The sequence below is a fragment of the Lactuca virosa genome, chromosome 6 (assembly GCF_052849685.1).
Source record: "Lactuca virosa cultivar CGN04683 chromosome 6, Lactuca_virosa_CGN04683_v6, whole genome shotgun sequence".
NCBI classification, from domain to species: domain Eukaryota; kingdom Viridiplantae; phylum Streptophyta; class Magnoliopsida; order Asterales; family Asteraceae; genus Lactuca; species Lactuca virosa.
This window is the reverse complement of record NC_136431.1, coordinates 57873809-57945897: the sequence shown is the minus strand read 5'-3', so window position 1 is coordinate 57945897 and position 72089 is coordinate 57873809. Positions and strand designations below refer to the sequence as shown.

The following is a 72089-nucleotide window of genomic DNA, read 5'->3' as shown; positions in this document are numbered from 1 at the left end:
CTTCGATGATATATTGAGTGCAAAAAAAAGAGAAAGGGACCAAATGACAACAAACGCAACAGTTAGTAACCCTAAATAGACATTTTCCCTTTTTGTAAGACATGGGGACACAATTCTGGTTATTCATTTTGGAGATTAAAAAAATATTTTTAAAATGCAAAATAAATGAAAATATTTGATTTTTTTTATATTATTTTCATCATTTCTTTTATAAAAAAATAATTAAAAAAAGATTACCGTTTTTTTTTTCAAAATGTACGTGAAATCTTTAATAGAATATTATACTGTAATATTCAAATCGAATTTTTAGAATGTTAAATATTCTACTAGAATATTAAACTATAAATATTCAAAAACTTCTAATAGAATATTAGAATATTCTAACAAATTTAACAAATCAAGTAAAATATTATAATATTTTAACATATCTACCAATTTTAGTAGAATATTAGAATATTCTAACATTCTAAAAATTCAATTTGATTATTTACAATGTAATATTCTATTAGAATATTTTACTCATATTTCGAAAAAAACGGTGATTTTATTTATTTCTTTTTTATTTTTTTGGATAAATTAAATAACGAAAATAATATTTAAAAAAAGAATTTTTGGATTTTTCCTTTGATTTTGCAATTAAATTTTTTTTTGATCTCCAAGATGAGTTATGTAAAATACACGTCCAGTTATCGTGTTTTGTTTAAAAATGAATATTATTTAATATATGATTTTGAGTGTTGAGTTCTAACAAGATAGTTTTATGAAGAATTGAAGTAAAACTATGTTTAGAATCATTCGGAAAGTATTGGATGTCTTATGAGATTCCGATCAAAAGTCAACTATTGAAATTAACGAAAATATAAAGTTGGAAATAAATAAAAATAATGTTATTGAAAGTTGTAGATTATCTCGTTAGAAACATTTAGGCGAAAACCTCATCGAAATCCGAGTTATAACGAAAAAGTTATGACCAATCGAAGATCCGCGACAAAACCGACAAAACACTATTTAGCGTAAAAAGTGAGTTTTCGATAAATTAGTTTTTAGCTTTAGTGATCTAAATGAAAGTCGTAGTATTCGTTAAACCGAGAATTTTCATAAAAAGAACGTCCAAATCTGACTTCGTATGAGGAAGTTGTGATTTTTCTAAGTTTCAGTATAACAGTATACAGCTAAAACTCGAAATAAAGATCGAGTGATTTTTAGCTGACACAACCTAAACGAGAATCGAAGGTCTCGTCAATAGTAGTACAACGGAAAAAAGACAGACGAAAACGGACGTCGGATGAAGAAGTTATGAATTTTTAACGGATTTTCCTGTCTCGGTCTGTTAAAAATAATAATATTAAAAATAAAGCCAAATTAGCCAACGAAATCTAAACGAAAGTTGTAGAGTATAATCTCACCTACGCGTGGATATAAAGAACGTCGAAAACGGAGCTCGTATGCGAAAGTTATAAATTTTTGAAGTTCGGGGCACAAAAACCGAGAATTTTCGCATGCACTAGGCCAGGGTTCGGCCATGTCACCCTCGCATGCGAGCCTGCCCCGTGTCCGTCTGCTGATTCGTCCGAATGTGCGGCCCAATCAAGATCTGACGCATGATGCTTTCGTGGAGGCGTCCGAAGGAGACGCGTGTCTTGCATCCAAAGCCGACACCTGGCCCTCCCTCTCGCCTGCGAAGTTGCCGCGTGGCTTCTTCTTCCCTCGGATCCGAACCCTCACAGGGTATAAAAGGGAGGTGCAAACTCTCCCGGTTAATGTTACCAAATTTCATACTTTTCACCCCTAAACCCATTTTTAAGCTATTCCAACATCCCCGAAGCCCCGGGATCATACCTAACACCTGAAAAACGTCCCGAAGTGCCCGAAGACCTCGAGAAATTTATCTTTTCGGTTTGAAGCTCAACCCTCGCAAGGCCCGGTTTTCAATAAAGCTCCCGGGTTTCATCGAAGAAAGTTAATTATAGAAACGAAGTGCTGCTCAAATTACTATTTTAACCTCCGGTTATTTCACGGTGAGTTCAAATTATAGGAACAATTGTATGTTATGTGTTATATGTTCAATATGCTTTCCCATGTTATTATGAAAATGAGCTATACCTTTGACCACTAAGTGAATGACTAAGCATCACTTGGGTATTGGTATGTAGCCTTTGACCATGAAGTGAATGAGTAAGCATCACTTTGGCATTGGCAGAATGCTGGATAGGGCTGAAAGCCTGTAAATTCTAGCAAAATGTTTATTCAGAAATCGTTTATTTTCCCATGCCACATAGGCAGAAGTCTTATTGATGTATATCAAGTTGAAAGTGTTGTATCTCATTGATTGTAAATCTTTGAATCAGATCATTTGTTGATATGGAAAGCTTGTCACATGACTCACATATGTCTTTTGTTGTTCTTTGTTCCTCTTTTCTTCTGTCATATTGGTATATATATATGGCATAACGTTATATTGTATCTATTTTTGAACTCACTAAGCGTCACCGTTTATTCCTCTCAGTGTTTAACTATTGCTGGTAATAAGGATCCAGTATAGACACATACTGTTGGAAGATTTAGAATAGTTAATAATATTACTTTTGTATTTAGTGATCGTGTATGTATAAAATTATAATTTCCTGGGTAGTTATGTAATATACTAAAACTTAGTCGGTTTGTATCCAGTCTTTTGTAATTAAACTATCAATGTAAAATATTGTTTATGAATATGCATGTAGCATGTTTTGGAGTAATATGATGTAGTTTTAGAGAGGGGTTCTCTCAAGTGACTAGGATCGTGTCCTTATGTCTCACAAAATTAGCATGGTCTCAAATGAATCTCTACCTACGTATGTAATTATAAAAAAACAATAAAAATGTTATATAGCCATTTTGAATTTAACTATTGATATTAGCGTTTAAAATGAGATAAATAAATTAATTAAAAACAATAAAGATCTTTGAAGTCTAAATATAATCATGAGATTAAATATAAAACATTGAAAAATATGTTAATTGTACAAAACCCAAAAAAATAACATTTAGTAAAAATTAAGTAGTTGATATAATTTGATTAGGTGTCTAAGCTCATAACTATATATTTGGTATATACTTGAATTGATAGTAGCACAGTCCTTTTGGGTTGCCCTCAAACCTAGCAATTGAATATGATAACTTTTAGAGAGAGAGAGACTGATTTATTATATGATTAATAAATTAACTGGAAATCAAAATAAATAGTTTGTTAATATATTATGAGAATAATATATCAATTGGAAATATTATTATTTAATTAATAATTAATCAAAAATTAATTGGAATTAATTTTGGGATTAATTGGATTAATTAAAAGTGCAGGGACTGGTTGGTTATTTATTGAAAATTGAGAAAAGGAGCCCATGAATCTCATTGGATGAGGTGGACGAAAATCACTTTGGCAAGTCCAAGGAAATTCGTCCAAGCCCTTGCTTAAGGAATGGAATGGGCTACTTGGTCACCAAGCAAAGGGATTAGAGTTTCCTCCTTGAATCCTAACTTTGGGACTAAGCTACCTCAGCTATATAAAGAGCCATAACCCCTCATTATTTCGTGACTCCTTCTCTTAAGAAGATATGGCCGAAATTTAACTATTCTCCTCTCTCTCTCTCTCTCTCTCTCTCTCTCTCTTCAAGCTCCTTGGTTGCTAGGATTTGGGTGTGAACCATCAGATGCCGACACTTATGGTGCTTGCTACCAAAAAATTTTGAAGAAGGAATTCAACATTGTTTGCAATAACGATCTTAAAGGTTAGTTTTCTTGTTTTATGAATTAGTTTGTTCATAGGAAAGTTTTGTAGGTCGGTGTTCATAGTATGTTGCCTATATGTGAAATGCATAGATCCTTATTAGGTTGCATGTGCCCTAATCAATTGAATTATATAATTTTTTTCCACTTAGAGCATTGTAGTTGTAACCCTAATAACCCATCATTACATACCTTAAATTGCAGATCTCTTGAAAACCAACACCACAAATGTCGTGCCTCTAATGGAATCACACCCAAGCTAGAAAGAAAATGACTTGAAGGAGGAGAGGGGAGGTATGAATTTCAGCTATTCCTTTGGAATGACGAGTGGCCAAAATTCTAAGGGATATGGTCCCTTATATAGTTGAGGAATCTTGGGGCCAAAGCTAGGGTTTAAGGGATAAGCCTTAGATTGAATTACTTGGTGACCAAGAAACCTAATCTCCTTATCCAATGAATCTTGGACAAAAACTTCTAGGTTTACCCTAGAGGATTTTCGTCCACCTCATCACATGAGGTTCTAGACCCTTCCTTTTTCAACTTTCAATAAATAACCAAATAGTCCCTGTACTTTTAATTAATCCAGTTAATCCCAAAATTTGTTCTAATTAATTTCTGACTAATTATGAATTAAATAATACATTTTCTAATTAATATATTATTTTCATAATATATTAATAAACTTATTATTTAAATTTATTAATCAAAAATAAATTAATCTCTTTCTCTAAAAGTCATCATGTCCAATTGTTAGGTTTGAGGGCAACCCAAAAGGACTGTGCTACTATCAATTCAAATATATATCAATTTTAGTAATGTTGCCATAGAGGGTTAATGTTGTAGTGAAGACTCTTTTATTCGAGAAAAATATTTAACAAATTAATTTTTGATAATTTAAGAAGAAACTAACGAAAAAGTGGGTGAATATAATTTCAACCCTTTTTAACATGTGCTATAAACTTTTTAATCTTTTTTTTTGGTCAATTATTGATTTTTATTCTTGTATATATTAAGAAAAATGGAATGTTGTTAGTTATTGCATGTAATCATGAGCAACATGCTTTTTTTCTTTCTATTTTTATGTAAACACGCATTGGAGACTTGAGGTGAGGGTGACTGGGTAAGCATTCTTGTAAAATAAAGAAAATGGAACATTGTTAGTTATTGTACGTAATCTTATTAAGAAATCATGGTTTTTTTTGGTCTGCATGTTATAGTTAAAATTCGGAAAACAAAATGAGATGATGAATATTAAATGTTGGATAACAAATTCATAGTGGTTTTATTTGTTCAAGCTCAAGTACCTAAAAAAAAGTTCAAAAGATATAACAAGCTTTAAATTCTAGCTAATTATAAGGAATTGACACATACTTTTATCATGCTCTTTATGACTAATAAGAATGATTAAGTTGTGTCATGCCATTTTTACGATCTTTTAAATGTGTTCATCTTTTTTCTTGGTTGAATAGTAACTCATCACTGCCTGTTCACGAAAACCTTGCAATTCGACAATACGTAATTGTTTACTTTTTGCATGTTTTTTAAACTTCATAAACTTTAGCATGTTTAAACATGTAAATCAAAATACGTTTCAATATACAACATTTAGATATCTCTAACGATATGAACTAATTTGTTACAAACAATTAGAACATTGGAAAACATGAATTGTGATAAGCGACACTTTAAAACAGAAAACACATGGTTTTCTCATTGAAAATCAGGTAAGTTATTAACTTTTCCAATACTACAATGTAGTTTCTAAAAACAGTTATATAATTTCTAAAAAATATTAAATTTTAGATAGGTGAGGACCAGTTTAATGTATGTAGCTAGCTTCCGTCCATGCTTGTCAATTTTATCAAGCATTGTCAATTTGTCATAATAGAAACATGTTTTTATCGTAATCTATATGCATTTCTAACAACTTAATGAACCTTTTGCCACAAAAAATTAAAAGACCATACGGTGTGCCTTATACCGCATACCGCGGTATAGTGCGGTCAGGGGCAGTTCCACTATGGTGTCTATAGTAGCACCGGTAACCCTTGTTTTTTCCGGACGCAGTGTAAAAATTTTTGAATTTTTCTTTTTTTCTACTATTGTGTCACTACGTAAAAAAAATGTGTCATCGGCAACACAGACTACGAAATCCTGCATCTGCCCCTGAGTGCGGTATGCGGTAAACACCACACCGACCCCCCAAACAAAAGTGTGGTATACATACCGCGTGTTACAACTTTACCGCACGGGAAAAAAGCACATCCTTCAAATGTAGTACTTTGTGCATAAAAATGTGTATTGTGATGGGTGTGGTAAGATATAGTATGACACATTAACACCTATCAGTTTTGTAGAGTAATAAAGTGACAATGCAAAAATGTGATATATGTAGTATGACACTCACCAACCTTAAAGTGAAGGAAGATTATTCATCTCATAGACTTGCAACAATTAACAATTCAACATCACTAAGCGTTCTTCCAAAAATATCAATGTTTTCACACATTGTGAAATACATTTTTATCATTGCAAAAGTGTTTTTTCTTTGTTTGAGAGTGTTCTTCTAGTGTGAAATACATTTAACAACCATATTTCCATTAATATATAACGTTTAAATATCTTTATATGAACATATGCGACACAAACATTTGAAGAAATAAAGGGACCACGTTTTTATGTTCTTCCTTCTCTAATGTATGATTTAACCCTATATAACTAAATGCAATGTTTCCAAAATTCAATCCCAAACAATATAAATTCCACGTGCCACGCGCCACCGGTAGTGGGTTGTCTTCCTCCTTCACACATACACACACACGTCCCATCGTCCCTACAATTTAACGACTCCATTTCTCTTTGCTTTTTCTTTCATTCGCTATCAACACACGAATCGCACCTCTAAAGTTGTTCTCTCTCTAAAAATAAAGGCAGACAACATTTAACAGCATTGTTTGCTTCATCTGTCGTCTTTCCTCTTTCTCCGGTGAAGTATAAGCCATATTCTCTCTGAATTTCATAATGTGTTAAAATTTGTATGCACATGTTTCGACTATAGCTTAATTTACTATATAGATTTCTGACTGTTTGGAACTATCAGATTGTTCGGAGCGACGAGTTTATTGAAGCTGAATTTTGTGGACCGAGGAGGATCAAAATGATTTTAGACCTCAATCTGAATCTTCATCAGAGCAATTTAATGTCGGAATACGTGGCTGAAGGCGGGAATCAGTTTCTGAAGGTCCACAGTGGCAACGGGAGCGGAGTTCAATTGGAATACTCCGGTGTCACCTCGAATTCTTTCGTCGTCAATGTGGAGACAGCGAGCAACGCCGGAGGAGACGACGAGAACACGTATCTGTGCTCGAATGTCGAGTATGCCTTTGACATACTTAAATCGAGTACTCTAGAAGACGATGAGAACGTTAGGTCGGGGATTGTCGTAACCAAGCAGCTGTTCCCAGAGGTTGGTGGAGATGGCGATGTAAGGCGGCACAGTGCGGTGGATGAAAGAGAATTCATTGTACGGCAACACCATTATCAGCAGCAGGATTTCCTGCAAATGAAGAAGAACAGGAGAGGACCTAGGTCTCGGAGTTCTCAATATCGCGGTGTTACGTTTTATCGAAGAACGGGAAGATGGGAATCGCACATTTGGTTAGTTATCGATTACAATTTTAATCTCTAAATGTTTAACCGAACAGAAATCTTCTGCTCCAGATAATAAATTGAAAATGTTTGATCATACATCGCATTCTTACTTAATTTTGATCTTTCACTACTGTGATTTCTGTAGGGATTGCGGGAAACAAGTTTATTTAGGTAAGTAATTTTGAACACTATTTACCATTTGGCATTTGATTCTCTTTGTTCTTTCTATTTCAATTTGGATCTGTTTTCCATCAGTCCCTGATTTGATTGTTCTATCGGAATTCTCTGTACTTGATTTTGTAGGTGGATTTGACACTGCACATGCTGCTGCAAGGTAAATAAATCTCTAATGGCATCACCTTTTAATTTTTAAAGCATCATTATTGATTAGTATATGAATTTGATCTTCATTACAGGGCATACGATCAAGCTGCCATTAGATTCCGAGGATTAAACGCTGATATCAATTTCAACGTAAACGATTACCATGAACATCTTAAACAGGTTCAACTAACCTATCAACAAATCTTCGATCATATTCAGATCATATTCAGACTGAATCGCTGTTGTATACAACGAATTTAACGAATCAAATTACGTTATGTAGATAAAAAACTTAACAAAAGAAGAATTCGTTCATGTTCTTCGTCGTCAAAGCACTGGATTCTCTAGAGGAAGCTCAAAGTACAGAGGAGTTACCCTGCACAAATGCGGTCGATGGGAAGCTCGAATGGGACAATTTCTCGGAAAGAAGTAAGAACAACATGAACTTCAATCAGTAAAATCGGTTAGATTTTCATCATAATTTGCATTTTTTAGGTACATCTACCTTGGATTATTCGACACTGAAATCGAAGCTGCAAGGTTCGATCAAATCCCAATCTTCTTTCTCCCTTTTTCAATTCTCTTATTCTAAATTCCGTTGAAATAATCAGGGCTTATGATAAAGCTGCTATAAAATCCAATGGAAGAGAAGCAGTAACCAACTTTGAACCTAGCTCATATGAATATGAAGATGAGATCAACAATGGTGGTAAAGACAACAGAATACTAATTAATTCATCAAAATTCTTCAAAATTCAAAATTCATGATGATTTTTATTATTTTGTAACAGGCAACAGTGAAGAATCGATGGATTTGAATCTGGGAATTGCTCCCCCTTACACTGCTGCTGCAGCATCATCAGGATTCTTAGTTCAACATGTACAAGAATGTAGGAGTGGAAGAGGTGAAGGTACAAGTCAGTAGGTAGTGAAAAGTCGAAATTACCCATGGATAGATAGTGATGATGAAGAACAGTAAAAGGACGAGATGAGAATTGAGATGTTACTATTTGACTGTTTGTCCTGGTTTTTCCCCAAAGGGTACAAGTACAACATCACTGTGGAGTTTCCAAAACATGAAAATATACATATGATATGATGGGATTGTTTTTGGATTATATGGGGAATGAAATGAGAAGGCCTTTGAATTGTACCTTGTATTTCTGCATGTAGCACACAGTGTGTATGCAGACTGACACTCGAAACACACATTCTAAAGCAGTTTGTCACCTTTTTATTTACCACCTTTCCTACCTTTTTCGCTCTCATAAAAATTGAAAAAAATATATTTTAAAATTAAGTTTTTTCAAAGAGTGTTATTAGTAACATTTTAACCATTATAAATCAATGCCCTTGTAAAACAACATAAGTTTGAAACTTTTTTTTCCTTTGGTTACCATAGTGAGTCTTAGACCTATTATAGAATGTTAAAATAGTCATAATAATAAATTGTCAAAAATTATTGGCTTTAATGATATTTTTTTTTATTCATAGTGAACACTTTGACAAAATTTTCAATTCGACTAAAGCCATTTAGATTTGAATTTTTTTTTTCTATTGTAAACCACTTTAACATGCTAAAAATATCACAATGGTCGACGTATATAATTTTTTTTTTGTCAAACTTGGTGGTTTTGATGAATCATTTTGATTCATAATAAGTTTTCTTGTATAGAAAAGCTACAATAAAACTACAATTTTCATTTCATATAAATCTATTTTATATGTACAAACATGGTTCTAGCTAGGTTTCATCGTATAATTAACTTTTTAAAGAAACGATGTGTGTTAAATCACAACAAGAGATGTGTCAATACTTACTACGCATCCAAAGTTTGATAAGATCATGTATAGGAATGAACAAGTTAAGGGATTAGCCTACTAGATTAGATGCTCTAATAGTGTCACCTAATATAATTTTCAATGATTAGATAATATTTGATAAAAATAGTTGATAGATGATGATAAAAATAGTTGATAGATGAAAGGTGAAAGTTATAACTTTTATTTTGGAACTGGAAATCATATTGTTATTATGTGTGACCCATGTACCTAGAGTGTGGAATTTTACTCCTTAACCATTAGTCTTCCATCGTTGATGCTGAAAACTTTTCTCTAAAAGCTATTTGAAGTAATTTTCTCAGTAGACATCTATAATACATACCATGTATACATGGCCACTAACCATGAATGTGAACACCATCCCAAGTGTTTATGGTGGCTAGTGGTGAGATATTTTCATTGTCAATTACGGTGGGGAACACTAAGGTAGTGTTTGTTTTTTGTCTGCAGATCTGCGTAGCCTCTTCTGTCTGCGCCGCGCAGACCACGTGCAGACATTAGCCTTCACAGACTGTTTGTTTTTCTGAAGACTGCAGACCTAAAAATGTCTGCGCGTCCTCTTCTTGGCGCAGATGTGGACCAGAGTCTTCTAACATCTTCAGACATCTTCTAGCCTAAAAAAACATATATATCTTTACTTTTTTAAGTTTTTTTTTTTTTAATTTATATTTTTTCCAACTTTATTAATGATAAACAATTTGAAAAAAAATTACAAAACTTAAAAAAAAACGTTCGACGATACAAACATGATATTTTTGACAAATTTATAAATAAAGATTTATTCCAATTATAGTCGTTGAAGTTGTTTATATAAATATGAAAAAAAATCATAATATATATTCTTATATTTTTTTGCCAAATTTTGTAAAACATTATTTAATACAGTATCGTCAATTTCTCGAGAAAATATTTATCGTACGTTTTTAATGGATTTAATTGAAAAAATCAAAGTTTATTTCCATCCAATTATATATCAAATTCTTTGATCACTAATTATAATGTTTAGTTATAACTTTGCAACCAAAGTTGTTGGTTTTATCAAATATATACGTTAATTCATACCATTTTTATTTTTATTTTTTATACAATAATACATAAAAGTTGATCTAGATTCGTTAATTATTTATAACAAAGTCATAAAAATATTTAAAAAAATCACTTTGAAGTTTAAAAAAATCAGTTTATATAGATTTCAGTTTATTTTAGTAGCCCGCAAATGTTAAAAAAACAAATAGTCTTCTTTTTTCAGACTGCAGACGTTTGTTCCACCTCTTCTACTGCAGAGGTCTACAGATGTGGTCCGCAGACTGCAGACATTTTGCCTCAGAAAAAACAAACAGTTCCTAACACAACATTTATTGTGCGTTTGAGATTGCTTTTAAAACAACTTTTCACTTTTAGCTTTTCAGAAAAGTTAAAAAATGGTCAAAAGATGTTTAATTAATGAAAAAGATTTTTTAAAATAACTTTTTGTGTAGAATGAAAAGTTGGTTTTTCAAAAATCAAAAATTCTATCTTTTTGTAACTTTTGAGACTTTTTAACTGAAAAGTTGGTTTTTACCCTAAAAGCAAATACAAACAAATTTTAAAATTTTCTTTTGGAAAAAGTCACTGGTCAAAAATCCTTTTACAAAAATGTCTTTTAACCTTATGAATAATCCCAAACACCCCTTAATCTTCATTTTCTCTCTATTTCTCTTTATCTCTCTCTACCTCTCTCTATATTTTAATTAATTAAAAATATATATTTTTTATTTTAATAGTAAAAAAATAAAAGAGATATAGTGGTGGGTATTTCATAGGTTTAATGGTTGGATGTGATGATGATGTGTCACCCACCTGTCCACCACTATAATGGTTAGTGGTGAGTATTACAGATGACCCTATGAGTATTTGTTTTAAAATAAAAGTTTTAAGTTCATATTTTCAAACAAAATTTTCTTTTTTAAAGTTAAATATTTTGGGCAAACAAAATTTTCTTTTTTAAAGTTAAATATTTTGGGCACTCAAAAACTCATTGCCAAACACATCAATACTAATAAAAATAATAAAGTCACAAAATAATGATATCTAGTTTTTTACATCTCATTTAGATGAATATTTCTTCCATACATACGTCGCCACTTCAAAAAAATGTCATGTTTATATTATATGGGGATAAAAACAAGGGAAAAATACAAAACTAACCATTTTTCCTAATTACTTATCAAAAAATAGCCAAAAAAACTCACTTAGCCAAAAATAGTCCACAAAAGAGTAGTCAACTTTTGGTTGACTACGGTCAACAGAGGATGACTACGGTCAACGCCCGTTGACTACTCTTTTCCCCTAATGGGCTACTGTTTCAAGGGGCCGTTTACTTTTTCGTGGCCCATTAGCCCAAAGTATATAATGAAATTTTTTTCAGATTAGGTCATTTTCCTATTGTTTTTTTTGTTTGGCTACGTTTTTCTCTCAATGGAACACCCGAAGAACAACCAGGTTTGTCTACTTTTCTTAAAAATTTTACTGTGTTTGTGATTAGGAGTAGGTTTTGTTTATGGGGATAATTTTTTTTTTAAAAAAAATTGAAAAAAAAAATATAAAACCGTAGGTTTCATATGAAACCTACGGTGTACAAGTGCCCAATGCACTGTTTGTGCAGTGTCGACTTGTACACCGTAGGTTTCATATGAAACCGTATGGACGTTTTTTTTTTCGTTTTTTTAAATGGTATCAATAGAATAGGAATTGGATGTATTTTGTTGTGGTATAATTTTTTTTTTAAAAAAAAAAGGGAAACCGTAGGTTTCACAAAAAAACCGTTTTTTTTTATTAAAAAAAATTTAATAGCCAATAAACATTTGTAAACCCTTGTATGTATCTTATGATTTTTGTTTGGAAAAAAAAAATCGTATGTTTTTGCGAAAACCCCAAAAAATAAAAAAATAATAAAAAAAAAACCGTAGCTTTTTTTGCGAAAACCGTAGACTACGGTTTGGGAAACCGTAGGTTTTAAAAAACCTACGGTTTTGAATGTCAAAAATGAAAAAAAAAAAATTATACAAAACGCGAAACAGTAGACGAAATGGCGAAACAGTAGACGAATCTCGAAACCTACGGTTTCGTGGGCTATTTTTGGCCATTTGCTAATTTTTGGCTAAAAATTGATAATTACCCCCTTAATTTGGCTAGATTAGTAATTAGCCCTAAAAACAAATTGATTTTCTTGATATATCTAATCAAAAATTAAATTTAATATAACAATATCAAATATCTGCCCAACATATTAGTTAAATGTCATATATTATAAATATATAACAATCATCCATATAAGTATGATATATAACGTCTTTCTTTTGAAAGTTCATGCTTGATCTTAAAGCAAAATGTAGAAGATGACTTTAAAAAAAAAAATCAAACTGTTTCTAAGCATGCAACCTAAATGACAATATGATATATCTAGAAAAATATTAAATGTGGCACCAGATATGAACGTACAAAAAACTTGATTTAGAGTAAAATATTGTCATTTTACATACACCTATCCAAATAATAAACTCACGCTACGATGAATTTAATGAAACATGGTTACAAAAGAAAATGAAGGATAGCAGTAGCACTCTAGCAGACTCCTAAAGAAATAAATGAAGTCATTTTGGTTACAATCACATCACCATATGTCGATCCTTTCTCGTTTGTCTTTTCTCACAGTTAACAATATCTAAACATGGAAACCTGTAAAGGTATGTTTACACAATGGACATCAATATAGCTTGATTCTTTTTATGTCTGATAATTATTGATCTAGAAAAATAAATTGGTTATCCTGTCAATAATGATAACTTGTTTACTTCTCTTGTTTGTGAGGCTGCTATTTAAGTATTTTCATAAACGATATAGTTGAATTAAAAAATATATTGCAATTTAAACAATAGTAAACTCAAATTTTTAAACGATAATATAAGTATATAATGGGAGTCCGACAAGTCCGGATTGATATAGGCGTGTTTGACAAACTAGCTAGTAGTTGAAAGTTGGAATTTATAACTTTTATTTATAAAGAAGTGTTTGTCAAAATTAATTGTTAATTTTTAAGTGTGTAAAGTTAGGCCCCGTTTGATAGTTGCTGACTGAGAAAGTGCTGACTGAGAAATGTCTGTCTAGGTAAGAAATCTTGGCTGAGTAAGAAAACATGTTGTTTGATTGTTCATCTGATTGAATGTGCTGATTAATGAAAAATGACAATTTTATCCTTTGCTCTATAAAATTTGCTCTATACAGTGATGTTAAATTACACACAGATCCTTTAAAAATCCAAATAAAAATTATAAAAAGAGTCATTGTTTTTATAAAGTTATAAATAAATTCATTGTTTTTCTAACAATTCAAACAATTTATTCATTGACCAAAATTGATACAGAACAACAGTAAACATAAGAATAACACTTTGACCAAATTGCCCCTGCTCCATTTTTATTCTAGACCATTCCATGAGCATAGAACTTTGAAAAATCTTGCTTTCCTTGAAAAGAAAAAGATCGAATTGCCCTTTAGACAAAACCGTATAACTCCAACTCTTGAACAATTATAAAACATACTAAAAATTATCATACTAATATTTCTTAACTAAAACATATAACCCTATAGAAGCTTTATTGATCGAATAACCTCCAATTAAAGACTCTTTTTCCAAATTAAATAAACTCATCAGGTGGTGATAATGTAGTATTGACGCATTGAATGAGTGACTGTTATGACATAAAAGAAACATTTAATGGCAATTACAATTTATGACCAACATAAGCAATATCTCACCGAAATTAAGAATCCAAATAAGCTTCTCACAAAGAAAAAATGCAGACTGAAAAGGGTGTTTCAAAGAACTCAATTACACAAAATCGGCAGCTTAATTGAGCATATAAGGATATAACCAACAAAGTAAACTTTTCACCCTTCAAGAATTATAAAATATTAGACGAAACAATAAATAATTCATAAATCGGTTCAATAAAACAAACACTTGACGATTTTCAAACAAATTCACCAGTTCAATAAATTATCTGAGAGCAGCAACAAGAACATACCCAATTCATAGAGATCGTTATTTAGAGCAAAAACAATTCTGATTTTAGAGCTTATAAACAAAGAACTTCTAATTTTAAAGGTTATGTAGTAATTAGGAGGATGAAGATCTTACTTGCCGGAGAAGATGAAGATCCGACCGAAGGAAGGAGGAGGAGATCCGAAGGGAGATGCAGCGATTGGGAGGGAGCTGTCCGTTGAAGGCGATGGAGGACGATGTCTCTTTTAGGTCACGAGAAGAATTATTGAGGGCATGAGTGTCTTTTGGGCGAGCCAGCAACTTCTTCACATCTGACCGAGACATACATTTGGGCCAGACAATCTAACTGAGACAGCCCATATCAAACACAAATGTCTGACCGAGTAAGCTGAAACATCTGACCCAAACCGAGTCAGATGGGTATCAAACATGCCCTTAGTTAAAAGACTAAGCTCCCAAAAGCTTAATTTAACATCAATATTTAATGGAAAAATAATAAAATTATGTGGTAGAAATTTATAAAAACCATAGTTATATGGGAGAGCTTATAATTTTTTGTGTTTTTTTATTAAAAAAATGCTTAACCTATTTATGGCTCAATTGTGGCCTTACGAAATTGAACACCCCATTACAAATGGTCAAAATGGTTTATTAGAGTCTACTAGAAATTGTTGGTTGTCTTTTAAAATTTCTTATATTTTACAGAAAACTATAAATTTAGTCTATGCGTATGTCGTTTTTTTTTTAAGTTTTGTTCCTTATGATTTTAAAATTACAAATTTCATCATTTTCATTAGTTGTGTTGTGGTCCCTTCCCTAATTGAAATGATTAACTTTCTCTCTTGGTATTTTTTTATACTTTTTTATTTAGTTTAAAGTTTTATAAAGTAAAAAATTGGGTTTGGATTATTTTTGGTCACTTAACTTTTGATTTTGTGTTCATTTGGTCACTTAATTATTTTTAAGTTTAAAGTTTCTCTCTTGAAAGGAATTGACTTGTAGTTTAAGGTCACTAGGCTAGTGTAGTTTCCACTCGCATATGGTATTGCTCAATCAAATCACGATAGACCAAGCTTCATTAAGCTTTTGAGCTTTCCAATCTCTTGTGGAATCAATCCAATTAAATGATTTTGAGCAAGATTTAGGGCTATCTATAGGACCTATAGTTGAAAAGGCTCAAAATCTCAAATGGTATTCGCCATTGGGCCAAAATACATTTGATTTTTTTGGGTTTAATTTATGTGCATAAATGGAAATTAGAACTTGTTGCTTGTATCTGTGAATCAAAAATCAAAACCAAAAACTGAGCATCGATTTCTTATGAATTTGATCTTTTTTGTCCAACTATTTGCATCTTTATTTTCATCCTCCAATTCATCCATGGATTCATCATTATTGTCGTACATATCCCAAGAGACCTTTCCTAAATGCTAAGTGCATCATTAATGTTACAAAATAGGTTCATGTCATTTTTCTAAATAGACGAAGGTTGAGTTGGACCATTGTCGTTAACTAATGGAATTCTCTTAAAAGACGGTTGTTGGCCATGTGTAATGTCATAGTATTGGCAACGTCCAAGCACATAAACGGCGTCGTAGCGAATGTTAAAAAGACTAGTACAAAAGACAAGACCACGAGTACCACGTGGTCACATCTCATTGATCACTCCCTACACCAGAGAACACACCATCAACATTCAACGGCAACCAAACCAACGGTGTTGATACAACTTACAAGGCACCTTCTCTTCTCGCGCCTAAAATTTACGAAATTTTCTCCCTTAATCGGTAAGTTCTCAATTTCCGTTCCACAATTTCATTTGTATGTAGTTAAACCCTCGTAATTTCTACATTCATAGGGATTAATTTCATGAAAGAGCTGCGAATCTTGCTGTTTTGTTGAGAAACGTCGTTATGATTTTGTATTTTTAGGGTTTTCGTACTGGAATGGCGGAAGGTCCGTCGAGTCCAGGCGAGAGTGGGGATCTGAGCCCGAGGTCGTCGAACGTGAGGGAGCAGGACAGGTTTTTGCCGATTGCGAATATCAGTCGGATCATGAAGAAGGGTTTACCGGCTAACGGGAAAACTGCTAAGGATGCTAAAGAGACTGTTCAGGAATGTGTTTCTGAGTTCATCAGCTTTATCACTAGCGAGTAAGTATATCAATTTGTAAATTGTAATTAAACTTTTTGTCTGTGTTGATTTCAGTTTCATGAACTCCAAAGTGTTTAATTTCTTCTATATAATGGCTGTTTAATGTTTAGGGCAAGTGATAAGTGTCTAAAGGAAAAGAGGAAAACCATTAATGGTGATGATCTGTTATGGGCAATGGCCACACTAGGGTTTGAAGATTACATTGAACCACTTAAGGCATACCTTATTAGATACAGAGAGGTAATGTTTTGTTTCTTTACAAGTCGTTTGGAAATTTGATGTAAAGTAATTATTACTAACGAGTTGATGTTTGCACTTGTTTCCATTCTTGATTGGATTACTGTCGCAGATTGAGGTTTGTTAAGCTTTGTTGTTTGATTTTCACATAAAGTAACATTGATTAATTTAATTATCTGTTCATAAGATGATTGCTTCATTTGAAATGAATCCTGTTGAAGGGTGACACCAAGGGATCTGCTAGAAAAGAAGGGGTGCAGCTGCAGCCTGAGCCTAATGAAGGTTTTTATTCACAGGGTCTGAGTTATGGTGACTCACAGGTATTTCATCTCTTTCTGTCTTTCGCTCTCTCTCCTTAAGCATCAAAACTCACAAAGAAGAGATTAAGGATATGTTCAACAACGAGGTTTTGAGAATTTTAGGAGCTTTTAGCTTTTAACTTTAAAAACTCGAATTAAATATAAAGCTAAACTCATAATCCGATATTTCATTTACACCTCTTAAAACCTTACAACTACGGTTGACAACAACTTCTTCATAAATAAAAGCTCTAGCTTCCAGCTATCAGATACCAGCTACCAGTCATTGCATTGAATTCACTAAGCATTTGGATGAAATTGGAAGCTAACTTAAATTTGTTGACTGAAATTTGGCAGCAACAGGGTCAACACTTGATGGTCCCAATGCAAGGGATTGAGTAGTAGTAATAGTAGCATTTCAGATGAAATTCTTGTAACCTCAAGTGTGTTGTTGAGCTATATATGTATTGCTTATTTGCTTCTAGAGTATATATATATATATATATATATATATATATATATATATATATATATAATGAGGTGTTTCCAAAGTTAGGCTTCTTAGTATTTGTTATATCAAGTTAAAAAGACTTGAAATTTAGGACTTGTATTTGGATATGGGAAAAGAGGTATTTTAAATCCAATCTTTGGATTTTGTGACACATATCATATTTTATTTATATATACATAAAAGCTTAAAAAGTTGGGGAGCAGTATAGTTTATTCTCTTTCTTAATCAGACACTGGACTTTTCCCTTTTTGTTTTTGGGACACCGATCTTTCATTCTGCTTCTTTTAGTTTCCCTTCTGTTGAAAGCGCCCCAATACTCTCTTTTTTCCTTTCCTTCTTATCCCTTTTCGTCGCCACCTTGCCGCCCTCCTCCTCCAATACAATTTCGTTCACTTTTCATTATTTCCTCCTTCTTCCTTTTTTACTTTTCGTTGTTGTTCTGTTCACTTCTGCTTCTCCCCGACCGCCATCGAAGGACCAGTGCACCGCCACTCTTTCGTTCCCCTCACACTACATCGACAACAATAGAAACTTAGCAAGGTGTCGGTGTTGGCGAAGGCGATCGGTGGAAGTGGTCAGGTATCTCACCCCTAATTTTGGATTTGAAGTAGCTTAGAGTTTGATTTTATTGTAGCTTCGCTGATGAGGGTTTCTCACCAGGACCGCCATCGATGAAAAAATCCACAACAATCGGCATTCAATACTCACTCGATTGGTCCTGCAAGAAGCAATTCCTTCTGTGTCTGTCTCGGTTTGAACCAACGACGTAGACGTTGTATCCGATTTTCTACTTCATCACTGCTCAGCCACATCAAAGAAAGGTAATTTCATTTTTACTTTTTTGTGTTTTTAATCAGATTTTTGTGGACCTACTGCTTGTTGTGTTGTACCCTTAGACAACTTTTGTTCGCATCTGTTAGATTTTATTTGATCTTTTCTTTTGTTGAGCATAACAGATGTGCAATCAAAGCGAATCACCATTCCACTTTACTTCTTCACACCTGTAGGTAATTGGAACGTTCTATCTGCTTGGTTTTTCTTTTGACTTTCGTTTTTAGTTCTTTCTTTCACCATCACTCATATTTGTTATAGACAAGGAGCTCCGCCTTTCTCTTTCTTAGTGAAATCAGATGAATTATTGTGGAAACACCCATACATCCACATCCCATCTGGTAAGTTCTCTTACCATTATTTTCTTTCTCCTATACTCTGGATGTAACAAATTCAACTTTCATATCGTATATCTTACTATTCTAACATAAGACAGTTCCAACCAACCATATGGGTTTCATGTTCAATACGGTTTTGGGCATGTAATAACAGAAAAAAACCCTCCCCGAATTGTAATATTTCTAGGTTCAACAGATAGATTACAAATGTCAATATAATAGTAAAACTGAAAGTATACCAATGAAACTATATTTAGTGTTTTAGATCACATACCTGTATATTACTCTTGTCTTTTGTTTGTATTTTGCAGCCACATAAAGAAGAATTTTTTTGTTTAAAATGACTTCAAAAGGTAAATTGTTTACTAAGTTTTCAGAAGAATTCTTATTTTTTTTAGGTATATCTGGTGTAACAGAGTTACGCACACAAACTATTTGTAGAAATGCCACACAATTTCTCTATGTTTATAGATGCATGGTTGGAGTAATTCTTTCCTGGGCATTGTTCAGGTAATATTCTTGCCTCTTTTGCCCTTAGATGATTAACGTTGACTTTTTGTTACATAGAATGATTGATGATATTTGAACTTGCTCTTCTTATCAGCTTTGCTCGCCACATGTTCGATGAAATGCCTTTGAGGCATTCATAACGATTGTAAGCAACTCATGACCGTCCTGCCTCTGGAATTGGTATATTTTCAATTTTTTTTATTCATTTTATAGGGTTTAGACTCCAATTAACCATTCAGAACAAACGAGCAATCAGTTTGCATTGCAGGTTCCGATTGGTTTATTGGTCACTGATTCGATTTTTGATTTTTCAATTTCTCATAGTTGTGTGCTTATTGTTGTGTTCAGGTTCTGTTGGATAAATCGGATATTGCTGGAAAGGGAGCATGTGTGAAGGTAGGAATCAAGTTGAGTTAAGGGTGTTTTGAAGTAAACTGATGTTTTGTTTTTCCGTCTGTACAATTTTGTGTGAACAGAATTCACTATCTTGGAGAGTACAAAGGACAACTGCTTAGGAGCTTCACAAAGGTACTGCCTGAAATTTCAAAGGTAAATGAAGGCGCATATACTTGCTCATGGTGGATTGTTAGGGTGTTCCAAAATTTCGGATGACATCTCAACAACTAAAAGCCTGTGTAGCCTCTTTATACTGAAACAGGTCATCATCCTCTTCAAACAGCTGATAATCCCGAAGCTTCTGAGATTATAAGAAAGATTGAATCTTATAACCGAATCTTTGGTTCACATTCAACAGGACTAAGCCAGGTAACTAGTGATTATAATTTCCACCAAAAAGATAAGAAAGAAACTAATCATATTTCTTCAAGATCCGTATTCAAAGTCTTTTTTTTTTTTTTTTATGGAATTCTTTGATCAGGTGGCATTGCAAACATGGTGATCTCACAAATGCCCTTGTATTGTTCAACGAGATGCAAACACAAGGGATGTATTCTGATCCAAGTATCTTCATTATCATCATTACTCGCTTAGGAAAACAGGGGAAGTGGGATATAATAAAGAAAAACCTTGAGCAAATGAAAGATGGAGGTCATGGACAAATGAAATACAATCTTTTTTTGGTTATTTCGACCTTATACACCATATTTATAAGTAATTTTCTCAACAAGGTGGTCCTGATGACTCGACATTTCCTGTAGTCAAGCACCAAGCTCAATTCTCTGTTGCACATGCATGTTCTAGCAAGGTACATAACTAAATTTTTTTGATATTATAACAATATATTTTATATATTTTTACATAAAACAATTATGTGTTTATCTGCACCCTGCTATACATGTTATCACTAATACTTAACTGGTTTTGAAAAAAAAAATACATAAACCAAACTAATAACTTTTTTCTACCTGTACCTTTGTCAGCAGCCCGGAAACCTCCTCCCTGTCATATATACTTCTGCCTGTTGAGGGCAGAAGTCACCATTCTTGAAGATTAGAGGTCAGGGATGTTGAGGTGGATAAAGGAGCCACCATGACAAAAAGATCAAAAATACACAAGATGAAGTGAATAATAACAGGCCAAAAGAGAGTAATAATGACTTACCTGTGACGTGGAATACCACCGAAGGAGGTATGAAATTGTCAAAGTATCTCTCTTTCGCTCTCTCTCTCTCTCTCTCTCACACACACACACTAATTACAGGAATCATGGTATTGTTTTTGTGGTGATTTTTAGGCTTCAGGAAGAGGAAGTAAGGATTATTGCTTGTGAGAATTTACAGAATGCAACAACAGAGGCATCCATTCACAAACTTGAGGTTTGTGAATGAAATTTTAATTTTTTTATTATGAATGATTCTTTTTTGTATGTGTAGTATTAAAAATGAGTGATTTCTTTATAAAATGATATAGCAGGGGAGGATAAAAGGCATGGCCTTCGAAGGGTACTTTTCAAATTCACATTTTCCTTCTTGGGTTTTGTGTTATTTATATGTTATTGTGTTAAGGGTATAATCGCCTTTTCCATATTTCATGTTGATCAGGCTTTAGGGCAGACATCAGATTGGTTTAGTAGAAGTAAATATAATATTATCTATTAAAAATAGCTTTAATTATTTTGGTAGAGTTAAAACTAATATAAGAATATATTTGTGTTTTGTTTTTATAGACTTGCATCAACATTTTAATGAATATGGGACGAAAGAACGTCGAATTGTGGGCATCATGCATCTAATACAACGAACACCTGTAAGTTGAATTTTGCACTTATCATTCTTTTCACCTGTTTAATGTTTATTTGGTGTTTTTTGATATATCAATGTACTTTCATATGAGTTTTCAATTTCATCTTTAGTGTAATTTACTCTTATCTCTATTACCTTTTCTAAAATACATATCTCAAATTATTTTTTAAAATCATTTTGTTGCTATCAGATATATCACATTTTAGTACCTCCACCGGTTGACCCTGATGACAGTTGCCACAGTCGGTACAGATGCCAGCCGAGCATTCAAAACTATGCTCCCAAACATATTTAAGTACTACAAGGTATTAGATATATGATATTCCATCCCTACATGTAATGTGCTCCTATGTTTACTGCATCATTCCAGATCCATTTTTTGCTAATGTAGTGGTCTGATGCGATCATCTTTTGCTAATCTACTCCTTACTATGTAACTGATATCAACATCCGTTCCATATATGTAATATCCTTTCATAAATATTATAATATGGTTGCTTATCTACTACAGTTTCAAATAATGAAAGAAAACAAGGTACACAGCGCCAACGGCGCATCTAATTCCATCTAGTTAGAATTAATTTACATGAAATTAAATTTAAAAAATGCATTTTTTTAACGAAAAAAACAACTAAAATGTAAGCCTAGTGCCATTGATGAAAGACGAAAACTCTTTTATTTGTCACATCAATTTTGTAGTGGGATAATGACTTAAAAGGGTAACATATTATTCGATTTGTACACATTTGGTCACTGAGTTTTTTTTTCATCCACATTTACCCCTTAAACTTGTTAAACTGTACACATTTAGTCCTTATGATCTGTTACTCTAGGTTAGCCGGGAAAAATGACTTGATAGGGTAATATATTTTTCATTTTGTACACATTTAGTCCTTAATATTTTTGTACATATTTAGTCCTTAACATTTTTTTTGTTTCAAAATAAGTCCTTCTTTTGTACTTATTCAGTACTTATGAATGATTTCTTTAGGTTTTTTTCACGACATCTTACGTGAGACAATCATTGATGAGGTGTTTGGGGTTGTTGATGCTTATGTCCAATGCGATCTCGACTGCTTGGTTGCGTAAGTCTTGTGGTTTGGCTTAGGTCTTGTATTTTGAACATCGTAACTTCTTCATACGATATCAGATTTTAATGATCTTTATCCACGTGTTCATTTTTTGAGTCTACTACAACTTTCATTAAGATTACTCCCGTTAAAATGTAATATATTTTTACTAATGATTTTATAAAAAAAACATACATACATGCATTCATAAAAAACGTATATAGACAGGGGAAGACGCAGTAATACATAGTAGGTGTTGCCGAGATGAAATAGGTGTTGCCGATACATGGAAAATAGATATAAACGTAAAAAAAAGCGAAAAATTTTCCACTGCGAACAGAAAAAACAGGTGTTGTCGGTGCAACACCGGGACCATACTAAATCCGCCACTGCGTATGGATATAAAAATCGTAAGTAAAAATATATTATTTTTTAATGGGAGTAATCTAAATGAAAGTTGTAGTAGACTAAAATACGAACGCATGAATATAAAGATCGTTAAAATCCGAGATTATATGAAGAAGTTATGACGTTCAGAACACATGACCTAAGCAACTAAGTAGTCGAGATCGCGATGGATATAAGCATCAAAAGCCCCATACACCTCATTAATGAATGTCCCACGTAAGATTTTGTGAGAAAAAACTAAAAAATCATTCATAAGTACTGAATGAGTACAAAAAAAAAATGACTTATTTTGCAAAAAAAAAAAAAAGGACTAAATGTATACAAAAATATTAAGGACTAAATGTGTACAAAGTGAGAAATATATTACCCTATTAAGTCATTTTTACCGGGTAACCTGGAATAGCCGGTCATAAGGACTGAATGTATACAATTTAACAAGTTGAAAGGGTAAATGTGGACGAAAAAAAAAACTCAGTGATCAAATTTGTACAAATCGAAAAATATATTACCCTTTTAAGTCATTATCCCATTTGTAGTCATATGGTTATTATTATGTACATTATAATTCAATACCAAGATATTGACTTTAATGACCACACAAAAATAAAAAATTGTATAACTATATTTTACGAAATATCATGACCATGATCTTCAAAAAGGGCATTTTTAAAAAAAAATTAATAATAATAAGATTTGTCGAAGTGATCTATGATTATCTGATTATTGAAATACGATTATTACATAAAGTTATTTTGAAAATAATTTTATCAGAATTTTCAAACCTGTGTCTCACTTTTTTGATTATCTGATTATTGAAATACGATTATTACATAAAGTTATTTTGAAAATAATTTTATCAGAATTTTCAAACCTGTGTCTCACTTTTTGTAAACATTTTTTTTACTAATTTAGAGGAAAGTATAGTTTTACACTTTTACTCCTTTAGATATCCACATTTGTACAGGTTTTGTTCTAATTTTAAAAAAATGATAGTAAACATCCTTACGGTTTCTAAATCCACCTAGTGTGGTCCCTTCAACCGTTATCATCTGTATGACTCCGTTAAATGCATATGAAATAAAAAATTAATACCAAACATCCTTAAACAATGGTATAATAGTATTTTTCAAGTTTATTAGATCAAATCAATAAAAAAAATGTTTTAGACTAGTGGTGAAAGTTAAAAAATATTCTGATATTATCCACTATTTTCAGCAAACCACAAGGCCAAGTTTGAAGTTTACTCAAAATCCTATGGCAAAAGTTTGTTTAGGAGCTTGTAAATTACAAGATTTTGTCATGAGATTTTTCAATGGGTCTTAAATGTTTTCAACAATTAATATAAACAAAAAAAATGATAAAAACAAAATTAATTTATCTCGCAAATAAACAAATTGAATCAAATAATTGTTATATAAATATATATTTATTTAAATTTTTAGGATTTTTTATAATAGTAGAAAATAGAGAATTAAAAACCTAGCCTAATATTTTACTGATTTTTTAAAAAATAGCTAAAAAACTTAAGATTTTTTTTTTCGAAAATAGTCACTCAAATGGCCAGATGGCTTGGCTCACCTATTTCATACCCTCTAGGCTCTATGGCTTGGCTCACCTATTTCATACCCTCTAGGCTCTAGCTGTGATTTCCTCTTTTTGGACTACAATTTAGCCCCAATTTCAGCCAATGGCCCAAAAATAAGGTGTAGGTATAAAAGTTTTTTTTAGACTTTCTTCTTGAAGTAGTAGATGGTAACTTTCCTCTTATCTAAGGCTATATCTAAGGCTATGTTTGGCGTACTAGCTGAAAAGCTAGCTGATAAAAAATAACGTTTGGTAAAACTAGCTGAAATATATAAAATTACATAAAAAGACATGTAGGAGTATGTGTTTCTATAATTAATTAAATGGTGTATTTGAAATTTTTTTTTAAAAAAACTCTTAAAAAGCTAGTCTAAGTAGCTTTTTAAAAAGCTAGCTTATAAGCTACTTTTTTGCTTGTCAAACACGACAACATAAAAAAGCTCGAAAAATAAGCTAGTTGTGGCGCGCCAAACACAGCCTAACTGTTATTTCCTCATGAATTTTAGGTAACTTTTTTATGTTTCCAATAAAATTGTAAGAATACAAAGTTATTAAAAATTACAACTTAGAATTCTTTTATATTAGTTCCGTTGTGTTTTCAAAACCGTTTTTTTTTTTTTTTAACGAATTTAAGAATTCTAAACAATAAAGCAACAAAGTTAGTAAATTGAAAAAGTTAATGATTGGCTCCTAGATTGGAATGAGCATATAAATTTGACGATACAAAAACAATCGACACTTCTGTAAACTATACTTTTGTAAGGCTATTGATAACTTTTGTAAATTTTTGTACTTAGAAAAGACTGTCCCTTTGGAAACTTTTGTCAACAATGATGCACATTTTTGTATTTTGCTTATTTTGGTGCAGCGATAAAATTGAGTCATAAAACGTAATCTTTCTTTTATTTCTTTTATGGTTTTCCAACTATTTCTTGCAATTGTATAATATGTTTGATAAGGAAATCGACTGATGATGGTCCATAGTGCTCCTCTTATAAACCAAGACTAATAGTAGTTCGTTTTATAATTATTTTTGAGTCTTTAATATGTGTATAATACTTTGGGGAAAAAAAGTAAGGTTAATTCCGTCCGGATCACGTATAGTAAAAAATCCAGATTTTAAGTGTTTATTTTTTATTTTTGGATGTGTATAATACAAGTCTTATATGTATACAAAACCACAGGTACAACCCAAGATTTCATGGCATCTAGCTGCTATTTCTTCACAACTAAATATGATTTCTTCGGAAAAAACACATCTCGATTTTTTTGGCTAATAACTAATATAAACATATCCTAAATGTATAAAAACATGATTATAACATAAATTAACTAGATAAATTACAAAGTTTTCTAATAAATATTAATCTTGAGCCATTGTAGCGAGATAACAGTTGGAAATGCTGAAATAGATGAGCTTAATAACCTGCAATTGCATTCCGAAAAATACTAATTGTTTTAGCTATTTAATGAAAAATCATTCGGAAAAATTTGTTAGATTTGTAATCTTCGAAAAAAAATATTCATTTGGAAATGCTCTTACAAAAATCGATGTAAATAAAATAATAGTAGAAACTAGAAAGTGACTAGAAACACAAGAGCACGAGTAGCACAGTGGCAGAAACACACCAAACCAATAGTTGATACTACTTGCAACGAACCTTCTCGCGCCCAAATTTACGAAATTTTCTCCCTCGATCGGTAAGTCATCAATTTCACTCCAAATTGACGAAATTTTCTCTTGTAATTTGTGCCTTTATACAAGAGATTAATTTGATTTTGATGAGAAAGTTGTATTTTAGCCTAGGGTTTTGGGTCTGGAATGGCGGAAGAAGGTCCGTGGAGTTCAGACGAGAGTTGGAGTGGGGATCTGAGCCCTCGGTCGCCTTCATCGAACGTTCTGGGGCTGGATCAGGACTTGTTCATGCATCCTGCGAGTATCCTTCAGATCATAAGGAAGGGGAAGGTGTTGCCTGCTGATGCGAAGATTTCTAAGGATACTATACAGACTTATCAGGAATGTGTTTCTCTGTTCATCAGCTTTATCACCAGCGAGTTCGTATATCATATATCTCTAATCTCTTCTCTTGTTTTCCTTTTCACCTACACAAACACAAACAAACAAGTATTATATATTATTCTATGGAAAAATGTTCAGGGCGAGTGACAATTGCAGAAAGGACGAGAGGCGAAGCCTTACTGGTGATGATCTGCTAGAGGCAATGGAGACACTAGGGTTTGAAGATTATGTTAAGCCACTTGAGGCATACCTGGAAAAATACAGAGAGGTAATGTTTCTTTCTTTGGATTTGATCATGTATTTGTGAATATGATTTGATGATAACTTCTTGCTAATGAGTATGAGTTAATGTTTTTACTTTTTTTTTCATTCCTGATTGGATCAAAATCTCAAACCCTGTGGCAGATTGAGGTTAGTAAAGTTTTTTTTGTTCACAATAAATTAAGTTACATTGTTTTGTTATAAGATGATTGAATTGATTTGTATGAATCCTGTTAAAGGATGAGCTCTTAAGATCTTTAAAAGATCACGATGAATCTGTTAGAAAAGAAGGGGTACAACTGCAGCCTGATCAAAATAACCGAGAATAAAAGTCAAAGTCAAAGTCAAGATCACAGACAGTTAGTCACTCCAATTCTCAAGGTTTTGTTTTTTTTATCAATAACTGTAGAAATTTAGAAAACATATTTGGTTAGATTAAGTTTTCATTTTCCATTTAAGAAATACATTTAACATTTTGGCCAACGTTTTTGGAAAATAGCAAAAATGACCCACCAATTTCGGAACTTATACATCTAGCTTTTTTTGGAAAAGGATTTCGAAATTTGTTTGTTGCAAAGTACTTTATGAGTTACAAACTTAGAAGCTAACTTAATATATTTTTTTATTTTTTTACTGAAACTTGGCAGCAGCAAGGCACAGATTAGCAGCTAGCTTTTTGGATGACATTATTTTTAATCTCAAGTGTCTGTGTGTGTGTGTGTGTGTTGTTAAGCTATATAATTATATGTAAATGTAATATGATGAGGTTTTTCATTTTATGTTTTGGCAACTTAAAAAGGCTTGGAATTTAAAGCATGTGTTTGGGTGATTTTAAAGGAATTGAAATTCTTGGGGTCGAACAAGGTTTTCTGAATACCTTTGTTCAAGGTATTTTGCTGAATTTCGTTTAGAATTAAATTTCCTATGTTTTTAAAACCAAAACGTGGGAATTGGTTGTTAAAACACACACACACACACACATTTCATCCGATTTAAGCCAATAATTCAACGTTTTCAGCAACATAAGAACACATTTTTGCTCATTTGAGCAAGAAGTCAACGTTTTCAACCAATTTCAGAAAATTTCAGCAATAATTTTTAGCAAAAAAGAATAGATTTCAGCAAACATTCAACATTTGCACCTTTTTCAAAAACAATTTTTGCTATTTAAGAAACGATTCAACAATTTCAGCTATTTTCATAAACAACTTCAACAAACTTTGAATGAGCAGCAAGGGAAGGAAGGGGACAGTCGTCGATGGTTGGGTATTGTGTATTCTAAGGCAGCAATCTTATCTCATGTTTAGCAAAGCGACAATGTCTCAACCATATTGGTGTATTGTGACAACGTCTCAGCCATATATCTTTGAGGGGATTGCAACATCCTCTTTTAAGGGCTAATTAACTTTGAGTAAAGAAATATAGAAGGAGAAACCAAAACTAAACTTTGAGTAGAGAAATATAGGATATGAACTTGGAGTAAAGAAATATAGAAGGAGAAACCACAACTATCAATTTACCAAATTAGAAGGATTATCATGACTTAGTAAAGATTAAATTGATACGAGTAGGAAATTATGGGGCAAATGTGTGAATAATATAAGTTCCATTAAAATACTAGTCAAATAGTGTTCATTTTAGAAAATACAAAACTTGAGGGTCTAAAGTGCAAATACGTTGAAGTAATTAAGTTTGAGAGTAATGCTCTCTCCTTTAGGGAGAATCGCGATCTAAAGAGAAAGAAGGAAGTTGTGGACGATGTCTAGCCTTTCATGGTGATTTGGAGTGAAAAGATCGGAGGAATTAGGGTTTGAAAAGAAAAAGTCCTCAAAGAGCTTGGAGTGTAGAAACCCTCTTTTTTTTCCTTGTTAAAAACTCGATCTAGGGTCTAGGTCTAGATCAAATTTTGAAAATTAGATCCTGATATGATGTTAATTGTTGATTCTAGTGCTAATTGTTGCATTTGAACTCCTAACTCCATGGGATCAAACCCTAATTGGTTGTTGTGGAGTTTGGTGAGGATTTGGGAGACTTGAAGCTATATCCATGGTGGAACTTTTAGTAATTTAGCAAGAATGATTTTGGTATTAAACAATTTGGTTCCAATGATTCAACAACAAATATACATAATCATAAAAACCATGTGATTCACTAATTAAAATACATAAGTTAAGCATGAGCTTAATCTAGGGTTTCAATGGCAACTCGTAAGAATGTGATTATGATTCCAATGTGTGACTCGAAATTAGTTGTAATTATCAAATCATTGAAAAACTAGATCATGTTAATGGTAAGATTAGGAGGAATGGGTTGATGAAAATAGATTTGGAAGTTAATTGGAAATTAATGATTTTAAACAAGCTTCTAACTACATCAACTTTAGAATCACTTATTACAACCCATGAATCCGATGGAATTTGACATTCCAAAGCTTATTATGATACTTAAGAAGTATAACAAGATTTTGTTAATTGCTTAGAAAGGTCTTTGATGATATTGAAACCATTACGAGCTTACTAGCGAATGAGTGTTAAATGCCTACATGAGCTTCCCTATATTTCTTGTGATGTCTAAATGACTTAATCATTAATTCATAATGTAACATCCTGATTCGGATTGTCCGAGATTTGGGGTTCGTGGGCTGCAACCCGAGCATGAGGAAGCCTTGGGGCTGCGACGAGTTGCTAGAAGCGTAGGGCTTCTCGTCACCTTTCCGTGGATATGAGGTTCATTGGAAACGGACTTATAACGAGGAAGCTATGGAAGTTTGAAGTTTTGGCAAGATAGGTACCTTATTTGAGAAAGGTGGCATCTGAGTACGCGGGGCGTACATGTGTGTACGCTTAGCATACTCATGTGCGTGTTTTTGACGCGGAAGCCACCTAGTACGCTGAGCGTACCAGAGGGTACGTTGGGCGTACTAGGCCCAGAGTAAAACCCTAATTTAGGGTGTGTCCCTATTTAAAGGACATGATGGCCTCATTTCTGGCCACCATTCCCAGACATGAACCCTCTCAAACCCTAATTTCTAGTCCTTGGAGCTTGTGTGTCCATTTGTGAGCTATTAAGTGTTCTTGTGTTCCTTTGGAGTGAAGAAGGAGCTTTGGAGAAGAAGGAGTGGGAGTCCAAGCTTTGGATCTGAGCTTATCTGTGGTTGGAGCTTCAGTTAGAGGTATAAAGTGTAACACCCATAAAATCAAGCCAATTTAAAACTTTTAAAAACATTTCAACCCATTAAAAATCATTACATCTTGTTTTCAAAATGTATAATATCAGAGTTTTCCCAGAAACATAAACAAAACATGAGGAGTTGTACGATCATGCATTCGCCTTGTCGCGATCCCCTGATGTACCTGAAACAATAAACTAAAACTGTAAGCCTGAAAGCTTAGTGAGTTCCCCCAAAATACCCATACCCGCAACAATACACATATAATCATAAACAACATACTATGGGTCCAGTCAACCATCGGGTTGGAATACCCCAGGCCCTCAACCATCTGGTTGGAATGCCAACATACTATGGGTCCAATCATCCTCGGGATGGAATACCCCAGGCCCACAACCAACAGGTTGGAATGCCCACATACTATGAGTCCAGTCATCCTCGGGATGGAATACTCACGGCCCACAACCAACAGGTTGGAATGCCCAGGTCTATTGGCTTTCGCACAAAGCCTCAACCACCAAACAAACATGTGCACATATAACAGATAATCACATAACAGTCTATAGACAACAACTGATCTAACGGATCATACCACATACCACATAATATTATCTTACCCTCTAGGATACCGAACTAACAGGTCATACCACATGTCACATAATGTCATCCTACCCTCTAGGATACTGATCTAACAGATCATACCAGCATAACATAACCAATAACAATTCAAAGGGTCGGCCTTGGTGCCTTAGACCCTTGAGTATAGTGAGGATAACTCACCTCACAATGTCACACTGAAAACGATAGGCTCAACTCTCGAATCACCAACACGAACTCCACCACCTATAGTTACCATAAAACCCTTTTTCCATAAATTTCCAAATTACCATAATGTCCCCAGAGGTCAACTGGTCAACCCTTGGTCAAAGTCAAAGTCCACAGTCAAAGTCAACAGTCCATGTTGACCCGACTCATCGAGTGTAGTTCACCGACTCGTCGAGTCCTTCCTGAACTCGAGAAGTCGTGAAATCCTTGGTTGACTCGTCGAGTTCCCCTATAACTCGCCGAGTTCATGCGTGTCCAAAGGTTGGGAAAAACCCTAGCTGACTCGTCGAGTCATTCGACTGACTCGCCGAGCCCAAGGCAAACTTCATCGGACTCGCCGAGTTGTTCATCCAACTCGCCGAGTACATGACTATCTTCATATGACTCGCCGAGTCGACCTTGCGACTCGGCGAGTCCCTTCAATCCTTCAACCATGCAGATGCTTTTTAAGTCATGCAAAGGCTCCATATTGCAGATCTAAGCTCCTAGGGCATGCTTATCACGTAAAGTTGCAAACTTTACGTGCATGCAAGATGATAATGCCCCAAAACAAGCTAAAGGAGTGGCTTAAGGTAGAAGAAAGGTCATAGCTTGAGAATGACTGATACTTTATGACAATGAGGGACTAAAGGAGTCCAGATCTGAGGTTGCAAACCTCAGATCTTAACCCAAAACGGAGAACCACCTCAAAAACCCCAAAAAGGCTCTAAACCCATTAATGAAAAGATCTAACTAAAGGAGAGTCAAGGTAGCAACTTGTTACCTTCAAAATAGTGCCAAAACAGAGAAGAATCCAGATCTACAACAACCCATTGCTTCAAACTTCTTGAACTCCAAGCCCCTTTACTCCAAAGATCTTCTTTCAAGATAAGAGACACACAAAAATAGAGGGAAAGCACAATTAGGGTTTCTGAATTCGAGGGAGGCGGTAAGAGAGGTTAGGGGGAAGTAAATGATCCTTAAATAGGGTGCAAAACCCCAGAAATTAGGGTTTCTTCCTCCAGCTCCTACTCATCGAGTCCCTTCTTGGACTCGGCGAGTAGGTCACTAAAAACACGCGGACCAACCCGCTGCTACTCGGCGAGTAGGGCAACCAACTCGTCGAGTAGACTTTGAACCAAGGAAATTCTTATTTAAAATCGATACCTGAGAATTGGGGCGTTACATAAAGCTCAAAGCTTTCTCATCCTTTTTATTTGTGCATCATTCAGTTCATATTTGGGTTTTGGTCCCAAGTTGGATGCTTTATGAGATATTGAGCTCCAGAGCTTATTATCAGCTCCTTTGAGTTTTATTAGTGGTGTAGAGTCATAAAAATCGAGACTTGGACGTTTAAACCAAACCATGCATGGGATATGAGCATTTTTTAGTATAGAGAGTGAGGGTTTTGGTGTTTGTATCTTTATCAGCCACGCAAAGGCATAAAATCACAGACTTTAGGGAGTCCAGATCTGAGATTTGAGCTAAGGTCTTAACGGATTAAGACCAAATGAGGGGGAAGAGAAAATCTAGGGCGTACGTCGAGCGTAAACCCAGTACGTGCAGCGTAGGGTCGAGAAACCCCGATGCATGCATGGCGAAGGAGTACGCCCAGCGTAATTCCAGTACGCCCCGCGTACTGGTCAAGGGTCCCCGATCAAGGTTCGTGTGTACGTTGAGCGTACCAAGTAAGGTACGCCCCGCGTAACCTTGCTGTGGGCTTTTTGGGCTAAACCCCACATTGGGCCTTAAGTGTTGGGCCTGGATTTTGGGCCTATTGGGCTGAAGATTTTGATCAGAGGAATATTGTGTATGTCGTGGGCCTTTGTGTTGGACTTGCCATTTGGATTTAAGTTTAAGAGTTAGGCCTTGGGAGAGCCCATTTAGTATTGGGCCTTGGTGGGCCCAATGAGCTTGAGTTAATTATGGGTCGGGTAGTGAGCTATCTTTATACCTAATGAGTGAGGTTTGGTCTTAGATCTTAATTGAGTAATTGTGGGTTTTTTTTCAGTGTTAGAGGTCGGTGTGCAACAGCAGCATCTATAGGAGCTGATCATCATCTGAGGTGAGTCTTCTCACTATACTTACCTTGAGTGGTAATCTATGTGTGACCAGAGGGTCTTATGTGCTTATATTATGTACTATGATATCCTGCATTATGTCTTGGTGATTTATGTTGTGTATTATTCTGTGCTTACTAAGTTAGGACTGGATGGTCCACCCGAGTGATGGGATCGGAGGGTCTTATTTGAGCATAGCCATGAGAGGCTAATGAGATATGTGTGGTATTTTGGGGAACTCACTAAGCTTCGTGTTTACCGTGTTATGTGATATGTGTTTCAGGTACTTCTCAGGATCGCGGGAAGGCGTCGGCTTGATTGTACACACGAGACCGAGTTATATTTTGTGGATACTGGATTTGTTATTATAGACATGTGTTTTGATAAATTGAGATTTTGTGATTTATGCTAATGAGATTAATGTGATTTTTAAATGAGAATTTTATTTGAAAATTTACGGTGTAATTATGAAATTTTGGATTATTAATAATACTAAATAAGTTAAAATGTGTAAAAGTACCTAAAAAGTGCTTAATATGGAGATATGGAATTTTTTTTAGGTGGGGGGGGGGGGGGCATTGGGAGCAAGTGCATGGATAAATTGTGCAAAATTGTATGTTTTTTGACTATGATACGACTGTGTAATATCTTGCACAAGCATTAGACGACCGTGTAATTAATGTGGGACTTTCGAAAAACTTCCTAACTTGATATTGGTTGACTTGCTTTGCACCCAATGGCTTTCGTTAACAACATATAGGTGTATAAGGACCACCATGAGTATAAGTTGAGTTGTGTATCCTCATTAGGGATGTTTTGGTCATTGTGTAACATATGATCATATAAAGATGAAGTTTGAGGACTTTGGGAGTATAAGAAGCAAGGTGAAGTAGCTAAAGAAAACAATTAAGGTGTGTAACTTTCAAATACATGTCCTATAGCAACAAATGATTGATTTTATGAAATGAAGTATGCCTAAATGTTTAATACCTTTCTTGCTATGTGAAACAATATGTATCTATATTTGCAATCATGAAATGACATTTTCCAAGACTATGCTTAAAACTATAATGACTTGAATAATTTACAAATGACTTTTCCTTATAAGTTTGTGCATTCATGTTAGGATAGGATTGATTTAGTCTTATCCAATCCTAAAATCCATGGAAAACAACTTTGATGACGTCTAATGACTAATGATTTTTGAGTTTTTATATGCTTAATACCTTTCTTGTTTTCTAGTGACTATGTGACAATACTTTAGAGAGTGTCTCACTCGCATGCAAGGCTAGCTACCTTGTATGTGGATTATATAAGTGGGCACATTATCATAGCTATGAGTTTGGGGTTGTTTGCATTGTTTAGCATACATGTATTCCTTGATCCGATACTCTGCCACGATGAATTTAGGATTCTTTACATTATTTTGATACATGTCTTCCTTGCTTGGATACTCTCCCACAATGACTTTGTGAGACACTTCTCACTTTATAACTTTATGACTTGTGAGAGTGGGACATATGAGATTGATTTGGGAAAGGATTAGAAGCATATTATATTGCACATATTCAATGACTTTGTGAGACACTTCTCACTTTATAACTATATGACTTGTGAGAGTGGGACATATGAGATTGATTTGGGAAAGGATTAGAAGCATATTATATTGCATACATTCTTTTTATGACTTGGATACTTGGATTTTGACTAAATGAAGGAAAAGACATTACTTAACTATCATCAAAAGTTTTACAAGTGATTTTTTAAGATTTCTCGTTGATCAAAGGAATGTGTCAATTACTTAGGCTCTAAAGGTGTGAAATCGTGATATTATTCACTAGACATTCCTAATGTCTAACCTATATTTTGACATATATTAAGGTGATAGTATTGAATGAAGACTTAAAAGATGTCTTGGGCATTTAGAAGGTCACGTTGTTGTGTGATGTTGTGTGATTGCGTGAAATATTATTTTGATATTATGATTGAATAACCCTTTTTAAAGTACTTCCAAACTATTAATCTTTTGTGAACAATGATTATGAGACCATATTTCCACAAACGTTGTTTTGAATTTAACTAAAACATTTTGAAAACTATTTTAATCAAGTATATTTAAAGAGTGGTGTTTCAATTTGATATCCATGAGTTTAACTAAACTAGCAACTAAGAATATTAAGGAGGATCTAGTTAAAAAAAATAATTAAGGACAAACAAAGACTATCCAAAGTTCCAAGGGACGAGTGTAATGTACTTATAAAAATACTAGGTTATAACCCATGTACACACGAGATAATATTAAATAACATAGGCATTAAAAAAAAGTCTTAGAGGGTGTTTGGCTTTCCTTTTAAAACAACTTTTGGACTTTTAACTTTTCCAAAAAGTTAAAAAAATCCAAAAGATGTTGGGAAAATAGAAAAATTCTTTTAAATCAACTTTTTACCATTAACAAAAAAAAAGTCTTTTAAAAGTCATAAAATCTAATCTTTTTGTGACTTTTGGTTTTTATCTCTTAAAATCAAACCAAATACATTTTAAAGACATCATTTTAGAAAAAGTTCTTTTAAAAAAAAATCTTTTTTACAAAAGGACTTTTAAGTTAAAAAAAATGAATCTGAAACACACCCTTAACCATAAATACCCATAATTTAGTTAATAACATTGTACTTCAATTTTAGTTTGAAAAATTCTATTAATTTAAAAGAAGAAAACAATATTGCAATTTCATTTCTTATGCATTTTGACATTTTATTTTTGGTATTTAAAACAAAAAAAGTCAAAATCATATAAAAACCTTTTTTTAAAAGATCTTAGTTCTTATGCATAATAAAAAAAATATTTAAAACATGTAAAACATGACTTTATATACAATAATTATGTTTTACATTTTATATTTTATGTTAATAATTTTGATTATTAAAATATTATAAAAAAAAACTTATTAGAATAGGGTTATATCTCTTAGGTCTCAACTTTGACTTTAATTGATTAAGTATTTAATCTTGATAAATATTACTTCTCATTTTGACTTTAGTATAAAACATGTCATTGACCACATTTTTATATAAAATATGATATTGAACACATTTTTAGCATCTATAATGCAAGATATTTTACAAATGTATTCACGACAAAATCAAATGTATTCACATGGGCTTCCACTATTTTTATCATGTTTTCTATGTCAAACATTATTTTTTCAAAGACTGCAACAAAATTCAAAGTCAATCATTAAACTTAAAATCAAATATGAATACCTCCAACACAAATCAAAAAGACACACCAAAACCTGATCAATGATTGTTTTTACAGAAAACATGAACAAAAACAATAAGGATAAAAAGTTTTTCTTGAATAGGTTTGGTAAATACTTTCTCTTGCTCACCAAGAACTCCAGGATGTCTACGTCTATCTACAGATCAGTTTAACCGTATAACAAAGCAAATTTGTGACATGAATTTAGTTAATTTGGCTCAAAGTCACAGCTTCATTTGTAAAAAACTAAAATTAAATATACGTAGCTTTTTCAAGGAATAATGTTAGGACAAAATTATTCAACATATTTGAAGTTTTTAATTATTATGGATTTAAATAGTGATTCATTTTTTGTATTTGCAGATGGGCAGAAATTGTTGAGTTTCTACGTGGACAATCCGATAATTCAATAGAAAACTTCTGGAACAAACACTGTAAGAAGAAATTGATAAAGAAAAACAAAAATCCAACATCTCCGTCAATTAATTTTTATTCTCAACCGGTTTTTACAAGTCCTAAAAATAATTGGTAGATCAAAGTAGTGGCAGTATTCTTATTAAGACAATGTACTTTGAAAATTTTATCGAAATTATAGCATTCTACTTTCTTTTTGATCAACATTGTGGCTGAAAAATAAACCCATTTAAAGAAGTTTCATCCAATTTACAATGCGTTTTCACTGCTTTAAGTGAGTATATTTAGAAAGTAGGATGCTATAGTACACTATATGAGAAGTTATTCCACTGCTACATGTCAACCAAACATCCAAATAGATAAAAAAAAACGCTCAAAACTTATACATAAAGTGAAAAGGTGACAAAGAAGTTTATATTATTACTTGGAAAAGAGCCTTTGGGGATATAAAATCCGAAGATTATTTATGAATTCTTGAATCCTAGCTTCCGAAACATTCTCAGAATCCTCCATTAATCTAAAACAATTTCAGAATCCTCCATAAATCCGCTTTAACCCTTGGTAATGCACAGGATGCACAACAGAGTATTAGTTGGTGCTATATTTGACATTCCTTGATGATCCTGCATATATTCATAGAAAAAAAACAAATCATACAAAAAAGAATATTAATTAATATATATATTAATAAAATGAATAGAATAATGAAACAGACCTGAACCAACACATGAAAGTTGAGATACAGTAACATTAAAATAGATATGGTAAAATCTAACACCAAATTTTCTGATTTTGATACCTGTTTGAGCAATGTTGATTTTGGAATATATGTATCAGTGTTAAATGCAACGAATACAAAGATACTTTCATCTAAATGCAACGAATATAAACATATTTTTAGTTAATAACATAAGTAGACTGTTATAAATAACAAAATCAGAGGAAAGTTTGTTACTACTTCAGCAAACCTTGTTGCTTGCTCATTCCACGACCCCAAAATAAGTCGTCTGGTACCAATGAATATTTATGAGGTCATTTCACAAAATAATTGGGAAGTTTCCAATACCAGCAGCCACCCTGCATTTGTAAATCAGACCGTGACTTAGTCACACATGTGTCCCCAAATTTCTAACCATCAGTACCACCCTCATTAGTTGAGGCTTGATACCAATTGCTGTGAATTCATTTAAAAAGCTAGGATTTTTACCCGACATACTTTAAGTTGTATTTGTTCGTTGAGACATTTTATCAAACAGTTAATATACATAGTATATGAAAAAGTAAATTCAAAAGATAAAAAGAAATAAATATATAGAAAAAAAATATATTAAGAAGGCTGTCTGTTGGTTTATAAGGAACAAATCAAATATCTTCAAGAAACCATTGAGCACCAGCAGCGACGACATAGTTTGTGGCTTCATCCTGTTTCTCGTCTTCTCTTGTCAGTATCTCCCTCTCAAAGCAATCTCCTTTACTTCACTATTTTATTCTGCAATCGAAAAAGCACAAATACTAATTTTTATATATAAATTCTAACAGCAAAACCCCAAGAAACATCATTTTTGCACCGTTTCACAAAAGTTGGATCTATTAGCCTTTTTCCCTTTACAATTTATGAAAACAAAACCTCAAAGACATACATATCTGATTTCACAGTGGCTCATAAGCTTCATGGTTATTGTGTTTCACGTAAGTTTTGAATCGGTTTTAGATATATGTATCATTTTCCTGAAAGCGTTAAAAAATCAAAGGAAGAAAATACAGAGATGAAGCAGTCGATTAAACAAAATCAAGGAAGAAGACATAGGAGAAATAATGTACCGCTGATTTTCAATTTTCTGTCGAGATTGTGTATAAATGATCGATTAGGGATTAGGAGCAGAGAGTAATCGCAGTAAAAAAAACCTAGATCACACATCGTCTCTGTATATAAAGACAACATAAGATCTCATTCAAAATTCTGCTCCTGATTTCTTGCTATTAGCTTGATTTGTGGAATATTTGTTGCTGATTTTATGAGATGTTTTGTAATCAAAAACAAAAAATCGGATATAACTTTACATAGAAAAGTTTGAGCGGGAAACCAAAATTGGAGTGAACAAAAAATTGACACGTGGCAGAAGGCTTGTATAAAAGATAGACATGTGGCGTTTAAAAGAGGTTTTTATTAGGCACGAAGATGAAGATGAAGATAATTACTTTTTAAATTTTAAGATTTGTGTATTAAAAAAAATAGTAGTAATTTGGAAATGCTCTTTACAAAGTAAAATAGTAGTAGTTAAAACTTAAATGGTGACATCTCATGCGATCACTCCTCTTAACCAGAACAGTGGCAGAAACACACCATCATATCATATACAAGTACAGCCAGTTGAATGTTGAATTGTTGATACAACTTACAACGACCTTCTCGCGCCCAAATTTACGAAAATTTCTCCCTCGATCGGTAAGTCTACAATTTCACTCCAAATCGACGAAATTTTATCTTGTAATTTGTACCTCGATACAAGGATTTTGATGAGAAAGATGTATTTTAGCCTAGGGCTTTGGGTCTGGAATGGCGGAAGAAGGTCCGTCGAGTCCAGGCGGCGGGAGCGGGAGCCACGAGAATGGGGGTGGGAATCGGAGTCCTCGGTCGCCGTCATCGAACGTTCTGGGGCTGGATGAGGACTTGTTCTTGCCGATTGCGAATATCCATCGGATGATAAAGAAGGGGAAGGTGTTACCCCCTGATGCGAAGATTGCTAAGGATGCTAAACAGACTTATCTCGAGTGCGTTTCTGTGTTCATCAGCTTTATCACCAGCGAGTACGTATATACATATATGATATATCCATTACTATATCTCTTCTCTTGTTTATATATTATATGGAATGTTTAGGGCGAGTGACAAGTGTCGAAAGGACAAGAGGCAAACCCTTAATGGTGATGATCTGATATGGGCAATGAACAGACTAGGGTTTCAAGATTATGTTAATCCACTTAATGCATACCTGAAAAAATACAGACAAGTAACTCAGGTAATGTTTTTTTAGCTTTCATGTATTTAATTCATGAATATGATATGATGTGATCACTTGTTACTAATGACTTAATGAGTTGATGTTTCTACTTGTTTCCATTCCTGATTGGATGTGGCAGATTGAGGTTAGTAAAGTTTTCAACACACATCAATTAATTATCATTTGATTATTATATAAGATGATTGAATTGATTTGTATGAATCCTGTTAAAGGGCAAGTACCTAAGATCTATAAAAGATCATGATTTACGGTCTGTTAGAAAAGAAGGGGCGCAACTGCAGCCTAATCAAGGCAACTCACAGTCAGAGTCACAATCACAGTCACAGGTACACTTTTTGTAAGGTTTTGTTTTTATTATCTATAATAACTTTAGTTATAGATTAATTATTGTTTTTGTTATAAGATGATTGAATTGATTTGTATGAATCCTGTTAAAGGGTGAACATGATGGATCTGTTAGAAAAGAAGGGGTGCAACTGCAACCTGATCAAGATAACTCACAGTTACAGTTATAATCACAGTCACATTCACAGGTCTACTAAAATACATTAATGGTCTTTGAAAAAAGTCCCAATTCAATGATTTCTATTTCAAAAAATCTTTCCAAAATTTTAATAAAGAAAATAAAATTGGAATCTAACTTAATTTTGTTTGCTGAAACTTGGCAGCTGCAAGGCACAAAGTAGCAAGAAGCTTTTTGGATGACATTCTTTTTAATCTCATTCTCAAGTGTTTGTTGTTGAGGCTATATGTTATATGTTATATGTTATTATGTATTGCTTGTAGAGTATGTACAATATATGTTAGGCTTTTGATTATTTTTTATGTTAAGTTAAAAAGGCTTAGATATTTTAAACGAATATTCACAAAAATGAATTATTAATCAAAATAATATAATAGAAGCTATCTTAGATTATTAAGAACAAGAACTACGTTTGGTCATCTTGACAATTGACTTCGGGAATAAGATGATGATTGCAGCTGATATGTTTGTGAACCCTTAAGTATCAGACATCCAGCTGTGTTTAAATTCTCCACCAATATCTCAATGTCTGAATCTCCTACCCCAATCTTCTTACCCATCTTTCTAATTTCCTGACAAAGTAATTAAAAAAACATGTCATTTATCCAAACAACAGTTGATGAAAAAGAAAAAAAGAAAAAAGAAAAAACATACTGAGATATGAAAGCAGTCTTTTTGTTCCAACTCCGATTGCTTATTCAATTCACTCAAAAATCTCTTGGTTACTTTCTGACGACTCATCCCACCACTCCTAGTGAAATCCACATGCCCATGCTCATCAACATACTTATCATACAATGACTCCTTCATTATTTCAACAACATCCTACATCATGTATAAACAAATACTATCAACATAAAATTAAAAACCATGACATTATTGATTTGCATATAAATTTTAAATTTTAAATTAACCAGAGCATCTTCAACGGTTATTTCTTCTCGCAATTCAACCCTAGCGCGTGCTTGCGCCAACCGTACTAAACTTTCCAACTGTCTCGCTGTAATCGGCGTCCCATCAGCAGACGTGTTACGGTCTCTTAGTTTTAAATAAAACTGTTGTAAAATTTTAGCTGCCGGTTTTGACATCCTGATACCAGAATACCAAAAAATGTTTGTATTTTAGTTTCTTAACGAATCTGAACGACACAGGGCTGAATCTCAGTAGATCGTGACAGCAAAACCACTCTGCCACTTACAATACCTTGGAAAGACATAAGTTCTTGCATAAGCGATGTATTTACGGAGAAGAGGACTGGGTAATGGAACAAAATCAATATCTTTTCCCGGATCAAGTCTCAGTCTCGAGACTAATGAACCACTTTTTTCACCAACACTTTGAGATGCTACTACATTTGTAAGTTTGTTCACAGTTTGTGAATGATCACCATTCCCTACATGCAACTACAAGAAAGAACAAAAAACGAATATAATGTTTATATATATATATATATATATATATATATATATATATATATATATATATAAAGGGATTGACCGATTGAGTTGACTTACAGACATGATGTGTTCAGAAACTCGTTTGTCATGTAACTCATCGGGTTTATCAAGCAAAATGAAGACCAAATCAAATCGTGACAGCAAAGCGGAATTAATTTTCAAGTTCTCGTTCACTGTTTTCGCACGGCTGTAACCAAAAATAGCAATCAACTTTGAAAAATAAATAAATAAATAAATTATTTAAAATATTGGGTACTTGTAATGTCCACCAACTGGATTTGCTGCTGCTAAAACAGTTGTTTGAGCTGATAAACTTGCTACAAGTCCTGCTTTTGCAACAGAGACACATTGTTGCTCCATTGCTTCCAATAAAGCCTGTGGTTATAAATTTATAATATTAAAATAAATAAATAAAACTTTTTTTTTTGGGTATCTGATGTTGATATTGAAATTAATAAATAAATAAATAAACCTACTTGGTGTTCTGCTGTCATTTTATCAAATTCATCAATACAACACAATCCCCTGTCTGCAAGTACCATTGCACCTATTGAAAAAAAAAAAAAAAAAAAAACCATAATACTTTAGATGTGTGATTTTAATTAGTTCAACATCTGCAAAACATTAAAGAAAAAAGAGAAAGTTACATTTTTAGTCCCTGAGTATAGATGATTCTTTCAATTTTTGGTCCCAAAAGTTTTTCTATTGCAATTTTGGTCCTTGTTTCAAGTTAAATGATTGTATTTTTGGGACCAAATTTGCAAAAATCAGTTATACTCAGGGACCAAAAATGAAAAAATCAACTATTCTTAGGGACCAAAACTGTAACTTACTAAGAAAAAAAAAACTTACCAGCTTCAAAAGCATAATCACCAGTCATTGAATCTTTGACCACAGCAACAGTGAGGCCAGCATTTGTTGTGGCATTCCCACAAACATAAATACCACGTGGTGAAACTGAAGCTGCTGCTTGCAGGAGTTGACTTTTCCCTAGTCCAGGGTCACCTAATATTTCTAAAATTAGACTGTTTTTAAATTTTTTTAAAAAGAATATTGAGTATTTATTTTAAAAAACTTCATACCAACAATTATGACATGAATGTCTCCTCTAACAGGAACCTTATTCTGATCCATTGAATTCTTTCTTACACCTCCAAACAATGCCAATGTAATTCCAGCTGTTCAAACAAAATAGAGTAAATTACACATTTGGTCCCCGAGTATAGCTGATTATTGCAATTTTGGTCCTTATGTACCTTTAACAAGTTCATGTCCATAGATGGAGGGGCAAATTGATTGAAGTATTTGACGAAACACATCTGAACCATGCTCTAAAGAAAATTTACAAACAAATTCCAAATCCCTCTGACTGAAAGAATATAAATCCAACAAGTCTGTAGCTTTAGCCACTGCTTCTGTTTCTTCAGATTGTGACTTTGAGTTTTTAACTGATACTCCTTCTAGATACAAGTAATATAACCCTTGATTCCTCCCTTTTGATTTTCCTAATTCATCCAACAATCAAGAATAAGAAAGAAAAACATCATGTAAAGAAAAATAAAGGGTATTATTATTATTATTACCTCCTCCTATATCCATGTAATTATTAATCACCCTTATAATACCAGTCACAGTGACAACATCTCCAGGGATACACAGGTCCACAAGATCTTCAACCAATTCACATTCCACTGTTCTAGGCACACGACCTTCTTCATGATGTTCAGATTTCAACAGCTCTTGAATTCTAAAAGTAAAGAAAAAGTTACAAAAACATACAAAGATTCTGAAAAGTAAGAAAAGTATCTTACCTTATTTTCTGGAAGTCTATTGGTATTGCACTAGACCTAATTGGATTAAAAATTCTGCTTTTGCATCCGTGTGTTCCACAGCTTGAAGGAGGTGAGAATTTCCCATCTGGGAAGTCACGTGCAATGGTGGTCCCACATTTGGAACATGTGAAACTCATTTGTATCACTAATGGCTTCACAGTGCTAACTTTTACTACAGTGCCACGAACAGAAACAAGTCTTTCTGTAATACAATCATGGTGGATTTTTACTAATTAGGTAAAAGATAGATTACAGTGTATCTGTGTATGCATAACAATGTTGTGAAAATGTTACATACCAATGTAAGCTGCTTTCAGGTTCTTTAAAGCAATCATGGAGTCAGGGTGATTGTGTAGGCGGATGTTTACCTTTGCATGTTCATCCAACTCTTCATCGTTTGATTTGGAGTGAAGGGTCTGCTTTCAGTAGAAGTTGGTGATTAGGTTTAGAATCCATTAATGACATAAGAAGATGAAAGAAAATTAGAAAATGGTGTTTTTACCGTGTGTACTGCTGCACTCATGCATAGAAGAGCTTCTTTGGGGTTTCTTTCTAAAGCATCGTAGAATTCTTCAAGCATACATACCTTCCGGAAATGTTGGAAATCAAGTGGCAAAATGAACAAGATGTCTTCTTTCTTTACCTAGATGTTGCAAGTAAACTGTATCAGTATCAATTAAGAGGTTTTAAGTACAATTGATGCAACTTTACATTATTTTGGACAGGAAATTTCAGTATTTTGGTTATGATTCTGATTATCAAGTTCCAATTATGGCAGAGATCATGTACGCCTAAAAACTATTCAGAAATTAACCCTGGTTTTGGTTTGCAATTTAACACGAACATTGAAGTTTATGGGATTTAAATTGACGTTGCTGTGAGGTTTCTAATCTCCTCATAAACACTTAAACTTGTCAGTTTAAGTTTGCTCAGGCACTCCTCAATCACCAAAATCAAATCAATGGTAGATTTCCCCGTTTTTGTTCACATTTCAGCATATATGTATATACATAGAGAAAAACGGAGACATGACCTGAGAGATGAAGTCTAATCCGTCAGCAGTGGAGAAAAATTGTTCGTAAAGCGTCTTCGTGAGTTGCATCTTGTTCTTCCCATCGGCATGTTTATAGTCGATTTGAGGGAAATATTTAGCCAAACTTTGTGAGATTTCGCCTCCATTACTAGATATTTGCTTCCCGGAGCTCATCATTGTCATCGTCTCTCTGTCAGTGCGATAAATCTAGATAAACTAATGGGATTCGAGGGTTTTCTATCGCCGTCTCCTTCAACTTTTTCGTTTGATTTTGGCGGGAGGACCGGAGGAGGTCAGATGTTGGAAATTGGAAATGATCAATTTAAATTTTCTTCCATTATCGACCAACTTTAAGAAAAATAAAGGGTTTATTTCACCAAAACTATTATATTTACAAGTTTGTCTCTCATTTGTCATTATATTTTAGAAAACTTTTTATTTTTGGGTCTTTGACCGGTCACCAACAGTTTATTACGACGTATCGGTTTTGTATTTTTCACACTTTGCATTTAGCCACAATATTTACATATGTGTTTGCATTTAACCCCAACATTTACGTATGAGTTTGCATTTAGCCCCAACATTTTTTTTGGTTCCCCTTTTGACGTTATTTTTTAGAAAAAAAAATACATTTTAGTCATTGGTCGGTCACGAATAAGTATTTTAAAACGTAATAACTTAAAATGAAAAAATGAAAATATGAAGACAAGAGTTGAAACTGCGACTTCTCCTTGAAGGATGGGACGTGTTAGCTACTAAGTAATGACTTTTTTTTGTATTATCAATGTTTGTTGTATTTAATATACACATGTATTTTGAAATGGAGGAAAAGACCTACTGTAAATCATGAGTTCGTGACATCTAATAAACAATATAACATATTAATCTTTGAGCTAATAAAAATTGTTAACTCATTCGTAACTCATCTAAGAAACAATTAGTTATTTCTAATGATATATTTATTAAGAAACCAAATACTTCTAAAGAGTCAAAACGGTGACTTCTCCTAGAGGGGGCGGAGCGTGTTAGCTAATAAGTTAATAACTCTCTTTTTTGTATTATCAGTGTTTGTTGTATTTAATGTGCACATGTATTTTAAAATGAAGAAAAAAGACCTAGTGTAAGTCTTCAGTCCGTGACATCTAATAAACATCATGACATGTTAATCTTTAGGCAAATCAAAATTGTTAATTCATTTGTAACTCATATAAGAAACAATTGGTTATTTTTAATGACATGTTTGTTGAGAAACCAAATATTTCTAATGACATATTTATTGAGAAACCAAAGAAATGACAATTTTTATTGGCTCAAAGATTAACATGTCACGTCCTTTATTAGATGTCTCGGACTTGAGACTTACACTAGGTCTATTTCCTTCATTTTAAAATGCATGTGTACATTAAATATAGCAAACACTGATAATACAAAAAAGAGAGTCATTCGCTTACTAGCTGACACGCCCTACTCTCAAGGAGAAATCACAGTTTCGACTCTTGCCTTTGTTTTTTCCTTTTTCATTGTAAGCTATTATGTTTTAAAATACCTATTTATGACTGGCCAATGACTAAAATGGATTTTTTTTTCTAAAAAATAATGGCAAATGGGGAAAATGTTGGAGCTAAATGCAAAGTCATACGTAAATGTTAGGCTAAATACAAACTGTGAAAAATATGAAACTGACATGTCATCATGACCTGTCGATGAACAGACAATAGCCCAAAAATAAAATGTTTTCTAAACTATAATAGCAAATGAGGAGCAAAAAATAAAGTTGGGGATAAAACAGAATAAGGTTGTGAATATAATGGCTTTTGTGGAATAAACCCAAAAAATAAAGGACAAAAGTGTAAAAATATGGTGGTGATTTGCATTTTTTTCAAAAAAAAAAGTTCAAACTTTTCAAAAATTGGATGTAAGGTTTTATAGGATTCGAAATGTACTGAGTATGTAAGAGTTCGAAATCCAAGTGATTTCGACTCTATATCTATTTACAAGGCATATTTCGTTTTCGAAGCTAGAATGTTGAGTCATTGTATTTTTCGTTGTGTCTGTATTGTCCTATAAATATGGTAGGTACTTGAGTCGAGAGTAACTTTTGTGCTCTTAAATTTGTAAAACACTCTCAAACTCTTTGTACTCTTTACAGACAAATATGCGCCAATTGGATCTTATTTACATGACGTGTTCTTATAGCTTTCTTTGATTGATTATGTGTTTGTTACTCGAATCTAACTCACATCAATTGGTATCAGAGCAGGATACATTCAATCAATTTTTGTTTTCTCATGTTTTTCATATTTTTTGAATCGTTCTTTCCGATTCAAAGTTTTCCACAATATTGAATCGGAAAACTTGATTCAATTGATTGTTTTGTTTTGATTTTGCACTCTATTTGTTAGATCGAGTGATTACAGGTCAATTTCTGTTTGATTATCCTTTCAGATCTATTTTTGAATCTAAAATCTCATTTGTCTGTACAACAATGGCGAACTTTAACATGAATATGATGTCGAGTTTCTAGCACTTGCTTGGATCATCTACGCAGATTCCAATGCTCATTCCTGAATACTACGAGCAATGGGCCGACAAAATGGAGGATTATCTCGATGGAATAGACGAAGATCTTTGGAGATGCATCAAAAGTGGAAATTATCGTCCTGACATGCTTGAAGAAGTTGGAACTGTTGGTTCTTCTGTTGATGTGGCATTGCGAGAGAGTAAACAGGAAGCAAATGACAGGAAATGTCTTTGTGAACTACGTGGTGCTCTTCCACCAGTAGTTTACAACTACGTCCGGAGTTGTAAGACAACAAAGGAGATTTGGGACAACATTGAAAGAAAAATATCAAGGCAAGGAAAAGACAAACAAAAGCTTTGTGAAGCAATGTTTGTTGGATATGGCTGAGTTCAAGCAGAATGACAACGAATCAATAGAGTCTTATTATGATTGTTTTAACGAATTGATATTCAAATGCACACGATATGGTGTTACTCGTTCGACTCTAGAGTACAATCTTACTTTTCTGATGGGATTGAGAAAAGAATGTAGAAATATTAGCCTGATGATCAAAACTCAAGAGAGATTCGATGTTTATTCATTGGTTGATCTGTATAATGATCAAAACTAAAGCCCATGAAAGTGAGATAAATGAAATTGATGAAAAAGGAAAGTTGAGATTGGGTGGCCCATTGGCACTGATGTCAAAAGTGACTGCCAAGGATTCTGAAGTCGAATATGATGAAGAAGAAAAACTTGAGGAAGAAGGCTTTCTGGTTAACTCTAAAGATGAAGCAGTGGCTTACTATTCGAATAACAAAGTGAAGAAGTTCTTCAAAAATCCATTCAATCTGAAATATAAGAACAACAATGAGTTTGAGGGGAATACCTCATCAGGAAAAAGTGTAAAGGTCGAGTCGAAAGTGGAAAAGTAGGAAGTTGAGAATGTGGTTGAGAAGAAACAGATGAAGCTTAAAGGTAGGGGTGAGCAAAAACCGCACCACAACTAAAAGTAACCGCATAAACCGCAACCGAAAAACCGCAACCGCAATAAAAACCGATGGTGAGGTTTTTTGTTTTTCAAAAACCGCAAATTTGCGGTGCGGTGCGGTTATTAGTTTTCAAAAATCGCAAAAAAACCGCACCGCACCGCATATATTATATATAATTTTTTTTATTATCAATTATTAGTTTATTAAATATTAAAAATAAGATAAGTTTCATGAATGAAAAACGGATAAAATAATACAAGACAAAAGTGTTGGTTTTTCTTATGTTTAATTTTGAAAAATGATGAAATTAGACAATTTTAAGATATTTATTGTTAATTACTATTGATTTGACGTTTTTAAGATATTAGTTGTTTGTGGTTTAAGTTAAATAGTTAATTGTCTTATACCTTATGGTTTTTTTATTATTACAAGTAATATGTTTGAACTCTTAAAACTATTTGAACTCTAAACTGTGGTTAAAAACCACACAAAATAACAACACCAAATACATGCGGTTAATAACCGCAACACAGAAAAAACAAAACCGCACCACAAAAATAACCACCTAACCGCACCGCAAAAATAACCACACCATGCGGTTTTGAAAATGGATTAACCGCATTTGCGGTTAGTGGTGAGGTTTTGGCTAATAACCGCACCGAACCGCACCGCACCGCGCTCACCCCTACTCAAAGGTGATTCGGATTATGATTGCAATTACTGCAATGGGTCGAATCACTTAGCAAAAGACTGTATGCTGAGAAAGAATGAGAGAGTGAAGGACGAAGCATACTATGCAAGAAAGATTGGGGAGACAACGGCTCGAACCAAAGGAATCTCCTTGATGGCTAAAGGAGAAGATGATGATGATGTTACATATCAGATCTGGTCTTCGGGGTCTGCTGATGAAGAAATGAGAAATCCTACGCATGGTGCAATGTATACTTAGTTCGAAGAAGGTGGTTCTGATAATGAGAAGATCTCAGGAAGATGCTTTGTCTCGACAGATGCTGACAAATCTCCAATGACGTCGAAGGTACGTAATCATCTTGAATCTCTTAATATTCCTTCAAATAAATATCATGTAGTTTTAACAAATTTTGATGATACTCTTTATTGTCTTAATAATATGTTGATTTCCATGAGTAGAGAAGTTGAACAATCGAAATCATTGCTATATGATGTTTGAAACAAATTGGAAGTTAAGAAGAGTGTTATTGAGAATTTAAAGTTTCAACTAAGGAATGTTACAGTAGATAGAGATTCTATTAGGACTGATAACATGTTGTTAGTTAAACAGAGGAATATCTAGTATAATTCTGCAAAACATTTGTATGCTAAGTTGACTGAATTGCATCATTCATCTGATATATGCAAATAACAGCATCAAAAGTTACTTCCTTTCTTAGCTTATGAGAAAGAAAGGGTAGATGCAACTTCTTATGATTGTGAAAAAAAATATCTGACTATGATAAAGTTCTTAATGATTCATATGCATGTGGAATAGTTAAGATTGATGAATGTTTAAATGTTGATAATCTTTTGTATATTGTTAATGAAACTCTAACTAAAAGTGAACAAGTTAAAATTCTGAATATGAGTGAGAATTCGACATCTGATTCTCAACAAAATTTTTGTAACATCCTAAATTTCGAGTCCAAAAATTTCTTTTGTAATTAAGTAATTTATAAAATCGTTTACTGAAAACATTGTCAATATCATATCAATCCATAAACCATCATGAACATGTCTCAAAATCAAAACATCGAACAGTAATATAAATCAAAGTACAATCCCAAAAAAACTCATTGCAGAAACCATGTGTGCGTGTGATGCGCTGCTACGCTGCCGGCTCCTTCCCCTTGGATGAAGAGGTACCTGAAACCAAAACTGAAACTGTAAGCACAAATCTTAGTGAGTTCCCCCATCATACCACATACCATACAATCATACAAGTTGCCGGACAATTATGGGGTGCCCGACTTACCCATGTCAAGCCATTCTGCGGTGCTGACTACCCGTGTCAGGCCATTCTGGGGTGCTGAGTACCCGTGACAGGCCATTCTGGGGTGCCTGCCTACCCTCCGGTCTATCTCACCCGGTCATGGGGACTATTTCACCCCCTACTACTATCACATAATAAATTATCATAAACATGTTGTCAGACATATCTGGGGTGTCCGACCTACCCTTCGTTCCTAACAACCGATCGGAGGACTATTCCCCTCGCACTACCACTATCACATAGAACTTAGCATACTGGCACATAGAACATAGCAAGTAATAGCAACCAGACAATTATCACAAAGACAATCATCTCAACTGTAATCAACTACTAGTGGGTCGTCCTTGGTGCCTTAGACCCACTTCTATTGGAAGGTGACTCACCTCAATGCCGCGTAGTGTCTGAACTGTCCCCGGCGTGAAAATCGACTTTCCTCGACTCCTCAATCCCTACACGACAACTATACTAAGTTATCAATTCGTACTCACAACCCCCATAAGGGTCAACCCAAATCCTGTTCAAAGTCAACCTCTAGTTGACTTGACTCGCCGAGTTGGTCTACCAACTCTTCGAGTCCCTATTCCTCCAAAAGGATCCAATTCCCCGACTCTACTCGTCGAGTCTAGCAACAACTCGACGGGTCCTTCTTCAACCATAATATCGGGACCATCTTCGACCGACTCGCCGAGTTCCCTTTGAACTCGTCGAGTTCATCTCCCTCCTATGAATGTGTTCAGTCTATGACTCGCCGAGTTGTATGAACAACTCGTCGAGTCCATCTTCATGGGTTGGGAGATTGCCTTGGGCTCGCCGAGTTTGTTCATACACTCGTCGAGTCCCATGATTTCCAGGTCTTATAATCTCGTCCATCTTTGTTGAGTCCTCTTCTAGACTCAACCAGACTCCTCAAAACAACAAAGGTCGGGGAACCATTTCCTGACTCGCCGAGTCCCAAGAACAACTCGCCGAGTCCACTAAGTCCATGTCCATAAACTCGATTTCTGTTGAGCCCATCTCATCCAAAGGGTAGATCTGACTACTTAGGGTCGATATAACACGTAAAGTCACGAACTTTACGTCCATGCATGGGTATTTAAGCTCAAAAGGACCAAAAATGAGACCTACAAGATGCGTGGGGGTCTCATGGACATAGAGTTGGCACCTTTATGCCATGAGACCCTTCCAAAGTCCAAGATCTGAAGCCATAACTTCACATTACATCCCACAACCCGAAAATGGCGTAGAAATGCCCTAAAGATACCAAAACCCAAGCCCTACAGATGATTAAACACATGGAAAGTCAACATTGAAGCTTCTTACCTTAAATGAGTTGGAGATGAAACACAATCTCTGGATCTTCTAGCTTCAACTGGAACTCCCAAGCTCCTTTCTTCTTCTCAAGCTTCACAATCACCAAAGAATGCACAAAAATGGCTTAAGAGCACTCAAACAAGGCTAGGGTTTCAGTTTAAGGTCTTCTGGAAGTGTGAGGGACGATGGAGGCTGATATGGGAGGAGATAAGTTGTTTAAATAGGGTGCAAACCCTCAAATTTAGGGTTTCACTCAGACAACTCCTACTTGCCGAGTCGGTCTCCCGACTCGTCGAGTAGGTCACTTAAAATCCGCGCGCAAAGCCGAGTCGGCTCGACGAGTTAGGCCTTTCACTCGTCGAGTCCCAGGGTAAAATACAATAATACTTGGAATTAAATACGTACCAAGAACTGGGTGTTACAAATTTCCCCCACTTATTCTAGACTTCGTCCTCGAAGTCTGCTGCTGAATCCGAAAACAACTCGGGGTAGTGCTCCCTCATCTCGTCCTCCGGCTCCCAGGTCCATTCTGAGCCCTTGCGGTGTTTCCACTGCACCTTTACCAGCTCCACCCTCTTGTTCCTCAGATCCTTCGACTTCCTGTCGAGGATCGCCACTGGCCGCTCGATGTAGTTCAGGCTGTCATCCACCTGAATATCCTCCAAAGGCACCACTATTGAACCGTCCGCCAGACACTTCCGCAACTGGAAGACATGGAACGTACTGTGAATCTGACTGAGTTCGGCTGGTAGGTCCAGCCGATATGCCACCTTACCCACCCAGGCTACAACCCTGAAAGGTTCATTATACTTGGGGCCCAGCTTGCCCCGCTTCCTGAATCGAATGACGCCCTTCCAAGGCGACCCTTTCAGGAGTACCATATCCCCGACCTGGAACTCCAGGTCCGATCGACGCTTGTCAGCATAACTTTTATGTCGACTCTGAGCAGTCTGAAGCCTGCTTCGAACCTGCTGGATCCTCTCTGTAGTATTGAGTACCACTTCGTTACTCCCCATGACCCTTTGACCAACCTCACCCCAGCATATCGGGGTCCTGCACTTCCTCCCATACAACATCTCGAAAGGAGGACAGTCACTACTCGCATGATAGCTGTTATTATAGGAGAACTCAGCCAAAGGAAGGTAAGTATCCCAACTACCTCCGAAGTCTAAAACACATGCCCACAGCATGTCCTCCAGAGTCTGGATGGTCCGCTCACTCTGACCATCCGTCTACGGGTGAAAAGCAGTGCTGAAGTGCAGACGAGTACCCAACTTGTCGTGAAACTTCTTCCAGAATCTGGAAGTAAACCGCACGTCTAGATCTGAAATCACTGAGACTGGCACTCCGTGTCGAGCTACTACCTCTCGAATGTAGATATCGGCCAACTTCTCGACCGAGATGCTCTCCTGGATCGGTATGAAATGGGCACTCCTGGTCAACCGATCCATGATGACCCAAATCGAATCAACTCCCCGTGCAGTCCTGGGAAGCTTTGTGATGAAATCCATAGTAATATCTTCCCATTTCCACATGGGAATGTCCAACGGCTGCGTCTTGCCGTGCGGCCTCTGGTGCTCGGCCTTGACCTTCCTACAGGCCAGGCATCTCTCAACAAACCAGGCTACGTCCTTCTTCATGCAGGGCCATCAATAATCAAGACGAAGATCCCTATACATCTTCGTCGCCCCGAGATGAATAGAAAACCTGGATTTGTGCTCCTCCTCCATCAATACTTGGCGCACACCCCCATGATATGGGACTCACACTCTACGGTGCAGCGTCAACAATCCACGGCTGTCATAATCAAAGGAGGAAACTTGGCCCACAATACACTCACTCTTAAGGTGTTCCTCCTTCATGGCTTGGGCCTCCCGAATCCGCTCCGGAGTCACAACCGTCATCCTCATACAGATATCCCTAATCGGCGTTGCCTTGCGGCTAAGCGCATCGACCACGACATTGGCCTTCCCCGGGTGGTAGAGGATCTCGCAATCATAATCCTTTGCCACATCAAGCCACCGACACTGTCTCATATTCAGATTTCGTTGATCCGTGAGATACCTCAGGGTCTTGTGGTCCGTGTAAATGGTACAACGAACTCCATAGAGGTAATGACGCCAAATCTTGAGGGCGAAAACAACAGCCCCCAAATCCAAATCATGCGTCGGATAGTTCGCCTCGTGAGGCTTCAACTGCCTCGAAGCGTAAGCGATAACATGCCCTCTCTGCATCAATACCGCGCCCAAACCCAAGATGGACGCATCGCAATACACCACAAAATCTTCCATGCCCTCTCGCAGGGCTAAGATTGGCGCCTCGCACAATCTCTGTCTCAACATCTCAAATGCGGCCTGCTGCTCAGGCCCCCAACGAAAGACCATGACTTTCCTTGTCAACCGGGTTAGGGGCACGGCTATCTTGGAGAAGTCCTGAATGAATCTCAGATAATAGCCTGCCAGCCCCAGAAAGCTCCGAATCTCAGATGGAGACCTCAGAACCTCCCACCTCATCACGGCCTCTACCTTGGCCGGGTCAACCGAAATCCCATTCTGGTTGACAAGGTGGCCAAGAAATTGCACCTCGCGCAACCAGAACTCGCACTTGGAGAACTTAGCATACAAGCTCTCCCTCCTCAAAGTATCCAAAACCTCCCGCAAGTGCTCCTTATGCTGCTCCTGCGTCTTGGAATAAACCAAGATGTCGTCAATGAAAACGATCACAGACCTATCCAACATCGGCCTACACACGCGGTTCATGAGATCCATGAACGCGGTAGGAGCATTGGTAAGCCCAAAAGGCATCACCACAAACTCATAGTGACCATATCGCGTCCGAAATGCAGTCTTCTGCACATCCTCCTCTCTGACTCTCATCTGATGATATCCCGAATGCAAATCAATCTTGGAGAACCAAGATGCTCCCTGAAGCTGGTCAAAGAGATCATCAATCCTCAGGAGTGGGTAACGGTTCTTCACCGTTACCTTATTCAGCTCCCGGTTATCTATACACATCCGATGCAACCCGTCCTTCTTTTTCACAAATAAAATCGGGGCTCCCCAGGGTGAACTGCTCGGTCTAATGAATCCCTTATCTAACAGCTCCTGCAACTGTGTAGACAACTCCTGCATCTCAGGAGGAACCAGCCGATACGGTGCCTTGGCTATCAGAGCCGCACCAGGGACTAGGTCGATCCTAAACTCTACCTGCCTCTCCGGAGGTATTCCAGGTAACTCCTCTGGAAATACATCCGCGAACTCTCGTACCACTGGCACATCACTCACCGTCGCCTTACGCGCCTCCCGGGTATCCAATACGTAAGCGACATACCCTGCGCACCCCTGCTGGAGATAGCGCCTAGCTCTTGCTGCTGAACATAAGGCTGGTTCCTGCTGTGGCCCCTCTCCCTGAATTACCAGCTCTCCCCCACTTGGGGTCCTGATCCGCACCAACTGCTGCGTGCAGTCGATCACCTCCCCATTGGGGCTCAACCAATCCATCCCTATGATAACCTTGTTCCCCCGCAATGGTATGGGAACCAAATCTACCAAGTAGCGCTCTTCGTACAACCTCATAACGCAATCTCTAAAAACCTCTGACGCCCGCACTGATCGGTCGTCTGCAATCTCAACCTCTAGGGGGCACTCTAACATGCCCGAATACTCAGGAAACCTCTTGCTGAGTGCAAGAGACACAAAGGATCGGGTAGCACCCAAATCAAACATCACCTGAACTGGAATACCGTTCACATGGAACGATCCTAAATAGAGCACATAACATAACATATCAAAATCACAACGACATAATATAAAATTTTAGAGAGAAGAAATCATACCCGTCACCACATCGGGTGCGGTGCGTGCCTCCTCAGCTGTCAACTGAAATGCTCGGCTCCGCACCACTGGAGCCTTTGTCTTGACCTTCCGGCCATCCGTAACTCGTGCAGTCGTTGGAGTCGGCGCCACCACCGGCGCTGCTGCTGACAACCTAGGGCAGTTGGCCTTTTTATGGCCCCTCTGATTGCAATGGAAGCAAATCAGGTCTGATGTCTGAACTGTGGGGGCGGGGGCAGTACAACCCCTGCCAAAGTGCCCTTTCTTGTCGCACTTGTAGTAGCCTGATGATCCCACTCTAAAAGCTCCCTCATGCGGCCTGCCGCATTTACTGCAGCGGCTCTGGCCCGGCTGGCCCTTCGACCTAATGTCGGATCCCTTGGGTTTCTTTCCCGAAACCCCCGTAACCTGCTCAGTCTCTGCATTCCTCTTCTTGAGGTGCTCCAAATCAATCTCCCTCTCCCGCGCCCTGGCAATCATGGACTCCAGGGTCAGGCAAGCTGAATAGCTGACATGCTCCCGAATATCAACCCTCAACATATCATGGTAGCGGGTCTTCCGCATCTCCTCATCCCCCGCATACTGAGGTACCAACAAGGCCCTCTCCCTGAACTTGGCAGTGATCTCTGCCACTGTCTCGGTCGTCTGTCTCATGTCAAGAACCTCTCTGGCCAGCTGCTGAAGCTCCACAGCTGACGCAAACTCAGCCCTGAACCTAGTTACGAAATCTGACCAAGTCATAGCCTCGATGGTTGGGGCTCCCAGTGAGTCACTGACTGACTCCCACCAATCCCTAGCTCTATCCTTCTAACAATCTGTAGCAAAGTGGACCTTCGACCCCTCCGGGCAGAAGCTCGTCAAGTGCGCAGACTCAATGTCTATGATCCATCTCCTGGCAGCAATGGGGTCCTTCACCCCGTGAAAGTCTGGCGCACCACTCCCCCTGAAGTCCTTGAAGGACATTGTGCGCATACCCGACTGGCTGGACGTCGAGTCCCTCCTGAATTCCTGGAGGCGTTCCTCCATCAACTCGTTAATCCCCTCCTTGATCAACCCGAAAATGATAGGGGTCGACTCAAGGATACCTCTAGTAATCTCAGACGTGATGAACTCGCGCAAACTGTCATCAACCTGCTCGGATCCCGCACCCGAGCCTGATCCAGAACCGGATCCAGACCCTGAACCTCCCGCTCCATGACGCGTAACCACCATTCTGAAATAAAACATGTAAACGTCAGGGTCATACATACTCTCGAGAGGTTTCGCACGCTCTCCAGGTCCTTGATTCCATCTCAGCCTCCCTTGACTCGAGTACGGATCCTCTGCTTCCAGTAGTTAGGGCCCATACTACCTTCCACATCTATCTGTACTTTCCTCAAGGACTGCTTTGAATTCGCCAAATTCCTTTTACCAAATCTGCTATCCAAGCTAATCTCATTCTAGGCTTGACCTAGGGCCTTCTTCGACCTACTCTCCGCCATCAGCTGCTCAAGGAGTCCCTACCATCCTTCCCTAACTAGTTTTCGAATACTGTTACATATCCAATTACTAGTTAGTCAAGGCTAGCTAGAACCCTTACAAGCACAAAGCAAGCAACATTCGTGCATTGAGTAACCAAATCAAGCATAAGCCACCTAGGCTATCCTACTGCTGACTAGACAGCCCTAGCATACAGCTCAATAAGCTCATACAACAGACATATAAGGCATCCTTCCTAGATCCTCAGCCCTAATCTAGCATGCAGTTTTCATAATCATATCATATAGCATAACATAACAAGTATGGGTATCTTGGGGAAAACTTACTTGAGCTCGGTCGGTCGCACGCATCACACACCTTGTTCTTTCTCAAAATTCCTTAACTTAGATTTTAGAAAACTATATTTTTTTTTGTAAAAATCTTTCAAGCCCTCGATTTGAGTCCAGACACCCCCGAGGGTGTGTCCGAATCCCTCAAACCAAGGCTCTGATACCAACTTGTAACATCCCAAATTTCGAGTCCAAAAATTTCTTTTGTAATTAAGTAATTTATAAAATCGTTTACTGAAAACATTGTCAACATCATACCAATCCATAAACCATTATGAACATGTCTCAAAATCAAAACATCGAACAGTAATATAAATCAGAGTACAATCCCATAAAACTCATTGCGGAAACCATGTGTGCGTGTGATGCGTTGCTACGCCGCCGACTCCTTCCCCTTGGATGAAGAGGTACCTGAAACCAAAACTGAAACTGTAAGCACAAAGCTTAGTGAGTTCCCCCATCATACCACATACCATACAATCATACAAGTTGCCAGGCAATTCTGGGGTGCCCGACCTACCCGTGTCAGGCCATTCTGGGGTGTTGACTACCCGTGTCAGGCCATTCTGGGGTGCCTGCCTACCCTCCGGTCTATCTCACCCGGTCACGGGGACTATTTCACCCCTACTATTATCACATAATAAACTATCATAAACATGTTGTCAGACATATCTGGGTGTCCGACCTACCTTTCGGTCCTAACAACCGATCAGGGGACTATTCCCCTCGCACTACCACTATCACATAGAACTTAGCATACTGGCACATAGAACATATCAAGTAATAGCAACCAGACAATTATCACAAAGGCAATCATCTCAACTGTAATCAACTACTAGTGGGTCGGCCTTGGTGCCTTAGACCCACTTCTACTAGAAGATAACTCACCTCAATGTCACGTAGTGTCTGAACTGTCCCCGACGTGAAAATCGACTTTCCTCGACTCCTCAATCCCTACATGACAACTCTACTAAGTTATCAATTCGTACTCACAACCCCCATAAGGGTCAACCCAAATCTTGTTCAAAGTCAACCTCCAGTTGACTTGACTCGCCGAGTTGGTTTACCAACTCGTCGAGTCCTTATTCCTCCAAAATGATCCAACTCCCCGACTCTACTCGTCGAGTCTAGCAACAACTCGACGGGTCTTTCTTCAACCATAATATCGGGACCATCTTCGACCGACTCGCCGAGTTCCCTTTGAACTCGTCGAGTTCATCTCCCTCATATGAATGTGTTCAGTCTATGACTCGCCGAGTTGTATGAACAACTCGTCGAGTCCATCTTCATGGGTTGGGAGATTGCCTTGGGCTCGCCGAGTTTGTTCATACACTCGTCGAGTCCCATGATTTCCAGGTCTTATAATCACGTCCATCTTTGTTGAGTCCTCTTCTAGACTCAACCAGACTCCTCAAAACAGCAAAGGTCGAGGAACCATTTCCCGACTCGCCGAGTCCACTAAGTCCATGTCCATAAACTCGATTTTTGTTGAGCCCATCTCATCCAAAGGGTAGATCTGACCACTTAGGGTCGATATAACACGTAAAGTCACGAACTTTACATCAATGCATGGGTATTTAAGCTCAAAAGGACCAAAATGGAGACCTACAAGATGCGTGGGGGTCTCATAGACATAGAGTTGGCACCTTTATGCCATGAGACCCTTCCAAAGTCCAAGATCTGAAGCCATAACTTCACATTACACCCCATAACCCGAAAATGGCTTAGAAATGCCCTAAAGATACCAAAACCCAAGCCCTACAGATGATTAAACACATGGAAAGTCAACATTGAAGCTTTTTACCTTAAATGAGCTGGAGATGAAACACAATCTCTGGATCTTCTAGCTTCAACTGGAACTCCCAAGCTCCTTTCTTCTTCTCAAGCTTCACAATCACCAAAGAATGCACAAAAATGGCTTAAGAGCACTCAAACAAGGCTAAGGTTTCAGTTTAAGGTCTTTTGGAAGTGTGAGGGACGATGGAGGCTGATATGGGAGGAGATAAGTTGTTTAAATAGGGTGCAAACCCTCAAATTTAGGGTTTCACTCAGACAACTCCTACTCGCCGAGTCGGTCTCCCGATTCGTTGAGTAGGTCACTTAAAATCCGCGCGCAAAGCCGAGTCGACTCGACAAGTTAGGCCTTCAACTCGTCGAGTCCCAGGGTAAAATACAATAATACTTGGAATTAAATACGTACCAGAAACCGGGTGTTACAATTTTACTGATATTGAAGATAATCCTGATAATATCAGTGAAATTAAGGTGGATGGGAGTGTTGATTGTTCATAATTATATGTTATTAATGTCAATTCGATGGCTAAATGCAAAGAAATATGTTATGATTCAATGTCGAAGGTTAACATTGATCAACCTTCTACTTCTAAAGTCTATACATGTTGTGGTAGAAGACTACGTGAGAGATGAGGATGATGTTTCAAATAAAACACCTATTCCTAGAGTTGTAGTCGAACAGGTCTATGAAGAATCAAAAGATTACCCAAAGGTGTTGAAAGGAAAAGGTCAACATTTTCTCAAAATAAGACGTCATTTCAAAACAAACCGTCCCAAAAGCAAAATGGTATTCCAAAAGGTCGAACCAATGTTCAAAATCAATTTCGATCATATAATGTTCAACATTATGGAAATGGAAACTATTTTTCAAATCATATTAAAAAAGGTTTTGGTCAAAATCATGAAAATGAACGTTTTGTACAAAACAAAGATCAAATGAATTTTGTTCAAAATAATGGACGAAGGAATTTTAATCCAACTTATGATCAAAGATGTTTTCAACAAAATCAACAAGTTTTGCAACATAACAGTATTGGTTATCGTAATCGATACCAAAATCGTTTTCAAAACCCACAAAAAGTTTCATTTTCAAAACAAATGTTTGAGAAATTGGACGTTCAAGGAAAGAAAAATGAACCTTTCAAACTTAAAAAAACCACACTTTTCAAACCCTTATTCGAAGCAACAGGTGAAAGCATCATTTGCGAAAGGGAAAGTGATGTAAGAAACATCAATCATTGGTTGGAAGGAAAAGGAAAGTCGTGAATGTACTCTCAAGAGCAAATTCAAACTGCTTACGTGTGACAACCGTCAAAATTGAGTCAAGTCAAAGTCAAACAAAGTCAACAAGTCAAAACCAATCGACTCAATTAACCCTTGTATATTAGGGTTTACACTATGTAATTACTGTACAATGCAATATTTTAATGAGAGAAACATTATTTGGAAAGTTCGTGTGTTGAATTTCCTAAGTCTCAAATGCAGTAAACATTGAACCAAAACGATAAAAAAATTATTGCACACTCATCGGGAGTGTGTACGACACTAAAACACGGTTTAACGGGGTTTACGAACCTTGCGTTGTGAAGCCGGACACTCAAATTAATCACAAACGAAACCTCTCTAAATCGTTTTCACTCTATCTCTTTCTATTTGAAATCTCTCCCAAATCTCTCTCAAAAGTTACTTTAACTTTTTGTAATCATTTGGGTTATATCGACCCTTAACCGGGTCAAAAATCGCTTGAAACGGGGTAAAAACGGGTAAAATAGCCTTAAGGCCCTGGAACTGAAGCTTCAGGACCGAAGCCTCTCATCCGAGGCCTCGGATCCGAAGCCTCTCATCAGGACCGAAGCTGAAGCCTCTCAGGAGACCGAATCCGAAGCCATCAGACAGCAGCCTCGCATGCAAGGGTCCGAATCCGGCCTCCATGCGAGGGGTCTCGCAGACGGCCCCTTTTTACCGGTTTTTCGACTACGACTTCGTTTTAACTCCGTTTTTCATTATTTTAACGTGGGATTTTCACCCAAAACTTTATTTTATAAACTAAGGCCCCAAAATATATAAATCTCCAGGGTTTTTATAAAAATATATTAAAAGAATTAGTGGTTGAACTAATTATTGAGGGAATATTTGCTTTTCCTTAATTTATGGCAAAAGCAAACCACCACCACCTCACTCTATGATCAGCCACTCTTTCTCACTACTCCTTGTCTCCTTAGTGGACCTTTACACCCAATCTCCAGCTCTTCCCACGTTCTAAGAGCTGGAGGATTGATCCTCTCTCCTCATTCTCCATAAAGTTCTTTCATTCTACACTTAGCAACCAAAGGACACTCTCCAAAATTCTCTCATCTTTTCTCTCAACTTCAAAAACTTCAAGGCTTTCTTCAGGGATTTCTTTCTTCAATTAGTAAGTATCTTCATCATTCATATAATTATTACACTCCATTCTACTCAAATCATTGATATCTTACACAAATTCCATCTTATTCGGTGTTAGATTCTCGAATCATCAAGACATCTTCTTAGTGTTCTTGGGTTGAATACTTCCTCTCTCTCACTTTCATCTACTGAAACCACATAAGGTGAGTTCATACCCCTACATTTACATGTTTTTCTTAAGTTTTAAGGGGGGAATACAAGTAAAATCATCAAGAACACAATTAAACTTTTTCTATCAGATTACATCAGAAAAGATGAACTTCGATCACGGACTGTTTTGGTCAACTTAAATATTTTAGTTTTCAAAACTGTTCCAGGTACAAGTAGTTCAAACTCTTAGCTTTAAAATGGCTACTTGCACATCTTCATATGATTTTTCTACAATTTATGGTGATTTTTACAAAACTGCCTGTCATTTCAGAGGCAAACCCGGACCAGTCTGTGATTATGAACATTTTCACCTCTGTTAGAGATCACTAAAAATCATGATAAAATTTAAGAACAAACTAGACTCATATTCCAAACTCTCAGAATTTGCGGATTTGGATTTAGAGCTTTGATGATTTTTCTATAAATTTTCTAAGAACAGTAACAGAAACTGTATTCAACGAAAAGTTGCTGTCAATTTCATTTCACCTTGTAACATGTTGAGCGAGGTGTATATCTTTATGTGATTATATGTTATTGCAATATATGACATTTTATCTTAATATTTAGACACACATCAGTTTACAAATGGATTTGGACATATAAAATATAAAGAATAACAAGTGATTATAATCAAAGTACAACCGATACATTCAAACATTTAATAAACTATTTTGAATATAGTTTGCATACATTACTACGTACTACCCTTGGTTGATAAACTATAATAGGTATAGTTTATGATACATTACATAACACATACATTTAAAAAGGGTACATTTATACAAAGGATATTTTCATTAAGCAAGGTACGGCCATACGGTACCAAGTTTTCATAACACGTAATTCCGTTAATGACTTTGTGAGACATTTACTTCAAATTACCATTAAGTCATGTATTGTAACCAGAGTCTCCTTGAGGGAGAGCGTGATAGTTGTGTATAGATCTATATTGGGTTTGACAAACTCACACCTAAACTGCATGCAACAGTTAGACCGATAGGTCTGGGGTGACAAATGTCATAACATTTCCGACGCCTGAAGAACGTCGTTTTAGGCAACCTTGGTCATAGTATGGTTATAATAAACTCACATAAAGTATTAATAAACATTGGAATTTACGGGAACTTCATTAAAATTTAACGAGTTTATGTCGATTTAAACTTGCATTGTTTTACTATAAATATGACAAATTACTTGTACATTTCGGTCTTTGGGTTTTAAGACTACATTTACACATTAAGGAAAATATTGGATTTTCTAACACAAATACTACTTTTACAAACGAAAGGCTTTTAATAATACCAAACAAAAGCTTATGAACTCACCAACCTTTGTGTTGACACTTTTTCAAACAACTTGTATTCTCAGGAAATCATTAAACAGGTAACCAAGTGCTTTTGAGGATGGGGCGCTAAGGCGTCTACTATTTCATATTTTGTCAACATATTGTAATTGATTCGTAAACATGTAATTCATACAATGATGTCACTTTTTCAATTATATATATGTTGGTTGTGTTTGCTTCAATTACTATTACAATTGTTGTTATGATACTATACATGAAGTCCTCCACCCCCGGACGTTTCCGCCATCCATGGTTTGGGGGTGTGACAGATTGGTATCAGAGCACAGTTTATAGTGAATTAAGTATATCAAACCACATAAGATATACAAACTATAAACACAATTGGGACTAATAGTCTCTGATTTGTGCATTTTTTAAATAAATATACTTTTAGAAAATAAATGATTTTCTTGATTAAAGTATACATACATACATTACATGCTCGCATGGTATCATAACTAGCGAAAACATAAAGCAAAAGAAGAAGAGTTGAACATTTTGAGTATGCCTTAGTATATGTGGATTAAGTCTGGGAAGGATATAGCCTGATCAACTATATCTGTCCGGGAATTGACTTGCATATACCGGGGGATGGTCAGGATGGGCAACAAATCTAACAAACCTAATAACACACTACAAAGGATACTTTAAGAACTCAAAACTAACCATTTACAAATACTATAGGAGTATTTTGTGTTACTATAATAAATTATCTGAGAATTAAATAGGTCTTTATTTATAGATCAATAGCTGCTAAGTGGATGCGCTAAGGTCATATGTAACTAAGATGCTATAGACTTAGAATTTATGTATCTTTGTTTCACTTCCTGTCCTTGTTTGGTTGTGGTCTTGGAGTTAGGGTCATCTATTCGAAGGACTATTATATCTTAATCACATATGACTGGTATGCACTTTGCAACTAATGAAGTAACCGATAAAGATCTTTTTAAAACATAAATATATTAATTATGTCCCGACTAAATTAGTATGTGTGAAACTTTTACAAACGGTCATATACTTGGAAACAAGAAGCTGCTTTCCAAATGTTAAAACAAGCCCTATGCAGAGCACCGATCTTGTCTCTCCCAGAGGGAACCGAAGACTTCGTAGTGTACTGTGATGCTTCGAATCAAGGCCTCGGATGTGTGCTCATGCAGAGAGGGAAGGTTATCGCGTATGCATCAAGACAACTTAAGACACACGAGGTTAATTATACTACGCACGACCTGGAATTAGGAGCAGTAGTATTCGCTTTGAAGATCTGGAGACACTACCTCTACGGCACGAAATGCACTATCTTCACTGATCACAAAAGTCTTTAGCATATCCTCAATCAGAAAGAGCTCAACATGCGACATAGGAGATAGGTAGAGTTGCTGAATGACTACGAGTGCGAAATTCGTTATCATTCGGGCAAGGCCAATGTAGTGGCCGATGCTCTAAGCAGGAAGGAGTACTCGGGCCGCCGAGTAAAATCCTTAACAATGACAATCCATTCCCACCTGACCATACAAATCAAGGAAGCTCAACTGGAAGCTTTGAAACCAGAAAAGGTGGCAGGAGAGACATTAAGGGGAATGGATAAAAACTTAGAAGTCAAGGATGATGGAGCACGTTATATCATGAACCGGATTTGGACACCGAAGTTCGGTGGACTCCGAGACGTCGTCATGAATGAAGCACACAAGACTCGATACTCCATCCATCCCGGGTCGGATAAGATGTATCTGGACCTCAAGAAATTATACTGGTGGCCGAACATGAAAGCTGAGATTGCTACCTATGTGAGCAAGTGCCTGACTTGCGCCAAGGTCAAAATCGAATACCAGAAACCATCCAGGCTATTACAACAGCCGGATATACCTGAGTGGAAGTGGGAACGAATAACCATGGACTTCATAACCAAGCTGCCTAAGACATCGGGCGGGCTTGACACCATATGGGTAATCGTAGACAGATTGACCAAATCAGCACACTTCCTACCGATAAAAGAAACCGACAAGATGGAGAAGCTGACTAGAACGTACATCAAAGAGATTGTACGACTCCATGGTGTGCCGATATCCATTATCTCCGATAGAGATAGTAGATTTACCTCACGGTTTTGGCAGTCTCTACAAAAATCCTTGGGAACTAGGTTTGACATGAGTACGGCCTACCACCCACAAACCGACGGACAGAGCGAACGAACCATTCAAACGTTGGAAGACATGTTAAGAGCTCGTGTGATAGACTTCGGTAAAGCATGGGATACCCATCTACCGCTTATCGAATTCTCCTACAATAACAGCTATCATACTAGCATCAAAGTCGCTCCATTCGAAGCTCTTTACGATCGCAAATGCAGATCACCCCTGTGTTGGGCTGAGGTGGGGGATACACAGCTAGCTAGAGGGCAAGTCTCTAATAGCACCCTCACTGGCCCTGAAATCATAAGGGAAAAGAGTCTCGAGATCGGTAAAAGAGTTACGCAGACAAACAACGCAAACCCTTGGAATTCCAGGTGGGTGATCGTGTACTACTAAACGTTTCCCCTTGGAAAGGAATGATACGATTCGGCAAACGCGGGAAACTAAATCCAAGGTACATCGGGCCATTCGAAATCCTTGCTAGGATTGGGCCAGTAGCATACAAACTTCGATTACCTCAGGAACTCGACAAACTACATCCCACATTTCACGTGTCGAACCTAAAGAAGTGTTTGTCTGATGAGACACTCGTAATACCACTCGACGAAATCGAAGTTAACGAAAATCTCCACTTCGTGGAGGAACCAGTCGAAATCATGGATCGGGAAATCAAACGAACGAAACAAAGTCGTATTCCCATCGTGAAGGTCCGTTGGAACGCTAAACGAGGGCCTGAGTTCACCTGGGAACGCGAAGATCAAATGAAACAAAAATACCCTCATCTTTTCCCAAACTCTTGATGTCCCAGTCAAATGCAAATTTCGGGACGAAATTCCTTCTAACGGGGGGATGATGTGACAACCGTCAAAATTGAGTCAAGTCAAAGTCAAACAAAGTCAACAAGTCAAAACCAATCGACTCAATTAACCCTTGTATATTAGGGTTTACACTATGTAATTACTGTACAATGCAATATTTTAATGAGAGAAACATTATTTGGAAAGTTCGTGTGTTGAATTTCCTAAGTCTCAAATGCAGTAAACATTGAACCAAAACGATAAAAAAATTATTGCACACTCATCGGGAGTGTGTACGACACTAAAACACGGTTTAACGGGGTTTACGAACCTTGCGTTGTGAAGCCGGACACTCAAATTAATCACAAACGAAACCTCTCTAAATCGTTTTCACTCTATCTCTTTCTATTTGAAATCTCTCCCAAATCTCTCTCAAAAGTTACTTTAACTTTTTGTAATCATTTGGGTTATATCGACCCTTAACCGGGTCAAAAATCGCTTGAAACGGGGTAAAAACGGGTAAAATAGCCTTAAGGACCTGGAACTGAAGCTTCAGGACCGAAGCCTCTCATCCGAGGCCTCTCATCAGGACCGAAGCTGAAGCCTCTCAGGAGACCGAATCCAAAGCCATCAGACAGCAGCCTCGCATGCGAGGGTCCGAATCCGGCCTCCATGCGAGGGGTCTCGCAGACGGCCCCTTTTTACCGGTTTTTCGACTACGACTTCGTTTTAACTCCGTTTTTCATTATTTTAACGTGGGATTTTCACCCAAAACTTTATTTTATAAACTAAGGCCCCAAAATATATAAATCTCCAGGGTTTTTATAAAAATATATTAAAAGAATTAGTGGTTGAACTAATTATTGAGGGAATATTTGCTTTTCCTTAATTTATGGCAAAAGCAAACCACCACCACCTCACTCTATGATCAGCCACTCTTTCTCACTACCCCTTGTCTCCTTAGTGGACCTTTACACCCAATCTCCAGCTCTTCCCACGTTCTAAGAGCTGGAGGATTGATCCTCTCTCCTCATTCTCCATAAAGTTCTTTCATTCTACACTTAGCAACCAAAGGACACTCTCCAAAATTCTCTCATCTTTTCTCTCAACTTCAAAAACTTCAAGGCTTTCTTCAGGGATTTCTTTCTTCAATTAGTAAGTATCTTCATCATTCATATAATTATTACACTCCATTCTACTCAAATCATTGATATCTTACACAAATTCCATCTTATTCGGTGTTAGATTCTCGAATCATCAAGACATCTTCTTAGTGTTCTTGGGTTGAATACTTCCTCTCTCTCACTTTCATCTACTGAAACCACATAAGGTGAGTTCATACCCCTACATTTACATTTTTTCTTAAGTTTTAAGGGGGGAATACAAGTAAAATCATCAAGAACACAATTAAACTTTTTCTATCAGATTACATCAGAAAAGATGAACTTCGATCACGGACTGTTTTGGTCAACTTAAATATTTTAGTTTTCAAAACTGTTCCAGGTACAAGTAGTTCAAACTCTTAGCTTTAAAATGGCTACTTGCACATCTTCATATGATTTTTCTACAATTTATGGTGATTTTTACAAAACTGCCTGTCATTTCAGAGGCAAACCCGGACCAGTCTGTGATTATGAACATTTTCACCTCTGTTAGAGATCACTAAAAATCATGATAAAATTTAAGAACAAACTAGACTCATATTCCAAACTCTCAGAATTTGCGGATTTGGATTTAGAGCTTTGATGATTTTTCTATAAATTTTCTAAGAACAGTAACAGAAACTGTATTCAACGAAAAGTTGCTGTCATTTTCATTTCACCTTGTAACATGTTGAGCGAGGTGTATATCTTTATGTGATTATATGTTATTGCAATATATGACATTTTATCTTAATATTTAGACACACATCAGTTTACAAATGGATTTGGACATATAAAATATAAAGAATAACAAGTGATTATAATCAAAGTACACCCGATACATTCAAACATTTAATAAACTATTTTGAATATAGTTTGCATACATTACTACGTACTACCCTTGGTTGATAAACTATAATAGGTATAGTTTATGATACATTACATAACACATACATTTAAAAAGGGTACATTTATACAAAGGATATTTTCATTAAGCAAGGTACGGCCATACGGTACCAAGTTTTCATAACACGTAATTCCGTTAATGACTTTGTGAGACATTTACTTCAAATTACCATTAAGTCATGTATTGTAACCAGAGTCTCCTTGAGGGAGAGCGTGATAGTTGTGTATAGATCTATATTGGGTTTGACAAACTCACACCTAAACTGAATGCAACAGTTAGACCGATAGGTCTGGGGTGACAAATGTCATAACATTTCCGACGCCTGAAGAACGTCGTTTTAGGCAACCTTGGTCATAGTATGGTTATAATAAACTCACATAAAGTATTAATAAACATTGGAATTTACGGGAACTTCATTAAAATTTAACGAGTTTATGTCGATTTAAACTTGCATTGTTTTACTATAAATATGACAAATTACTTGTATATTTCGGTCTTTGGGTTTTAAGACTACATTTACACATTAAGGAAAATATTGGATTTTCTAACACAAATACTACTTTTACAAACGAAAGGCTTTTAATAATACCAAACAAAAGCTTATGAACTCACCAACCTTTGTGTTGACACTTTTTCAAACAACTTGTATTCTCAGGAAATCATTAAACAGGTAACCAAGTGCTTTTGAGGATGGGGCGCTAATGCGTCTACTATTTCATATTTTGTCAACATATTGTAATTGATTCGTAAACATGTAATTCATACAATGATGTCACTTTTTCAATTATATATATGTTGGTTGTGTTTGCTTCAATTACTATTACAATTGTTGTTATGATACTATACATGAAGTCCTCCACCCCCGGACGTTTCCGCCATCCTTGGTTTGGGGGTGTGACATTACGAGACTTACTTAAATGATTCGATGTGTGGAAGTTATTTGTCACAGGAGTCAAATCCGGCTGTGAAAAAGTTGAAAGAAATTCCTAAGAATAAAAATGATGGATTTTAGAGAAAGGATGAAGAAGTGAAAATCAATGTTGAACTTTTCCCATTGAATGATTACATTTCGATGCCTAAAGCTAATGAGATTAACTTAATTGACAGTTTCAAATCGAAAGTTCATAGTTGGGTTATAGGTTCATCATTTCATAATGCATTTCAAACTAATGTCAAAGGACCCAAAAGGTCTCGGGGAACTAAATTCTTCTGATTGACCGTAGGTATTATGTGACGAGCAATATGATGAAAATTGATACATTGATAGTGGATGCTCACGTCACATGACTGGAAGGAAGGAGAATTTGAGAGATTTTCGAAAGCTCGACAATGTAGGAGTCGTAAAGTTTGGAAATAACAATAAATGTAAAGTCAAAGGATACGACAAAGTAACGAATGGATAATTCACGATGAATGGATAATTCACGTTGAATAGAGTAGCGTATGTTGAAGGCTTAAAGCATAATCTGATTAGTGTTTCGCAACTTGTTGTGGGCAATGGTAATCATGTTTTTTTCAATGAAGAAGGAAGTATTATCTCCAACAAAGAGACAAAGGAGGTGTTACTTAAGTAAAAACGAAAAGGAGACATGTTCACTCTCGACATGAAACCTATTGTGGTTGTTCCATCAGCGTGTCTGTTGTCGAAAGCTTCATATGATCTCAGCTAGTTATGGCATCGATGTCTATCTCATCTTAATTTCAAAAATCTTAACAAAATAGTTTTAAATGATCTTGTTTGAGGCTTACCTATCTTCAAATTTGATAACGATTCGTTGTGTGCTGCTTGTGAACAGGGAAAGCAACATCGACAAGGTCATCTAATCGTCATAGATACAAAGATCATTGAACCTTTGGAACTTCTTTACATTGAATTATGTAGACCTTCGACTGTTGAGACTCTCAATAAGAAGAAGTACATATTAGTCATTGTTGATGATTTTTCAAGGTTTACTTGGGTTTTCTTTCTTCGACATAAGTCTGAAACTGCCTAAGTGATGATTAACTTCATCAAAAACATAGAGTTGAGTTTGAAGAAGAAATTTTGAAGGATTAAGAGTGACAATGGATCAGAATTCAAAAATCGAATTCTTGATTCATTTTTTACTGAGTTAGGAATTCCGCACAACTTTTCGTCTCCTTACACACCGCAACTAAATGATGTTGTCGGAAGGAGGAATTGTTCTCTATGTGAAGATGCACGAACCATGCTTACATATGCGAATTTGCCTCAATATCTTTGGGCAGAAGTTGTTTCAGCTGCTTGTTTCACACAAAATCGTTCTTTTATTCATCGTCGTTTTAACATCACATCTTATGAAATACTGAACAAAAGAAAACCTAATGTTAAATTCTTTCATGTTTTTAGGTGTAGATGTTTCATCATGAATCTCAAGGACAATCTTTCTAAATTTCAGTCGAAAGCTGATGAAGGATTCTTCTTGGGATAGTCACACAACTCTGTTACCTATAGGGTGTTGAACAAACGAACGAGGAAGATCAAAGAAAATTTCAATCTTACATTCAATGACTATTACGTTAAAAGAGTCGAACAATCTTTCGTTCAAAATCCTATGATTGCCTAAACAAATGATGAATCTGAAATCATGAATTCTTATGATATTTATTATGATTTGTTTTTTGGAATCCCAGATAGAGCCATAGATGCTGAAAACCATGCTGATGATAATCATGTTCCTAAAGCATCGAAACATTCTGATGATTCGACTGTAACAGGTGAAGAAAATGACACACATTCTACATCAACTTCAAGAGCAAATGTTGAAAGAGTATCGGTTTTGACTGATGATCAAGTGGAGGGGGAGCACTTAAGTTCAACATTTAATGATGACAATCATGATTCGACTATTAAGGGGGATCATATGTGAACTACATCTCAATTCGAGGGGGAGCGTGTGTTGGACCATGCTGATGTCGAGGGGGATCATTAGAACTCAAATCCATTGGTCGAGGGGGAGCCAAGTGGATCGAATCCTGATAACATCAATATTCAAACTAATGATTTTCATAATGTCACAGATAATATTTCGAACACAGGAGAAGGTTCAGAAGTGGATGATATTATTGACGATGCGCCTTTATATTTTGACCCTACATATCCACCATTGGATAAGTGGACATGAAATCATACAAAAGAACGGGTTCTTGGTGATCCAAATTCTGGTGTCTTGACACGAGCCCAAATTCGAGCCAAAAATGAAGTGATGAATGCTCATTCAGAATACTGTATGTTTAACGTTTTCATTTCGAAAATAGAACCAAAAACAGTAAAGGTTGCATTACACTCTGATTGGGTTGTTGCAATGCAATATGAATTGGTTGAATTCGAACAAAGCAAAGTTTGGAGGTTAATTCCTAAACCAAAGGATGTTTCATTAATTGGTTTAAAATGGATTTTTAAAAATAAAACTGATAAAGAAGGCAATGTGATTCGAAATAAAGCTAGATTAGTCGTAAAAGGTTATTCTCAACAAGAATGTATTGATTATGAGGAAACCTTTGCCCCTGTTGCAAGACTCGAGGCATTACGAATTTTTCTTGCTTATGTAATGCATAAGGATTTCTATGTTTATCAAATGGATGTGAAATGTGCATTCCTCAATGAAGTTCTGGAGGAAACGGTCTATGTCGAACAACCACATGGTTTCGTCAATGATAATTATCCTGATCGCCGTTATATTTTAGATAAGGCAGTCTATGGGTTGAAACAAGCACCTCGTGCCTGATATGCAACTCTGACCAATTTTTTGAAACTTGCTAAATTTAAACAAGGATCAGTTGATCCCATTTTATTTCGAAAGAAAGTAGGGATTCACCTGATGGTTGTTCAAATTTATGTCGATGACATTATTTTTGGTTGGACTGACCCTTTGTTATCTAAGGAATTTGAGGAGCTCATGAAAAGTGAGTCCGCAATGAGTATGATGGGGAAAATTAATAATTTTATGGGTTTGTATATTCGTCAAAGCAGGGAAGGCATCTTTATTGATCAAGAAAAATATACTTGGAACTTGCTGGAAAGGTTTGGAATGGCAATAACACTAAAGTGAAAGTACCTGTGGCTGTTGGCACTCGCTTGAATCCTTCGTTGGATAAGCCTGATGAAGCATCCAAAAAATACAGTCCAAAATTTTCATTTTAAATCATTAAGAAAACCATAGTTATCAAACATCATATAACAATCATAAGTCGTGTATCGCAAAAATATCATAAACATCGGTCAAATATATCAAAGTATAAACATCCCAGGCTAAACAAATGGTGTGTGCACTGTAATCATCCCGAGC

General features: G+C 35.8%; 4 protein-coding genes and 1 long non-coding RNA gene across 19 annotated transcripts; 4 read left to right on the top strand and 1 right to left on the bottom strand.

The window, feature by feature from the left end:
- Window positions 1–6524: 6524 nt before the first annotated feature.
- On the top strand, window positions 6525–8996 carry LOC145118673 (APETALA2-like protein 3). 2 transcript variants are annotated; one of them, XM_079054367.1, is made up of 9 exons: window positions 6525–6754; window positions 6869–7425; window positions 7565–7590; window positions 7723–7753; window positions 7836–7923; window positions 8027–8172; window positions 8239–8283; window positions 8355–8452; window positions 8535–8996. In XM_079054367.1, the coding sequence occupies exons 2-9, from the start codon at window positions 6926–6928 to the stop codon at window positions 8666–8668; spliced, it is 1068 nt and encodes a 355-aa protein (XP_078910493.1). In that variant the 5' UTR covers window positions 6525–6754; window positions 6869–6925; the 3' UTR covers window positions 8669–8996. The 2 variants fall into 2 exon arrangements, with proteins under 2 accessions (XP_078910493.1, XP_078910494.1); XM_079054368.1 differs by having other exon boundaries at window positions 6525–6759.
- Window positions 8997–16282: 7286 nt separating this feature from the next.
- LOC145119016 (nuclear transcription factor Y subunit B-8-like) lies at window positions 16283–23707 on the top strand. Of its 13 annotated transcripts, none has more exons than XM_079054667.1 (20): window positions 16283–16416; window positions 16561–16781; window positions 16893–17022; window positions 17241–17339; window positions 17676–18408; window positions 18490–18650; window positions 18786–18836; window positions 18922–19001; window positions 19310–19351; window positions 19440–19508; window positions 19603–19688; window positions 19857–19904; window positions 19985–20273; window positions 20386–20712; window positions 20888–21095; window positions 21201–21282; window positions 21380–21408; window positions 21508–21541; window positions 21633–21712; window positions 21899–22197. In XM_079054667.1, the coding sequence occupies exons 2-5, from the start codon at window positions 16576–16578 to the stop codon at window positions 17718–17720; spliced, it is 480 nt and encodes a 159-aa protein (XP_078910793.1). In that variant the 5' UTR covers window positions 16283–16416; window positions 16561–16575; the 3' UTR covers window positions 17721–18408; window positions 18490–18650; window positions 18786–18836; window positions 18922–19001; window positions 19310–19351; window positions 19440–19508; window positions 19603–19688; window positions 19857–19904; window positions 19985–20273; window positions 20386–20712; window positions 20888–21095; window positions 21201–21282; window positions 21380–21408; window positions 21508–21541; window positions 21633–21712; window positions 21899–22197. The 13 variants fall into 13 exon arrangements, with proteins under 13 accessions (XP_078910793.1, XP_078910791.1, XP_078910784.1 ...); XM_079054665.1 differs by having other exon boundaries at window positions 21377–21408; XM_079054658.1 differs by lacking the exons at window positions 21380–21408; window positions 21508–21541 and adding an exon at window positions 22700–23707 and having other exon boundaries at window positions 21899–22013.
- Window positions 23708–27290: 3583 nt separating this feature from the next.
- Window positions 27291–27914, top strand: LOC145118696 (uncharacterized). The gene is made up of 2 exons (XR_013713417.1): window positions 27291–27432; window positions 27699–27914. It is a non-coding gene; the product is annotated as an uncharacterized LOC145118696 (long non-coding RNA).
- An 11159-nt stretch (window positions 27915–39073) lies between these two features.
- Window positions 39074–40597, top strand: LOC145119690 (nuclear transcription factor Y subunit B-8-like). Its single transcript, XM_079055393.1, has 6 exons — window positions 39074–39202; window positions 39294–39564; window positions 39638–39903; window positions 39992–40105; window positions 40217–40312; window positions 40448–40597. Exons 2-3 carry the CDS (start codon window positions 39314–39316, stop codon window positions 39789–39791), a joined length of 405 nt encoding a protein of 134 aa, XP_078911519.1. The 5' UTR covers window positions 39074–39202; window positions 39294–39313; the 3' UTR covers window positions 39792–39903; window positions 39992–40105; window positions 40217–40312; window positions 40448–40597.
- A 31-nt stretch (window positions 40598–40628) lies between these two features.
- Window positions 40629–44929, bottom strand: MCM8 (minichromosome maintenance 8). Of its 2 annotated transcripts, none has more exons than XM_079055391.1 (15): window positions 44625–44929; window positions 44094–44234; window positions 43890–44007; window positions 43571–43793; window positions 43343–43506; window positions 43016–43264; window positions 42842–42937; window positions 42612–42773; window positions 42236–42306; window positions 42016–42134; window positions 41817–41946; window positions 41506–41705; window positions 41217–41391; window positions 40957–41127; window positions 40629–40874 (listed from the first exon to the last, which is right to left on the bottom strand). In XM_079055391.1, the coding sequence occupies exons 1-15, from the start codon at window positions 44805–44807 to the stop codon at window positions 40719–40721; spliced, it is 2358 nt and encodes a 785-aa protein (XP_078911517.1). In that variant the 5' UTR covers window positions 44808–44929; the 3' UTR covers window positions 40629–40718. The 2 variants fall into 2 exon arrangements, with proteins under 2 accessions (XP_078911517.1, XP_078911518.1); XM_079055392.1 differs by having other exon boundaries at window positions 42612–42764.
- Window positions 44930–72089: the final 27160 nt, after the last annotated feature.

Coding starts and splice junctions, on each gene's coding strand:
- LOC145118673 (XM_079054367.1), top strand. CDS start 6,926: ATGATTTTAGACCTCAATCTGAATCTTCATCAGAGCAATTTAATGTCG. Junction 7,924..8,026: donor ACCATGAACATCTTAAACAG/GTTCAACTAACC, acceptor TACGTTATGTAG/ATAAAAAACTTAACAAAAGA. Junction 8,453..8,534: donor AGATGAGATCAACAATGGTG/GTAAAGACAACA, acceptor ATTTTGTAACAG/GCAACAGTGAAGAATCGATG.
- LOC145119016 (XM_079054658.1), top strand. CDS start 16,576: ATGGCGGAAGGTCCGTCGAGTCCAGGCGAGAGTGGGGATCTGAGCCCG. Junction 16,782..16,892: donor ATCAGCTTTATCACTAGCGA/GTAAGTATATCA, acceptor TTTAATGTTTAG/GGCAAGTGATAAGTGTCTAA. Junction 17,340..17,675: donor TGAGTTATGGTGACTCACAG/GTATTTCATCTC, acceptor GAAATTTGGCAG/CAACAGGGTCAACACTTGAT.
- LOC145119690 (XM_079055393.1), top strand. CDS start 39,314: ATGGCGGAAGAAGGTCCGTCGAGTCCAGGCGGCGGGAGCGGGAGCCAC. Junction 39,565..39,637: donor ATCAGCTTTATCACCAGCGA/GTACGTATATAC, acceptor TGGAATGTTTAG/GGCGAGTGACAAGTGTCGAA.
- MCM8 (XM_079055391.1), bottom strand. CDS start 44,807: ATGACAATGATGAGCTCCGGGAAGCAAATATCTAGTAATGGAGGCGAA. Junction 43,794..43,889: donor CCTGAAAGCAGCTTACATTG/GTATGTAACATT, acceptor ATTGTATTACAG/AAAGACTTGTTTCTGTTCGT. Junction 42,307..42,611: donor TGATTATGCTTTTGAAGCTG/GTAAGTTTTTTT, acceptor TTTTTTCAATAG/GTGCAATGGTACTTGCAGAC.